The 65,722-nt window shown below is 39.6% G+C and overlaps 1 protein-coding gene across 4 annotated transcripts; it reads left to right on the forward strand.

The window, feature by feature from the left end:
* Positions 1-8,872: 8,872 nt before the first annotated feature.
* ATP2A2 (ATPase sarcoplasmic/endoplasmic reticulum Ca2+ transporting 2) lies at positions 8,873-57,024 on the forward strand. 4 transcript variants are annotated; one of them, XM_030026726.2, is made up of 22 exons: positions 8,873-9,286; positions 10,368-10,385; positions 10,476-10,558; positions 17,655-17,759; positions 20,793-20,931; positions 32,855-32,935; positions 34,740-34,825; positions 35,803-36,267; positions 39,027-39,115; positions 42,450-42,552; positions 42,966-43,097; positions 43,189-43,311; positions 43,496-43,714; positions 44,984-45,319; positions 45,571-45,791; positions 46,853-47,055; positions 48,353-48,438; positions 48,834-48,967; positions 50,035-50,152; positions 50,270-50,390; positions 55,909-55,949; positions 56,745-57,024. In XM_030026726.2, the coding sequence occupies exons 1-21, from the start codon at positions 9,169-9,171 to the stop codon at positions 55,920-55,922; spliced, it is 2,994 nt and encodes a 997-aa protein (XP_029882586.1). In that variant the 5' UTR covers positions 8,873-9,168; the 3' UTR covers positions 55,923-55,949; positions 56,745-57,024. The 4 variants fall into 4 exon arrangements, 2 of the variants coding, with proteins under 2 accessions (XP_029882586.1, XP_029882585.1); XR_005933112.1 differs by having other exon boundaries at positions 8,874-9,286; positions 50,270-51,848; XM_030026725.2 differs by having other exon boundaries at positions 55,909-57,024.
* The last annotated feature ends 8,698 nt before the right edge of the window (positions 57,025-65,722 follow it).

Below are 65,722 nucleotides of genomic sequence, written 5' to 3' on the forward strand. Positions count from 1 at the left end.
TATACATAAATTATTTAGGCAATCTTAGTAAGCCTGTTGATTAGCTGGAGGCAAAGATATCTATTTTAGGTGTACTTAGGGTCAGGATTAACTCATGAAACTTGGATGGCATTGCCCATGAAACAGCTAGAATCATTCCAGCAACCTCATTCAAAAATTAGGTAGTTTCCTTTTTTTATCACTTCTTAATTTTAAAGGGTTTTTTTCAGTTTTCCTTAACAAAGAGGACAAGATTTCTGAAAATCATGTGATAAATGTCTTACAAAACTACGCTAGAAACTATTTAGGGTGACTGAAGAAGAAACAGGACTGGGAGCCAGGAGACTATTTCTATTTCTATTTCTGGTTCTGCCACAGACTGTGTGACTATGACTTTGAACCTCAGCTCCCGTTTTTGTGAAACAGGGATGATAATACCTACTGTTCTCTCAGGGATATTGTATAATATCATTTTCATTAAGATTTATGAAATGCTTGAGATCCTTGATTAGAAGTTGCAAATGCAAATTATTAATCAAGTAACAGTAATCACACTGTCATCACTATTACTACTACTATTATTATTATTATTAATGTTTGTTAATGTTATTAATATTAAATTATAAGCTCAATTGTTCTCATAAAAAGCCCAACCTCCACATAGCAGGAAGATCATTGTAGCTCACTTCTAGGAATAAGAATGCTGCTGTTATAGTTTCAACATGGGAGTGGAAAAGAATTCTTTAAGTTCTCCATCTGAGCAATTGTAGGTGGTAAAAATGAATATCTTTTCAATAATGCTTTGTGACATAGGAGCAGAAGCAGCTTTAAGAGCTTAGCAGTAGTTTTAAAATATGACTCAGGAGAGGTTTTCTTTTTCTAACAAAACTGGGGGGGGGGGGGGGTGTGGGGTGTGCAAAAAACCCTAAAAGCACCCAGGAGTTAAACAATCTTTTAGAAATCCAGAACCTTGAAACAGAACAAGTATTGTAGGTCAGGATAATCTGAGTTCACATGCAACACCACTGACATATAAGAAATCTATGCATAAACAACAGAGAAAACCAGATCTCTCATATTGGAAGCCTTGAGCTCTGACAGATTAATTGTAAGAATTTTTGTTTTGTGAGTGACCAAAAACTACCACGGGTAATTTGGGAGGTTAAAGCCCCATCAAAAAATCTATAATTTTTGTGAAATACCTATATAGATTGTATTGAATGGTAGAAATGAGGTAAGGAAGTGGAAACATGGAAGATCAATATAGCATTTATTCCACTAAAGGAAAATGTGTTCTGATTTGGTTAGAGTCACATTAATAGAGAATGAAGACAGTCCAGCAGTTACTCTTTTCCTCCTGAACAGCCCATGTTAGGAAGCAGGTGTGAAGACCTTAAGAAAGATAGGGGAAGGTGACAGACACAGTGTAATTGCACGCATTAATCTTACCACAGAAATACTGACTTTTAAAAAACAAAACCCATGTGGATTGTGGGTTACATGGATTTCTGATGGTTCAGACTGGAAGAATTTAACTGGTAAACCAAACAGAGCATTTGGTTTCAATCCCTCATTTTGTCTTATTTCATGAGAGAAAAAAATTCAACATAAAACAATTTTATATTAAATAGAATTTCGGAAAATCTGTTTAATATACCACATAACCAATAAAAGAGCTTGTTTGACGGTATACGATAATTTTATCAATGTCTGAAAACTGAAGTGTGTTACTTCACTATATTACTAATAACTATCTATAAGTATGGAGGAAATCATCCACAAGAAACACAGAAAGTAACTTCAGCTTGTGTCACATCACAAAATGTCACAAGTCTAATAAAAGTGGTAGTTATGTGTCATTAGTCCCAAACAATGGCTGAAAATGAAGTAATCTCCATGACTAAGAAAAGCTTTTCAATCTTACATTATTGCTACTCACCTACATGGAGTGCATCTGGATGTCTTCCTTTCAATCTTGAAAAGTCAGAGAGAGTGTGACTTTTCATTGTGTTTCAGTAAATACATAAAATGACAGACATTCGTTGCATGGTGGAACTGTTCATGGTACAGTACTATAACACTGAAAAAAAGGAAATATATATTTTATGCCACCTTGATTACAGCTTCTGAGAGGGTCAAGAGATGAAAAAAGAAAAAAAAAGTTTTAAAAACAAGTAATTCAGATGATTCGCTTTAACCAAAGAGTCTTACTGTACAAAGCCTAAGTAAATAGAAGGTGAAAAGATAAAAAACTGTCATTACTGAGCTACATTCTGGTTGTCATTGCTGCTCTCAGATGAATATAAACATCAACATGTACAGACCAATAAAAACATATGAAAAGCGTTGCTGTTTATGGACTTTTCTTGGACATTCTTTACTTCATCCATCCTATCACAGACAGGATCATGCGAAGCACTGTGGATGAGTACAATCCACTCTGTTTTGCTTTCAGTGTACAACACTTTGGTTTCATCCCCATAAATATCTATGAAGCAGGAAAAGAATTTGAATTGATAGTGCCCCTAGAGAGGGATACAATAGTACTATTAATCTGCAGTAATTATTGCCCTACCTTGTAGCTGGTAGTTTCTAGAACTTGTCATTAGCCTGCTAAGTACCAGACTAGCTCACCTGAACCTCACTAATATAAACCAGCGTGCATTACATGTTGAAGAGTGCAAGGTAAACTCTAAATGTCATGTTAGCATTTCTGGTTCTAACATACTTAAGAATCACAAAAAGAAACTATCCAAAATAATTAACTGAAGTTTTAACACTGTAAGAAACAAGGCTGTGTTGTGTGTTTATGTGTCCAACTTCAAATTGGTACTGTTCTCTTGACCAATATCCTCAAAACTGAAGCAACTTCTTTGCTCAGGAAGTGGTGGCCCATGTCCTATAGCAAAGTAATTCAACTTTCATTGCACTATTAAATTCTACAGGTAAGTACTATATAGTATGATCACAGCTATGACATCCCAATTAGCCATCAACCTGTTACAGATATAAAATGTAGGGCAATTTTATAACACCTTACAAACAACAAACTCTGCCATTTTATAAATATTGTGCCAGACCACACAGGCCCCTACAAGCTTCTTAGTATCCTTTCTAGAGAGAGCAAAATTGAGATCCAGAAGCACACAAGGGATATTTACACAGGAACAAATGGCAGCTAGCTGCCAAATTAATCAGAATTAGACCTTAATTAGATGGAAAATTGAGGTCAGGATGAGATAAGAATTCAAATCTCGTGGGCACCGACCAGTGCTTTATTTCTAAAGTTGTTGTGCATTTTTAAGATAGCAGTCAAGCTGATTTCCCTTTAAGAGAAATGACTTGGCCATCACATAAGGATAAATTATTTTTTCAGATATGCATGATGGATCTTGGTTCTGATGTAATGTTGCTCTCTCCCATACTTCTAGATCTCCTATTGATGTCAGCATGGGATAGGCAGAAAGATTTTTCCAAACAAGGAAATGGAGATTATTGTGGCAAATACTCTAATGGAGTCTTCAGTGACAAACCAAGTGACTATCAGTAGGATACAGAAATAAAAGAAGAAATCTACCAAGCCAAACTGTGATCTCTTATAGTTACTGTCACTGAGATCAGAATCTGTCTCGCTGCCTCTTTTACACTACCAAAGCAGCAAGCAGCTGCTTTGTGCAGGAACAGTGATCCAGTTCTAGAAATCTCCCAGCAGCAACACTATCCTTTGTATTCACAGTCTCTCGGTCTCAGTGGAAGTCAAATTCTACCTGCTGCTGATACAGGAACACACATTGCCTAGGAATAAAAATGACTCAGAACAAACTCAGATTATCTTAATTATCAAAATTCAAACTCATATTTTATCACTGATTTTTCTACTGGGTTTGTGTAACTGTTTCATCTCAGTATTTTTTGCATTTTGCTGTTTAAGCTATAAGCTTCTTAAAGGGGGAGAGGGGAAAAAAAAAACCCTTCACATAATACCATGAAATCAAAGAGCAAGCTGACTGGAAAAAACAGTTACTATATTTAAACTGCATTATCCTATGACAGAACTGCAGTTTTAAAACCTTTCCACTTTGATACAGCACTTTTGCAGTATTTTAATATGTCTTAGTAGATTTCAAGTGGCTGAAACATTTTTATAACCGCAATTTAAGAGGAATAAAATAGTACCGTAGGAGGAAGAAACAATGCCCCCATTTGTCACTCATGAAGACTTGTATTTGAAATCAGCTGGGGTAATAAGAGCAATGAGTTTGGTGGTCTCAACCTAAGCCCCATTAGGCAATTAGCCAGTCTGCAAAAATCATGACATAAGTTGGCACAGTTAAGCAGAATAGTATACTTTTGTCTATGACCACTGAAAGAGATCCAGGCCTGAAATAGGAAGGCTACTGCAGGTCAGCATTCTGGTGTATTGGCTCAACAAACTGGCATTTTGTGTAGTGCCCTTCTGTGCTGCATTTAGCTCCAGTAAAAACTACTAATCTTCTTTGAAAATTGAGCTACAAAACATATCGTTTTGTGTACAGCAAGAGACACTTCACATTATGACCAGTAACTCTACTGTGAATCTGCTTTGCAGCAATAGGGGTGACTTAATGTTATTGCAATTTGAAGGAAAGCATCCTGCAGTCTTCTCTCAGGCCAAATTCCCATTTACTTCAATTAGTAAGCATTACAGGAACTGTTTTAATGCTGCTGCCTGACGTGTTGGCTGCTTCTTCTAATATATTACAGTGAAAAAAAGATGGTAAGCCAAATGTATGAATGGTATACTTCCATTATGTGAATGGAATTTCATCAAGGCCAAAGCTGGCCCATTTTGTTGTGTTTCTTTCCAAGGTACCACTCTAAGGTGTTCCACTCTAAAAACAAACTGCAACTTCACTTTGCAGCAGCAAAATAAATTGTTTTCCTTCTTCCTTAAAGATGGAGAATGTAAAGCTATCTGAACCTGCTGGAAGTATTAATCACCTGGAAGCTTTCACTGGCTTGTGTTGCTTAAGGCAGAGCTGAGGTGCCATCATTCTGATTTGGGTCAAGATAACCATCTTCTCTGAGAGACAAGACAAATTTCATAGGCAACCTTATGAATCCTTGTATAGCGATGGGAAATAACACTGATTTCAATACACAATTCTAAATTTGTATGATAACAAGTGATGCCCAAATTAGCAGGTACTGCTTCTGCTGCAGTAGCTACATGGATATTTGTAGTTCATTCTGCACTATGCTGTCTAGACCAAGCATTGTATGTGCAAATGTTTTCAACTGTGCAGCTGTCAGAAGATCTTTAATGATTTGGAGGGTATCGCCTGCAAAGAAATCCTCACTGGTCAGCTAGCATTGGTCTTGCACACCTGTGGAAAGACAGGGAAGCAACTGTGAAGGAAATGCAGATTTTATTCTGCTCTGGAAGACAAAGACCTGTAGAACACTCCTTAATTCAGTCATTCTTCTCTCAAAATTCACTGAGCCATAACAGAACACAGGACAGAAATAAACACAGGCAGAGGACTATGCTTTCAGGTTCTTTCCAGATTTTATGTAGGGTCTATGTTCAAAAGATGGAAAAAAGGAGGAAGAATCAAGTCCTCTATTCTTAATGGATGAGAGAGAAACAATGGAAGTGGAGTTGTCAAACTGTAGCTGAACTAGTGAATCCCAGAGAATGCCAAGAGTTCCCCAGGATTCGCTAGAACGCAAAGTCTGTTCGCTTTCCTAGCAGCATTTCTGCCTGTTAACAAGTTAGACTGAAAGGACACCGTATCTACTTTATTATACACTCTGCCAAGCTCTAATTGCCCATGCCATGGTTCTGGTACGCTTAAAATAATTTTCCATAAGTCTTTTTGGAAACAGGCACAAAAAGGAAACCAACAATGAAATACAAAGTATATCACAGGGAGAAATAATATGAAATATGACCCCAGTTTCTTTCTAATACCAGTTTATTTTAAAAATTGCTACTGATGCTTAATTGCACTGCTCTTTTACAACATTTAAAAGTAATAGTTAAAAATAGTAAGAAAATAAAATGCAGGACTTTCAAGTCCTTTACAGGTGCTCTTGTATATGAAGGCTAGTAAAATATGCTTGTGTGTAAAAACATTGCTGTGGTAAATGTATTTTTACAAGAAGCTTACATATAATGCAGGCTGTGTTAACGCGGTAGAAAGGAAGGAACTACTCATATAGATGTACTCCACTGTTAGTGAAATATGTTAATTCAAGTAGCTGGCGTTATTCAGTATATGATTGTGGAAATTAGATATTTTTTCATGTTGCATATGCACATAATATGGGGACTGACACTGAGTGTATCATGCAGAGGTGTCTGAAGACAGAGGTGCATACGTACACACTTGTGTGTTAGAGGATGCTGAAAACTTTGGTGTGGGTTAGGTGGGCCTGCGACAGGCATCGATCAGTGGTTTTGTTGGCATTGAGTGCATATTTTCGAAGACATACTGTTTTGTAAGAGTATTAATTTTGGATGTATGTGCACCTTGTAACCAGTTATGTTTTGGGGATGATGGGATCATGTGTTCATGCAGTATCAAGAAAAGTATTAAAACTAGGTAAGAAACTTTCAGTAAACTATATAAACTATATAAACCTGTCATGTTGACATTCTTTACCTCTTTAACAGCTAGGTTATGTCTGTATACATGCAGTGTGAGGTAGCGGTATGAGAAGCAACATAACTCTTCAAGCAACATTTGGCCATGCTGATTAATCCTGCTGATAAGCAAGACAAAATTAATACAGGCAACGCATGGAATAGTCATTGTCACACCTGAACTAGATCATCAGAGATCTAACTCGTAAATTTTTATTCAGAACTGCCCTGTCAAGTGTAGGCGTGCTGTCAAGTTATCCTTATCTGGACATTGGCTAGTTACAGAGGAGTCTCTTTTAGGGAGGTTGTACTTTTGCTGGAAAGCATATAGGGCCACACATACCCTAGAACATTGTAAGTTTATATTGGCTGTCCTCTCTCCTTACTCCTTTGCTAATACAGAGGTAAGACTAAGATATTTTCCCTCTAGATCAGACATACAGTTTCTTATAATGTGGTACTGTGGGTGGTTTGTAAGTGATGGATATGCAAATTGTATGTAGGATCACATTTATGTAAGCCAGCACACACGTAGAGTTCAGCTTTTATATTTGCACACGCATATACAAGAACATTGCTTGGCACCGAGTGCTTTCAAGGGAAGGTGTTTATATTGTGTACTGAATTGCTTGCTATGTGTCATGCAGGTATTGCAGGTGTCATTAATGTCAGTTAGTGCTGCTCTCTCTCTCTGTTTGTATTGTGTTCATTGAAGTTTCTGTGAATTATTGGGTGGGATGGCTAAATCAGTCAGTTTCTGTGTTCTATATTGGTTTGCGAGTCTGTTTCAGTTACCGAGATACTGTGCTGAGGAAAGCTGGTATCTCACACCACACACGCTGCTGAAATCACACTGTGCAGTTTATACCTCCTTACGTTATCGCTGTGCAAGCCAGGGCTGAGTGTGTGTGTCACTGTTATGCTGGCGGGGCAGCGTGTGATGGCTGCAAGGGGAATGAAGGAAGTTGTGCAAAAGACATTGCTCAGTGTCAGCGCAGGCCTCGTCAGAGGAGGGGCAGGACCTCTGGGGAATGCACCCCCTCAGCGCTAGCATGGAGACACGCAGCCCTCACCTCTCTCTCACCTCTGGCGCACTCATGACTGGATGAGGCTCCTGCCACGACAGAGGTGGGGGCAGCCCCACGCTCCCCCTTTGGCTGGATGAGGCTCCTGTCACGTCAGAAGCGAGGGGAGCTCCCACAGGCAGGCTGACGCTCCTGTCACGACATGCGCCGGGGCAGCTCCGCGCCAATCCTCCCCCCCCCCTCACCAGCGCCGAGACGCCTATCGCGACAGCGCGCGCTCCGGGAGGCGGGCAGCTCCCCTCAGCCGGCGCGCGCTGCCGCCAGGGCAGCCCCGCTCCCCCCTCAGCCACCACCAGGCGCGGGTTGAGGCCGGGACAGAGGGCGGCCGCGGCGGTTCACGCCGGGGCAGCGGCGGGGGGGGGCGGGAAAGCAGACACCCCACCTGCGGGGCCTCTCCCACTGCGGAGCGGAAGCGCTCCCGCCGCCGCATGAGGCCTGCATCACCCGCCTCCGCCTCCGCCTCCTCCTCCTCCGAGCCGAGGGCGGGCGGGCGAGCGAGCGAGCGGCCGCGCTGCGCAGGGCCGCGCCAGGCGCCGCTGCCACCGCCTCAGCGCCGCGGGCGGGGCCGCGCCTTCACCCCGCCCCGCGCCGCGCGCCCCGCCAATGAGCGGCGTCCACATGCCGCGGCGGCGAGAGGGGCCCGGGCGGCCCAGCTCCCATAAGTTACATTAGAGCAGCCGCCGCCGGTGCGCGACCGGAGCGAGCGGGAGCTAGCGGCGAGGCCGGGCGCGGGGGCCGGGCGAGCGAGCGAGGCCAAGCCGTGACGGCGACAGCGGCCTGGGCCGGCGAGGGGGGGGGATCGGGCTGCTAAAGGGAGGGGGCCGATTCCGACCCTTCCCGGCGGAGGCGAGGCGGGCAGCGGGGCAACTGCGCCTTTTTCTTCCCCCCCCCCCCCACCCCCGGCCCCCCGCCTCTGGAGGCGAGCGGGGTGAGGCGTGCCGTTATCGCCCTCCGCGGGGGCGGCTCCGAGCCTGAGGAGACGAACGGCGAGGCCGCTCGGCCACCTGGACGCGGCCCATCCCCGCGCAGGCACCCGCAGCCGGTGCCGCCGAGCCCCCCGCACGCCCTCCCTCGCCCCTAAGGCGACAGCGGCTCCGGGGGCCCGCCCGGGGCCGGGGGACGTCTGAAGCCCCGCTCATCCCTGCCGGAGAGGCGGCTCGGCTCCCCTGGCGGGCGTGTGGGGTGGGAGGGGGGCGGGGGCTTTTTTTTTTTGCCCGACGGCTTTCCCTTCTTTTTTTCTTTTTCTAAAAAATTTTTAATTTTTTTTTGTCCTCCTCTCCTGCCTCCTTCGGGAGGAGTGAGGCGCTGAGGTGGGCTCGGGGGCTCCTCTCTGTTGCGGGAGGGGGTCTATGGTGATAGGACGGGGGCGGTGGGGGAAAGAGCGAGGGGCTGAGGAGGGGGCTCGCCGCCGCGCCCGCCGCCGCTGAGGAGGAGGAGGAAGAGGCGAGGCACCATTTGCTGCTCCCTGCCCCAACCATGGAGAACGCGCACACAAAGACTGTGGAGGAAGTTTTGGCTTATTTCGGCGTCAACGAAAGCACCGGGCTCAGCCTGGAGCAAGTCAAGAAGCTGAAGGAGAAATGGGGTTCCAACGGTAGGTGAACCGGCCCCACGCCGCCCGCCTCCCTCCGCCGCGGGGATGCTGTCGCTGGCACTCGTCGTCTTCCCCCCTTCTCTGCTCCCTTTTCCACCCCTTTCTCTTTTTCGCTCATCCTTCTCGGGGCCCTGTTTCAAGGCCTAACGTGTGTGTATTTGCAAAGCCGGCATCTCTTACAGGACCCGGAATAGGAGCGAGGGAGAGAAGATGGCTGACTTGAACTCCACCTCGTGGGTTTCTTTCATACCCCAAGCTCACAGGGCTGCTTTGGGAAGGAGGATGTCACCTCCGTTTCCTTTCACCTTAACGGTGGGAAATCTTCTTCCATTCTGAAATGAAGCGCTGTGGGGTGGTTTTTTTGTCCGTCTTGACCTTCATTTTCCCCTGCTTTTCAGTGCCTTTCTGTCCCTTATTTTACATTCTTCTCTCGAGTCGGGGCACAGAATTCAGCCTGTAAGGTGTTTCTTTTTTTTTAATCCTTACTGCTTGGCCTTCCTAGTCCCTTTTGAACTCCCATGCCGTTGTGTAAAAATGAAAAGCTATGAGAAGATTATACGGTGGGGTTTGGTTTTTTTTTTTAGCTTTAACACTGCTTTTGTGCCTCTTGAATTACTAAATCTAGTTGTGGGGAGATAAAAGGGAGAGCAGAAATAAGAAAATATCCTTAAAATGGAGGAAAGAATTTGAAATATCTTGAACCAAGTTTGGTGGTTTGGTTTTTTGAAGTGAATGTGGAGGAAAACCTTTGTCAGAAATCGTTTGAAAAGCGTTTTGAGCCTTTGACCCTTTGTGTGCAGCAACAGCAGAAGTCCCACAGCTGGCTGGAGTGATGACTTGGCTGAATGATAACCCTTAGCACATTCCGGCTAACCTGTATGTGTCTTAAAACGCAAAACTACCAGCCTATTGAGATGCTCTAATGAAAAGAGCCACCTTAACGGGGCTTTCAGTATGGTCAAATCCAACCCGGTTGAGTGTGCAATTCACAAACAATATCTGGTGGATGCCTTACAGTGCTCTAATGTGTTTCTTCAATGATTTCTTTGACATGCTTCCTGGAAACATCTTTCACTGACAGAGTTACCGGCTGAGGAAGGTAAGCGTGTTCATGAAATCTTCTAATTCTTGTTGATAATTCATCATTTTTTTAATACGCATAACTAAATGGCTTTGTTACATATTGCAGGAAAAACATTACTCGAGCTTGTGATTGAGCAATTTGAAGACTTACTAGTTAGAATTTTGTTGCTGGCAGCTTGCATATCTTTTGTAAGTATGCATTTTTTTTATTTCATAGGCTTCTGTATCACAATGACAGATGTTACAATGTATAGGAACTGTACATACTGAAGTTATTCTTTCTCAAAAGGTAGAAGTATAAGATGCAGAGTAAATTGCTATCTCTCAAATTAGTTGCCTTGTGAAGAGGTTTCTGTATGCTAGAAAACAAAATCTCAGGGAATCTTTCATTGCAGGAGTCATGAGTACATAACTACACTAGACAGGTATTTAAAAAGTGCTTCTCATTCAACCCAGTTTGCTTTTTTGAGGTGGGATTTCCCAATGCTTTTGTTGGCATTGAAAACTAACCTTGAGTAAGTGTTTAACTGGACATTCTTCTTGCCTTTGAGTTAATCGTTATCAAGCTCGATGTATAATCATTGGAAGACATTTTTGGATGCAATGCAGACTGTAAATAGAATTTACATGGCGAATATTCCAGTTGCCTTCCCTTCCTGATAATAGCAAGGTGACAGTTGTTGCTTTTGACAGTGACAAGAATGATGACGGCTGTGATGGCACCATTGTTGACCAAATTTGGTAACTGACCTTTGGATAGTCTAGTCATTAAATGGACATCTTGCTTTGCATACAGGATTAAAAGAACAAGAACACTTCTAACTTCTTTTTTTTTTCAAAAGCATGTTTAGGCAATCTTTTTACATAATGTGTAAAGGGTATGTGTTTGCTGAAAAACTGGAAAACTGAGCAAAGGCTAAGTATAGGTGGAAGATGAAGGCTGTATGTCTTGGGGAGCTGGACAACACAAAAGTGTGCAGAATATTAAACTGTTTAAGCAGGAGTAAAAGTTTATAGTAGACTTTGCCCTGGAGTTGCAATTAACTACTTTAAAAAAAAAAAAATAAATGCTGCAGCTCTTGGGGGGAGTGGAAATTGTGGTGACTCTTTAGCTAAGGGCAAGCTAATTAGGATGGGCAGAGGAGAATGTACTCTGAAGCTGTTCTGTATGATGGGGGAAGGGTTGCCATGTTGTGGCTGCTGCAGTGTATACTGTGTTGCTGATCCTCCACCAAGAGAGGCTTCAGCTATGGCCACACTGACACCTTTCAAAGTGCTTTGGGTTTTGGTATGCATATAGCCTTACCAGGTGAGCAATGATTGGTGGCATTGATCTTGACCGGGGAGACAAATGTGCCTTACTCACTCTTCTGTTTCCTGGGGAGGAAATCAGGCTGGCTATAGAAAACTGAATAAACAGGTCATTCAAAAGCTTTTTTTTCCCTCCTCTTTCCCATTTTCCCCTCCCAGAGGGTGAAAAGGGGATGTATTTTTGTTCTTGAAAAGACAGGAGTGTTTCTCTCATCTCATGAGATAAATGACAGTACAGAAGTTTGTTAGCCTTTCATGCCAAGGTATGTTATTTGTTTTTATTATAACCAAGTAAGCGAAAAATCAAATTCACCGAACTTTAAGCTTTCATTGCTGAATCTGAGTAAGTATGATACCAGACTGACAGAGGTCGTAGAACGTACGCTGCCAAGCCCTCTTCGAAAACTTGATTAGTAACTGCATTCTGTTTCTTTTTTCAGTATGCTTAATTTTCCTGTCTAATTAAGAGGAGACTGTAGTCTAATGGAGTGTGGGATAGATCTGGGTTCTCTGCTTCTGTGCAACTGGCATGATATATGACCTTGGGCTACTGCTCTGCCTTTTCTGTCTCCTATTTAAGAGTTATGGCTACCCACTAAAAATTGATGTTAGTAGTAAAGATTTTCTCCTTTTGATGAAATTAAAAGAAAAAACTCAGTATATTATAATTTTGGTACTTTAAAAGCACTTCCCTTTGTGTTTGTTTCTGGCTTTTTCCTTGCTCAGAAGGTGGTCATCTGTTGTCTGTTTTTCTTAGATTTTAACATTTTTTTTGATGAAAGCATATTGGAGACTTCTATAGTAGCTGTAAAGAACTATTGAGTATGTTGATATAAAGACTGTATTGCTGCAAAAATTGGATGTAATTAACTTCACCTAAGTTCTGGTGTTCTTCACCAGCTGTACATCGTCAATTTAAAAAAAGTTGAAGATTCAGGTATGAGGGAGAGGATCTTGAGGTATATAGCTCTTTGTTCTGTGTTGCGGAAGCTTTTTCTGGTGATTGTGTTGTGATCATAAATCATATTAGATTCTTACTATTAGGACTGCACAGAAACAGCCATCTTTAACATTGAGATCTGCATTAGATTTTTGTGCAGAAACATCCCATCTTACATACAATATAAACTTCTGTGTTCAAAGTGCTTTTAGTGTCCTCTGCTCCCACACCCCCTGTCAGGTATGTGTCAGTAAAATAAATCAGACTAACAGCTGAATCTGTGTCACCCTAGCTGATTGTAGGGGTCACATGCTGCATGTTTGTTGGCTGTAGATACTAGGTCCTACATTCCAAGTCAGAACTGCTGTTACAGATGTGCCTAGTTAGAAAAAGCCTTAAGTATGGCTTTTGAATAGAAACAATATGAATAATTTCTGATGGTGAGTAAATGGATCTACATATAGGCTTGGACCTTGTCTCGGTGTTCTGTTGAATCTGTGAAGCCTATGCAGAAATAAACCTGTAGAGTGCATCTTGGCAGTTCAAGGGCCTTCATAGCCTGACTTTCTAGGTTGCAAGTGAGAGGATGTTTAATTTTCCATGAGCTGTGGCTTCTAATTCTTGCTACTTGTGTATCATGTACTGAGATCTGCAGTATTTACATAAAGAACAGCTTTCTTTGCTGTATGAATGACTTTGACAAGTTGCAAGATGTTAACTGTTCATCTGACGTAGAATAATTCTTTGGTAAAGTATATATGCTTTAAACAGTGATGTATGCTTAACCCTGCACTCTTATCTTTGCATCACACCTATAGTGAATTTTCTTCTACAAGATGCAGCAGACTATAAACTCTACTAAAAACTTAAGTATTAATACAGCATCCTAAGAGCATTCTTCCCCCCAGCCCTTTATTTCTTTGATTCCTAAGATGACTTAGAAGTGAATGTTCTGGGAATGTTTTCTAATACCGGATATCCATGTTTAGATTAAAACAATATATTGTGATTTAGTCCAGAGATTATTATAGCCTGTAAGTTAGTGTGAGTATAACCTAATCTGTGTTAAAAGGTGAGCAAAGCTACTCTTGGAGGAAGTAAGATGTGCCAGTAAAAATGTTGCAGGCTCTGCCCTGAAATCACCCCAAAAGTTACCTGTTGAGGTCAGTAGCAGTGAGTATGTGGCACAAGATAAGGATTGCTGTAGAACATCACACTGACACGCTTTACCTAAATTCAGATTACTCAGTAGCACCTGAGATACCAGCTGATGGGTAGGGGTGATAAAACTGTGAGAAGTAATTGTGATTACATTTTACTTTGTAGAAATTAACCTGTGGGTGCTATGTATTTTTTTTTTCCTTACTGCTACACTAAACACAGGAATGTGTTTATTTTCAGAAATACGGAGTAGCATATCTGATGGGTGTTTACAATCTGCTAACCCAGTAAAATTCTTAATTTTGTACTTATATGTACCGTCAAGATCCGTTGGGGTTTTTTTTGTTTTTTTCCTCCTCTTTCCTTGGGTAGCAAATAAAAAATCTACTGAATAATGGAACTAAAATGGTGAGGTTTTTCTTTAGTATTTCCTGGTGTTCAGTATAACTGACAAGGAACAAGTATCAGGACTAATATAATAGTTTGCGTCTGCTTAATTTTAAGGTAATTTGTATTGAAAAGAGAAATTGCTAAAAGAGGGTTTTCTGAGCAGTAGTCAGTACTCTGTCCAAAATATACTAAATCTTAATTCATAGTATCCTGTGAGAAGAAAGCTCCGTTAAACGCAGTCCATAGTTTACATGACCTGCCTTAATTAGTCCAGGGCTACTTTTTGTTAGGATGAGATCTTACTCTCCCAGTTTGCTTTTAAGTTTCCATTGTCAAAATGAAAAATAAACAAAAACCTTGTTAGGTTGCTGACAAGAAACTGTTTGCTTTTCCTCTGTTAGCAGTAAGTGGGTACAGCATGCTGGGCAACAGAATTCTATCTTGAAACTTCTATTCTTTAATTCTCTTTTTGTTACTTAATGATAAATAGTATCTGAGACAACTTGCTTCCATGACTTGCCTGACAATACAGAGATACTTAACTTGTAGAATTGCAAAAAGCTGTAAGGACACCTCTGTTCTAGCTGTTTTCATCAGTAGTCACCTTATTGCTGGCTGACTTACGCATTGTACCTCTGCCCCCTTTTTACAAATAACCATTAAAACCAAGTGCTATTTGCCTGTCATTGTGTATTTTTTGGCTTAGTGTCCTGCAGGTCCACCCCATTAGGCTTTGATTAAAATAAGCTTCTGCAAGCCATAGCTCTAGCAGCCCTCAAGCAAATATGCTGAATGAAAGTTGTCCTTTAAGCTGCTTACGTTGGCTGTTGGTATGGGACTTTTATGTCTTGCTATTAATTGCCCTTATATTTTCAGACTTGCATTTCTCTTGAGGCATTATCTTGCTCTTTTTTTTTTTGTCCTACTCTTTTAAGCTTCTTAAATACATGGTAACTTTACTTATTGACCATACTGCCTGAACAGTACATTGGAGATCAATGACCTGGAAATTAAGCTGTTCTACATGTGAGTCTTAAAGTGATTAGGGCTGCAATATGGTGGGGCCCTTCTGAGTAGTAGTCAGATAAAAGATCTCTCATTGTAAACCTCTCCAAGGTCTTAAAAGTGTGCTAATGGAAACTTCCTGACAAGGACTAGATGCCTTCGACAAGAATTACCTAGTCTTTACCAGGCTTCAGCATATGATCTGTTATTACTAAAAACGCCTAGTTAAATACTTGTATTCCTTGTTCTACTTTCTCTTTGGTTTTTACTGTGGGTTTGTTTTTACTTCAGGCTACTATCAACCTGATCTGTTACACAACACACATTGCTATATCACAAGTGTCCTAAATGGGGTGTTAATATAGCTGTAGTCTGCTATAACAAAACCAAGAACTCAGTGTTTTCTGTTATTTACATGTCTATATTTACTAAAACGTTCTAGAACTAGAGCTTAGATCATTCCACTGTTAGTAATTGTGTGGAAACTTTTTGGGAGAGAAATGTGTGTTGCGGGGTTCCTGGATTGACTAGATACTTCATTTTAATCTGGTCACAGATTGATAATTTTGCCAAAAACAGAACAGTGAAGATCTAAAACATCAGATCTGTACTGTCAGGATCTCTAATCTGAGTTCACCTGCTCCTCTTGAAATAATGGCTTATTGAAACAAAAGATCCCTTGAAAACTTAATTTTGGTTCTCCATGACATACTTGGATCTTGCTGTCCTTGTAGCTCCTTTCCTTACCCCTTAAAAGTTGTGGGCGTTCTCAATGTTATTTTACAACACACATGGTCTTTAATCTTAAAAGATTATGGTTTAGCATTGTGTAAAGCAGATGTTTTATTCCAGTTAACCTTGTAGGTACCTGCTCTGTTAAGAACATCACAAAATGATTGAATTCACTTGCTTTGTTGGAAGCAAAATGGGCTTTACAGAGTTCCACTAAAGGGAGGGAAGAAACAGATAGTAAGCAGCTTTTCTGATGGCAGTCTGTGACCTTGTATATGCTAAGAAAACTGGAAATGTACCGTTTGCCTTTTCTGTAGCTCCATTGGGGGCAACAGTGCTGGTGCGGAGTAAGAGCTGTCCATGATACAAGGGGTAATGTGTAGAGTGAAGACTACAATTTAGACTGTATGACTGCTCTAGCAGGTCAAAGGGCAGAAGTTGCTACTGGGGATTGGAGATTAGTGGTGTGGGAGGAGGGAAGAAATACCGAGGTGTAGCAAGTGTAAGAGACCCCAACTAAATCTCTTTTCCAGAGGGATTACACAGACCCTCAAAATGTTGTGTTGCCAGTTGGAATGTTTCAGTCTTATTAATCATAACCTGGATCTTATGAGTTTATCCTTTTGTAATAAAAATTCATTGTTGCATTGGATTTGCTTGACAGTCTGTTTTCTGCTTGAGGCTTTCATGCTGCTGCTCCTTCCTTTTAACATCCTGGAGTGTTTCACAATTGAGCAATAGCTCTGAGCAGCATGTTGGTGGAATTACAGCGCTTGCTTTAGTAACGGTTTGCTTGCTGCAGTCTTCTAGTGATTCAGAGTGCTGTTGCCTGACTACCAGCCCTAATTATCTCAACACGTTGTTCCTATTTACTGTCACTTTCCAGGCTTCCTGTTGCTCAACATGTTGATGAAAAAGTTCTTCCTCTCTGGTCGTGTTAGCTTGACTTTCTTCTTCAGTAACTACAGAACTGTGCAGAGGCCCTGACACATACCCATCCAAGTCAAGTGAATGGCAGAAGCCTAAAACTAGAGTGTAATTCTAAAGCAAATTAATTAAAATAAAATTCATGTGAAGCCTTTTATGCAGGTCCTCAAGTTGACTTACTTTTCAAAATCCAGTTTTGAGTTTTATCAGCTACTCAGCTCAGAGTTCAACTTCAGATGTAACTATACAATTCACTTAGATGTTTCAGTAAGACACTACTTGGATTTAAATAGTAGATGCTTACTTTTCATATGTACTCACTGAAAACTTGTAGAGCTGTTTTCATTTGTGCAAGTTATTGGTGAAGAACAATTAACTTGGTTAAAATTCAGATTTTGGCAAATTATTAGTGTTCTAAGTAGTCAAACTAATCTGTCTGCATCCCGTTTTATACAGTAATGAAAATTATTTTCTTATTAAACTTTTCACTGCCATAGCTGTTGTCACAAGTTCTGCTTTTATTTGTGAAGCAAAAGTAGCAATATGTTTCCCAAATAAATAGCATGCTCCTTTAAAAGAGGAGCAGCCTTGGAAATGAACTTTGTACTACTACTTTATTACAGATTCTTTTTCTCCTTTTCCATTGCACATTGCCAACTCATTCATGAACTACAAAACTACACCTTGGAAGATAGACGGGTTTCCAAAATTGCTGAAGTCTTAAGCATTGAACCTCAAGCTGAAACTTACCAGGTCTTAAGTTTGCCAGGTGTCTGTGTAAATCAGTTAGTAATTTAAATCATTGTGTTTCTCTTACAGGTCCTGGCCTGGTTTGAAGAAGGTGAAGAAACAATCACAGCATTTGTAGAGCCTTTTGTAATCTTACTTATATTAGTAGCCAATGCAATTGTGGGAGTGTGGCAGGTATGCAGATACTTTTACAACATCAAATCACAGACGTTCTGGGTTTTTTTGGTTTAACAGGAAGGACTGTACAGTGCAGTGTCAGGTGCTTCATACAATGCAGCTAGTATGTGTTGCTAACTTTAGATTATTGAGAGTCAACATACCATGAAACTTCTGGACAGAAAGTATTGACTTAAAGGTAAAATGAAAGCTTCAGAAGTATTGCCAAAAAGGCAAAGTGCCCATCAGTGTGTTTGGCTACACACGGGTAAACACATGAACTAGGCAGTCCAGAATGAAGGCCTGAATTCAGGAAATAAATCTTGCAAAACTAACAAACAATCAATTGGATCGGCTTGCAAAAAAAAGGGACTTTTTCCCAACAAAGGAACAAAGGATAGAACACTTGTAATCTAGTTTCTTGTCTGTTTCCTCTTGAGACAAATGCTATGTTTTAATACATTTATTAATACATTTAATACAGTATTAATTCTTGCTGTTCAATTACTATAGTACCTATTAAGTGTACATCTAAAGACTGCATGTCTGTCAAAAGGCAGAAGTTTCTTCTGAAAACATCTAAATACCATGAAATTTTTCCTACATTATCAGCTGTGAGATTAATTAGATAGCTTTTTATAAATCATATCAGCAGTAATATTAGTAACATATTCTAACACGTCTTGAGATGCCAGAACAAAATTGTTCATATAACTTCAGTTTACTAATTTGATGACTTCAGACAGGGCATGGTTTATTAGAACTGTTTTTCTGCAGATAAAAAGTATTCTAGGATTTTTAGGGTAATTTGAGTTCTTTGTAAGGTTAGTTTTGGTTTTGTGTTGTTTAAAGGGATGGTGTTAATGTGTGACATAATTACTTGCTATCTTAGCATGTTAGGTTTCATGCTTAAAAAAAACAAACAAACCTATCCAAAATAACAAAAAAAATAAAGAGGAGGAGTCCTCTTAACAGGTTAAAACATGTTAAGAGAGTAGTAGACACGCTGGAAGCCACCAGAAGTGGCATTGAGTGGCATTGCTGCGCGTTCCTGCGCTCTGTTTTGTGCTAGCCCAAGTAAGCTGGCCGAAGACTAACTATCGAAAAATTCAGTTTTTAGCATTACCCACCTGGCTGTGCAACTGCTAGAGCTGGTATGGAGGGAAGAGGTAATGTCCATCAAGGGATGACAGCATTGCCCCCTTAAGCGTCATTTTTTATGAAAATCTTCATAACGCAGTTGTACAAGAATTAATCTTTAACTTGAAACTCAGTTATGGTTCTGCATGTAGTAATTTTAAGCATGAAATGTAAGGTAAAGCTATCTGTATAGTTTGGGGATTTTCTTGGGTAGTTATGTACCCTGTTGTAGGAAATAACCAATTTTTTTTAGACATGCTAGTGTGCAAAGAATACCTGTATATTTATCTCTCTATATATGCAGTGAACTTAATTGTGAAACAATCGTGTACAGATTAAATGACTCATTCCCTTGTTTTAATGGGCATGGAAAATAAGTCACAGTACATAGTCTCCACCCATAAATGTATCTGTTTCTACAGGTACTAGATGTGAGCAACTGAGTCATTGCCTTAGCTCTGCCTTCCTCAACCTTTCCTGTCACATGCACTTTTCCCAAAGTGCCATCTGCTAGTGCTTCGGTGGTTGGCAGGATAGTCTAAGTACTGTAACTTTGAGCAAACCGGGAACAAAAAGATAGTCTAACACACTGAGCTGGCTATCCTAGCTGAATCATGTTTCATTCTTTCTTATTTCTCTTTTTGAAGGAAAAGTCCGTTCAACTAACCTTCCATTTGTGGGACTTTCTTTTGTACCTTTAAGGCTTTGCCTAATGTTGACTCTTAGTTAATCCACAGAAAAGCAAGATCAGCGTTACTATGCTGAGGAGCAGAATTCTTTTACCTGGTGGAATATGAGGCTAGTACTAATTATAACTTTATGGGTATGTGCTGGTATCTCTGCACTGCCTGGCACTGAGCTGTGCCATATAAATGTTGGTCCTTCAAGGTAGTTTTGGTAATGCTGGTTTTCAGCTACATTGTTGTGTGGAAGTAAGTACCTAGTACCTCAACCTTTGAATTTTTGGAGATTAGGTTTCTGCTTTGATACATACAGGAGAAAGTTTTTATTATCTGGAAAGGCTGGTATATATTTGAAGGGCAGACATTCTAAAAACTACGTGCACCCTTACCATTATCTATAATTGTCAGGACTATATAACGTTTGTACTTGTCAATAGGCTGGAAAATGGAAAATAAGTTAATTCTCCAAGAGCTGGGGAAGGAGTACTGATAAGCTGTTGGTTTCCTATGTTGTCTTTTACCTAGGTGGCATCATGATGTTGATAATCAGTCTCTGGTAGTGCTTAACTGAGAGAGATAGGAAAGCTATTGTGCTGGTGTTAGTGGAAATAAAAAGGTTGTCATGTGCGGGAATTCATTTAAGTTTGTAAACTGCTAAGAGACTCTAGGGAAGTTTCTAGTCTGTATGCTCTAATTTCACTTTAGTGTGACTTGATTTTGCTGAAACAAAGTTGATAAGACAAAGCTCAAACGGTGTATTAACTTGACCCTTGATTTCTATCAGTAAGTGAAATTCAGTAGTGCTAGTCCACTCCAGTCTGAGTCTAAGCTGTTCCAGCTAGTGAGGTACAGCCAAGACAAGACTATATCCATGAGTCTTTATTCTGCTTAGTGCGGTTTTTTTATGTCAAAAAGCATCCATATGTTACATAGAACTCTTTGTGTGGCCTCCCTCTGTAACAAGACACAGTGGATATTCTTGATGGGAAATGCTGCAGGGTTTGAATAAAGAACTTCTACGTTCTAAACGCCCACTAATATCTGAATTATGTTGTAATGATTTCCAGTCAGCAACCTCATAAGGGGAGGGTCACATAATTTTTGTGTTAATAAATGTAGCTGACCTGCATCAGTAGTATTCCTATGATAATGCATTTGAAAAATCAGATCTGACATATGTATTTTTCCTTGAAGGCTTTTAAAATTACACATTTTTGCTGTCTTTTAGGAAAGAAATGCCGAAAATGCTATTGAAGCTCTTAAAGAGTATGAACCAGAAATGGGCAAAGTATATCGACAAGACCGAAAAAGTGTACAGAGGATTAAAGCAAGAGACATTGTCCCAGGTGATATTGTAGAAGTGGCAGGTAAGACTAATTTATGTAGTACATACATGTATTAGCATATTATTGTAAAATTGTTGTGGGGCCTTGTCTTAATGATTTGAGGCCCTGGGGGGAGTTCTCAAAGATGCCTAAGTATATGCTTCACTTATGAACAATCTTGCTTCTGTTCATCTGTAATTACCTTAAATGTGCATTTGCACTGAGGGGATTGTTTTTCAAATTGCTGCTTAGTTTAATTGGTAGGTCTAAAAGCAAAGCATCTTAATTGGAGTACAGGTTTTAGCGCTTGACATGACTCTAAAATTTTTCTTCTGAAGTCTGGTTTCAGAGTGTCTTAACTTGTCTGTTTTCTATCACAAAATACTCTTTTCCTTGCTTTTATACATGTTCAGTTTCCTTAGGTTCTGGAATGCAGAGTTTTTTCTTTTTTTTTAGTCATGCTCTGTTCTTTATCTAAGGAAAGATAATTTCATCTGAAGGTTTTTTCCAATTCTTGTAGTAGCAGTGCCTTTCAACTTCTCTTCACGAATGTCTTCCTCTGTCCTCTCAGCTAGTATGACTGCCATGTGACATCGTTTTCTCATCTTTCATAATTCTTTATTGCTTCTTTTGCCTATTGCTGTATAGGGGACCGCAAATGGAGAACTATACAAAGTAGATCTTCCTATATCTCTGGTGTAAGCATTTGAAGTACCAGTCTTAAAAGATTGGACACTTGCATCAAGCTTTCTAATAACTTGGATTTGCCCTAAAAGGCGTATCTTTATTTGGAAGGAGTGCAAAAATAGAAGTACCATATAGCTAAATCTCCTTCATTTTGGTGATAATGCCATGCCAATAACTTTTTCTCTAAACTGGACTTGTCAGTGACTCTAATGTTTCCTATTCCTTCCCGGATAAAACTAGGTGGTTCTTGATAAGTGTCAGGAGTGATTGCATACTCATATTTTGTAGGTCATTATCAACTGTTAACCAAGTGATTGTTCCTTTGGGAACAATTTAGGGTGTACATCAAACTTTCTTTCCACGAGGGTCACTTTGCTTTTAGAGGTGATAGCTGTCTCAAGAGAAGGTAAATATATACCCTTAAACTTGACTATCCTCCTATTTTAATTAGCAGGCAGAGAGAGTATGCACTCAAAATGAAGTTGGTGCTGGCTGTCTGCCCAGCTTTCATTCCTTGAGAAACTTTAACATTCGCTGAGCCCTCTCTCAAGCCTTTGTTTTGTGCATAAGATGATTCAGCTACAGCAGCTCTGGCTAGGGTAATTCAGAGTGTGAATCTCATGAAGGCTGAAGCTGGTTTCCTCTTAGCATCTGTTAGTGAAGAACAAGTACGAATACAAAGTGCTGATAGCTGAAAAAAAGGGTGAATTATGATACCTTGTCACTTACTCTGCTGTTTTGACTCACTATTACTGCACTGTACAGTCAAATCCCTGAGTTCTGCAATGAGATTTTGTTTTAGCAGCTGACGTATTCTGCGCCCTTTTGAGGCAAACAGAACTGTATAAATTACAGATTCTGCAGTAGATGTCTAGTACAAATCTTCATCCTGTTTTTAAATGTCAGCGGTAGAATGGTAGTTTTGGAAGCAGTTTACATCATGGGAGTACATTGGGGTTGTGTTTTGTGGTGCTTCAAAGCGGTATTGGTAGAATTGCATGTTGATGACTATGTGTTTTGTACTGGTTTTGGGATATCTCATTAAGGAAAAATGCTAGATTTTGCTGCTCTGCCAGGTGTCTAGAGCACAGAAAACTTTCTGCCTGATTCTTTGCTATTTCAGAAGAGGCGGAGGTTGCATTTTCACCTTACAGAAAAAGACAAAGACAAAGCTAAATTTTTGTGAAACACGTGGGGGATGCGTGGACTTTTACTTACCTTGCTGTATATTGTCAATATCAATAAAATCAATTAGTTGTGCCATCTCTTTAAAAGGCCTATGTCTGAAGGAGAAAAATGAATTGGAAATAAACCGCTGGCTAGTGTACCTATAACACTAGGCTGTGTTTAACATAGTACCCTATTCTTCATAGGATTACTATTGCATTATTTTAAAATCTGCTTGTAGAACAGTGTGTGATAGTGTAACACATGTAGAACTGATTTTTATTTTTTTTAAGAAGGACAAACTTAAAGAGAAACAAAAATTATCCAACTTTTATGACTGTCCTTGAAGATAGGTGGTCTAGCTTGTTAACTGACTGTAGATGCTTATGCTGGTTAAAATACTCACTTAAACTGGTGGGTCAAACAGTCCCAAGCTAGTCTTAAGCACTCCTCGTATTTTTATTATATTGGTAAATATAATTAACTGCAGCTTCAAGTGAAGGTAACTAAGTGTAAGTCATGTGGATGCTTAATACAGAAATAAGTGCTTGGGCATAATAAAAACTCTGATGCTGAAACAATAAATTCTAACTTGTAGATAGACAATGATGAAAGTTTAATTGTAATCAAACTCAGAAAAGCTACTGAGCAAGTAGAGAAGAGCAATACACTGTGTACCAGCATTAGTGTCAAGACCTGGAGGTGAGAGAGACTGTATGCATGCCTGTGCCTCAAGTGTAAGAGTACTGCGATGGCCTTTGACATGGTGTTTGCAAAAAGATGACCATGTAGGGAAGTGACAGAGCACTTCATACTAGGATACATATCTGGGTATGGAATTCTAGGCAAAGTGCCAATGACATTTGTGTGTCCAGGCAAATATCTTTTTCAACTGAGTGGCATAAATAACCAGGTGATAGGTTTCTCTCCTATGCTGATATCTAATTTGGAACAACTTTCTACAGGTCTTCTGTTATAGCATTAAACACAACTGTTTTGTAACAGCTTTGTTAATTTGAAGGAGCTGTATGTGGGTCTGATACATAGATAATTCTTCGTTGTAGGAATTGATAGATTGGTATTGCAGTTCAGGGGAATTGGGGGAATATATTTGCCTCTTTACATTGCAAGAGTTCCCTGAGAATAAGTAGCATTGAACCGTTACCAAAACCATTTGGTATTTTCAGTAGCTTTGAACCCATTAAAGATAACCTGCTCAGCTTAGCATAACCCAAAGACAGTGCAATAATGGTTTATACTATTACTTTTTATTCTGGCTCCGTAGGCTATTTGTAGTGTTTGACTGCGTTCATTATATAGACTATTCAGTCTGCCTTGTGGCCTTCTAAAATAAAGCTTCTGGAAGATACTTTCTTTAATTGATCTGTCAACTGTCAACAGAGGAAACGGATGCTGGTTTATTTGACTTGAAGTAATAGGGGGAAACTGCAGGTCTGCATTGTCACCTTGCAGTAAATATGGAATAATCCAGTTCAGGTTATCCCTCAAGTGGTAGATAACATAGTGTCTCTTGGGCATCAGTGTGCATACAGATACTGCACAACACTTGATGAGTAATTACTGGTCCTTATGCCTAGTAGCTAACAAATTTGACATAAATGCTACACTAAAATTTTGCAGGTGTACTAGCAGACGCTGTAGTCCATGTTTGCTCAGAGTCTGTGCAGACATGAATTTCTTAACTGTATATGTTAGGAAGACTTTCTTCCATGTCCACTTAAGCAGAGATGGTGAAAAAGATACTGTACAATCAACAGGAACTCTTCGGGATGAAGTTGGGGTTACAGGTTTGGTATGTATGCCTTAAATTTGCTTGCAGACCTCTGGTGGGCATAGTTCTTAGAACTGTAGTGTGTAAGGGTTACTAAGATACACTGTTTGTTTCTTAGAATTGATGAACTGAAAAAAAAATCCAGATGCTGTCCTCAAATGGCTTTTCAGTTTGCCTGTCTTAAAATGGATTGTTGCGCTGCTATAAAAGCTCAAGTTTATTGGAGGATGCACTCTAAATTTATAACTAGTGGCTGTCTTAATAGATTAAAGATGTCCTTTGTTTTAGTTGAGTTTTTGTTTGCCTTGGTTAAAGTAACATTTTAAAGAGAAACTTAAACCAGCATGGCCTTGGTTCTTAGAAGTTTTGTATGAAGTCCAGTCCGACAAATTTGGGAGCAGAAATGAGCTTTGTTCGCTTCTGTTGTATTTTCCTGTCTAAAATGTTCTATTTTACATACAGCATATCTGATTTTCTGTAATTTAATAAGTTGCAATCTGTAAGTGACCAAACTGGAGTTACAGTAGTTCTTCTTTTCCCTGAAGTGCTAAATGATGGTTCTTGTGATCTGTTGTTACATCTGTAAGTACTCAACAGCTTAAAAATACACAAAGTTCCCAGAAGCTGTTGCTTACTATTAGTGTGTATTCCAGGAGACTTAGTTTTAAGTTTATACCTGGCATAAAGTATGCAAGAACTACTTTCCAAGGCTTTTAATTCTAACTGCAGAGCACTTTAAGACTCTTCCTAAAGCATAGATGCCTTATAATTAAGGAAAGATAAATTTGGGGGTGAAGAAGATTGGGAAGGAGGAGTCTTCAGGTGAGTTATGTCAAACTCCAGTGTGGTTATGAAGAGCTACAAGTTCTCTCTGATAGTATAAGCAACAAATGTTGATGTTGCAGATCTTGTTCCAAAACATCTGGGTCCTTGTGCCTGTGTTACTCTTCTAATAATTAGAATTGATTTTCAGACTCAGTGCTAGAGATGCAGAAAAAAAAACAATGAAAAGGATGGAGTAAGACTTAAGTCCAGAATGGTGACCTGCTGGGGGCTGTTCTAAAAGCATACTGCTGAGAGCATCTCTTGATATGGAAAAAAGTTGACTGCAAGTTGTTTTGTGGTGGTTTTGGTTTTGTTTTTTTTTTCTTTACCTAGTACAAATTGTCAGGTTTGTTTTTTAAAGATGAAGCATGTGTTTTGCTTTTTCTGTAAAGTACTGCTTTTGAACCAGAAAAAAAATGAAAGTAGGAGTGGTTAATAAATACACACATGAGTAGTGCACAAATCTGTGAGCTTCAGTGAGCATTTTGGCTGTCAAACTCTTAACACATCAGAGACAGTTTTGAGATAACCGGATGCAGTCCAAACTCCATTCCATACTCCACTGAAGTCTGGAGTTATGTGAGGTTCAAGTCAGGGCACAGCCTAAACTTGTGTCACTTTCAACACACATTTGAAAACTTACGAAGCACATCTCCAATTTTTTTTTCCCAATTCTTGTAGCATTTTCCTCCAGAGTTGCCAAACTTTTAAGTAAAAATAGTGAAACTAACTCTGTTTTAGTTGTTTGAATTCAGAACATATCTGATGTTCTATACTCTGATTAGAACCAATAGTGCAGCGGGTTTTTATTATAAGCACAAATAGTACTGAACAAAATGTTTGAACATCAAGATAATGTTCTGTTAATACCATATCACGCTGGCAAAGCATGGTTTTTTTTGTTTTTTTGTTTTTTTTTTTAAGGCTAAAGAAAGCTTGCATTTGGAGCTGTGTTGCACTTCAGAATTCTTACTGTTCGTTCTTCCGTTACCCAAATGCAGCCTAACTTGGAAACAGGACTTCAGCTTTGGTGTGACAATGTCGTTGTCTACCTGATCTGGCAAAAGCTGAAGGTTAACTTAGCAGTTTGTTTTTTCTGCTATTAGATATTTTTATAGGCTGATAATAGAGTTTTCAATCTAGAAGACAGTGGTATAGATTCACTGATTAAAAGCTAAAGCTAGACAAATTGAGATTAGAAGTAAGTGCAGGCTTAGAGGCAGGGTACCTGTCCATTGACACATCTTATTTAATGTTCTGGTGCCCTCTTCAGAGCGAATGACACTTACAACTATGTTTTTACAGAACGAGAAGAAATGAAATAGGAATAATTAGTCTTATGTACTGTTTAATAACAGTATATCAATTTTTATCGATACAACCCTCAGTTCTGACCTCAAAATATTTTGCTCTCAGAAAGCTAAGCTTTTTCTGTCTTTTTTTGTTTTCATTGATAAGACTGCACTATGTGTAAGTGTTCTGTTTGAAATTTTTTTAGCTTCTACCTCTAACAGTTCTTAGGTTAAGATAACCACACTTCTGCATATGCTGCACAGTAAGCTCCATGGATGTTTTCTGTCTGTCCAGAATGCAGAATAGCATATGATAGAGAAGGTTATTTCATGAATGTTTTCTAATATGTAGCACGCATCATAAATGCAAAGAATGAATGTATTCAAATGTATTGTTCTGTCATCTTGGCAGTAAAAGCAAATGCTGTTTTACTAGTCTGGTTAAAACTGAATGGATCAGTGCTCTTACAGTCTTTGTCTTGTTGGAAAATAAATCGATCTTACTGGTTTGCAGTGGAAACTCAGACTTAATGTTTCATTGTGACTCTTCAAATTTTGACAATTTGACACTCTTGGCCTTATATTAAAGTGTAGGTGGACTCAATAATCTTCCTGTTTTGTAGAGCTTCTGTTTTTTGGTAGCATTTTATTATACCCTGTTCAGGAAGCGTTAAATACTTAAAACCTGTTACTACGGAAGAAAAATTAAGTTTCTGATGGTCTAAGGAAATCAAACACAATAGGAAGGCTAGATTGTGTGCATGCAAGGCGGGGAAGGGGAGCTAAGCTGATCTCGTGTTAAGGAAGTTTAATACAGAAAACAGTTGTGCTGCAACAGCTACACTTCTAAATAGAAGGAGTCTGTTCTGTAAGTTTTAACTATTACTGTTGCCCAGCAGAAATGATACTTAGTTCTGGTTGATCAAAGTATGTAGCATCCCATATGTGTTATGTTAAGCTTACTCATTTCAATTCTTAAACTTTAAGGTGATACCCATGCTTCATGTAGGAAGTTTAAATTGCCTTACTAGTAAATATTCACACAATGGTGTATCCTCTAATTTAGAGGATAAGAAACATATTTTTGGGCCAGAGGGGACTTGAAAATAACTAACTCTTCAAGAGGCTAAAGATCGCATTAGGAAAAGTGATTTAAATAACTGTACCCATAATAATATGTAATGTTGAAACAGTTAAAGAAAATAGTTGCTAACACTTATTCCTTTTCCCTTTTGATGGTAAAAACTCATGCATAGTGTATTTTGAATCAGAGATGTTCTAATAGCTGTGTTGTAGGTTATATCTGCTGGATTTGATAGTGTATCTACCCTAGCCTGATGAAATTAGAGCATCCTAATAAAGAGGAGAAAGACCATAGTGTCTTAAAAATCAAAATATATGGAATGTGTCAACAATGAACCTTAATCTGTTAAGACACTTAAAAGGGGGGAAACAACACAATTTTATACTTTCAAAAAATTATTTTTCCTCTCCATTTGGTGTTTTATGTTGTTTTTTATGAAGTTGTTTTGGGGATGTTTTTACTTACTTTAAGGAACTGTTTGTGTTCCCGAATTGTTCAACCATATGCTGAAATAGTATCCCAGTTCCTCAGAACTTGCCTAAAGAAGAGTTATCAAATTGGACAACAGTGGCAGAATAGTTTAGAGCTGTACTGATAATCTTTATTGCAAAAGTCCAGTTCCAACCCCAACCTGCTGATAGCAGATATAGGTCGACACTAGCTTTGGTTAATGATAAACATAAATAAGAAGGGGTTAGGTACATGTTGTGTATGAACAACCATTCTGACTTCTACAGGAAAAATTACTCTCATTTACTGTGATTGCTTAGAGGGGCTTTTTGCAAACAGATCACTTTCTTTCCTAAGAAGATGAATTGTTCTTCTAACACATTAACATATAAAAGAAGCAAAACTTTTCACTTTTTATAACGTACCTGTCTGTAAACCTCCTCTTAGCAAGTCTTCAGTTGTGGGAGGGATCAGAGGCAGTTAACAGAGCTGATATCTATGTTCAAAGTACACATTTAAAGTAGTAGTTTTGTTTTGAGGACTCTTGTGTATCATGGTGGCTTTGAGGGGATAAAGTTAATATTGCTTCCTGAGCCTGCCATCACCAACAAGGTTGATTAGAAGATCTAGAATATCATTTGAGACTTGAAAGCTAAGTATGGCCCTGTTGTAGTCTAAAGTTCTTTGTTGATACCCAGATGTAGCTAAAACTATGTAACAGGGACTGAAATCCATGCAGCTTTAATAGTTTATTTTCCCTCCATCTTCATTGTTCATAGAACATGTGCCCCATCACTTCCACCCATATTCCTGGGCTGTTTAAACCACAGGCTGATCTAGCCTGCAACATGCTAATAATGCATTTTGGCTGTAGAGGACTCCCGGTGAGTGTCTCAAACGATATTCTGACAGAATTCTGAAGTTAAATGTTTAGTACTATTGCTGTCTTGGAATTAAAGACTTTTGTTCATGAGGAAGCCCCTTTGTGGGGAACTGCAATCATTTCTGCAAATGCACACCTGTTTTGCTTGATGTACTCAGTTCATAAGTAGGGTTGTACTATGCTTAAAATCAAACATATATGTAAATGACTGTACATAATAGAGTGGAAATTGACCTATAATATTGCCACAACGCTGGGAGGAGTAGGATAAAATGTGGGGAGCTTTGAGCTTGAGAAGAAAAGCTAGAGTGTTGGATATAATCAGTGGGGATTTTGGCAAGATAACATTGCTAGTTATAGGTAGCTGAAGAACCCACTATTTTCAGATACTAAATTGTCTGTATCTTCAGTGAAGGCATATGGCTTGTTTAAAATCATTGACATAAACTTCAAATTCGTACTGCAACTAAATGCCACTCCAGTTTCTATCAAAGAGTGGAAACTGTAAATTGTCTGCTTCAGTATAGACTCATGCACAGTTAAATAAAATGGATTTTTTTTTTTTTACCCCCATACGGGGGCCAGGTTGTTTTTTAAATAGATTCCTTTATTATGTGCTGAAGTTCAGTATTAAAATTCTAAAATATTATCTTTTGCGTGAATAAAAGGATTCTATGAATAAAGCTGTAATGATTTGAACCAAATCCTGCTCTTGCTCTTCCCAGAAGCAGTCAATTTCACAGTTAGAGGGCTGTTTTAATCAGTAGTTAAGTACTTGTCTAAACTATGCTTTAAGAACATGTATCTGAGCAGTTTTGAAAGCAGCTTATTTTATTTCCTCAGAGCTGTTGTAGAAATCAAGTGACTATTTGGGATTAAAAACTTTGGTTAAAATAATGATTGAACACACTTCTGCAACTGACTTGCTGTTTTAGACGTAAAACTGCGGGGATTATATTCATTTAGACTGCAGCAGCTCTGTACTGAGCAATGCAAATGCATGCTCACCTTCTAATTTCTTGTATTTCAAGCCTTGGGTAGTGCTTTTACTGGTTCTGTGGACTGAAATGTAATTGAATTTAAAATGCCCCCCCAAAACCCTCAATTTCTTTCCAGTGTTAAATTGTATGGAAAAAAGCTTTCTACTTGCAGATGCAATCTGCACTGGACTGCTCACTGAAAATTTCCTGTGGGTTCCTATCTGTCATAGGATGATTTCCTATCTATATTCAGTTTCAGTTATGCTCATGAAAGTATATTCAAGACTATAAGTGACTTAATGTCATAGCTGTTATTTTGCAAAGAGCTGTTTAAAATAGTTCTGTAATTGACCCTGATGTACAGCTTTCCTGGCTATTGGAAATGCCTTGAATATTTTGCTACAGCCTTCTCAAACTGAGATGGTGAGTGAATAATGTGTCTTATCTTAAATTGTTGAGATAAACTTAAAGCTGCAGTATCATAATAAATTTAACACTTCAGTTCTGGTGATTCAGGCAATTGATAGTAGTGGTTCTTATGGCAATACTGATGTTTGAATATCAATAGTCTGTTAGAGCAGGGGTCCCTCCTAGTACTTCAGGTGTTGTGAATATTGTGTTTGAATTTGAACAACTTGGAGCTGTTCATAAGTAGGTTGGAAAATTACTTGTACACTTTGCCATATGTTCTGTCCAGTTACTTGAATGTGTTAAGATTATTTTTTTAATAGCTTCTTCTTTGTGTTATGGAGTGATTAAGTCTTTAACAGCGTTGTCAAATGTGGTAATGTATTTGAGTTGGCTGTAGTTTTCCAGCTGCTTTAAGTACTTTGAAAATGTTTATGCAGATTGACAGGCGTAATACCTCAGTGCGATGTGGTATAAGCCTGTTGTTCAGTGATATCTGAAAACCAGCTGCTACTATATGTCTGCATACAAACCTCCTCATGACATCAGGAGAGCATATTGAATAGTTTTGCCATTTTTGGCCTAGGTCACGGTTTGTCTAATGCTATTTTCTCTTGCTGCTCAAGGGCACTGTGGCTTAAATTAGTTTTCACATGCTGTAATGATACAAAAAGGGAATTTGTGGCTATTTATTGGATCCCTGCATATACATATGCTTACAAAAACACATGTCTAAGTCTCCAAGCAAAACTAAGCAATCTTCTGCTGATTTTACTGGTTGGGGTTTCCTTGACCTTACAAAAAGTCACGTGGTGCAAGTTTACTTAACATTTGAAGTAGCACTTAATTCTCTTTTCTTCAGCATTTTGTTCCATAGTTTTCCTGTGTGAGTGGTTTTATGTTCTAAAGCTGTAACACCACTGCAGAGTTTTTCGTGGTATTATTTGTTAATGTGCATTATTGCTGTTAGTGGCATAAGCAGTTCCTGCAGGAATTGCAGCTTGTTTAACTTTACTGCAGGGACACAGAGTCCATTTACTGAGAAGACCAGCTCTTTTTAGCTAGTTATTCTCCCTTCTTTGTTTCTTTGCATTATTTTATAATAAAAAGGAAATTGACACTTGAGTGCTCACAGTGCTAAATTATGTTAGGAATGTTTGATTATATGCATTCATTGGTAATATTGACACGCAGAATGTAGGACCCCCCCCCCATGAGTCAGAAACGTGACTCTCATTAATATGCTTTAGCCAGTTAATTTGCTTGAAGCCATTTATTTGCAGTAGTCACAAAATGGTGGAGCTTTACTTATTTTCTTAAAAAACCAGGAAAAGCTAGATAAGAGAAAGTAAGAAGGTGGGAGAATTAATTCAGGGATGGTAGAGATGGTGGAGCTAAACTGGCCACACAGCTCTGGCAACTGACTTCATTATTCTCTGCCATCTTTAGGAGCGTGCTGTTAACTTCTTGTATCACCTGCTGCCTTGGTGTCTCAGACACTTGCTAGTGGAGGTTTTTTGGTTTGTTTGTGGGTTGGTTGGTTGGGTTTTTTCCCTCCAGTGTTGTCTTCTGCAAAGTAGAAATACAGATGACAAGATGAACATAGCATAGAGTTTTGTGAAAACTTTTAACTGGGATAAGGATTGTGATATATTTAATAGAGTAGCATTACTGAAAAATAAAGCTAATGTATGGTCTGAAATTAACTTCCAACTCTGAAACACCTGGCAGTATTCAAAGTATAACATTAAAAGAGCAGATTTGCAGAAGCATGTTATTCTCACAATTGGTGCCAAAGAAAAGGAAAATACAAAAAAATTGTATTTTTTGTATGTACAAAATTTTGTATGTACAAAATTGTATTTTTTTTGTATGTACAAAAAAAGGAAAATAAAAAAAATTTTAGTTTTTAAGTAAATAAATGTGGATAATATTCTGATATTTGGAGAGCAGAGGACTGACTTTGGGCACAGAGAAAGCAACCAGAAGACTTTCCAGGAGCAGTCATTCTGAAAAGGAAACTTGATTCACCTTAGCTATGGGTTTTGCTTGTTTATAAGTACATATTCTGAAATTGATTTTTCTCTTGAGAATATTTTCCCTTTGCTTTCAAGTGGTAGTAATGTGATTAGAAAATCCAGTGATTTGCAACTTCTTTCTTTGAGGTTAGGTAGGGGTAGGGATCCTGAAGGCAAATCTGAATTGCTGAAGTATATCAGATCCTCAGAAAACTGGAATATTGCAAACCACAAAAGCAGTAATAAGCTGTTAGTAACTGTTCAGATGACTTAAGGTTACTGGAAAATCATTTTCCTGGCTGATAGAGGTAATAGTACGCTTGGTTAGAAATCTCTCAAATAGCAAAATTCTAACTTTGTCTTGTTCATTTCTTTGTAGTTGGAGACAAGGTTCCTGCTGATATAAGAATTACTTCTATCAAATCTACAACTCTAAGGGTAGACCAGTCAATTCTCACAGGTATAATTTCTGTGAATTTTTGATAATTATGTGGATAATTGAAAGTGCTGTTTCACTGTTTGTTTAGAATAATCCATTAGAAACAAGCCTGTAGCTATTCAAGCACTATGTTGCCTTCAAGTGCAGTAAATTTCTGATCTAGTAACTTAACTCTTAGAGTGGCTGAATGTGTTACTTCATTATTATTGGCTTTCCATGTTCACTTTAGTGGGACGAATGTTCTTAGTGAGACTAGTAATGCCTTTTTGGTCTGTCTTTCCCCCCTGCCCTGAGACATACAGTAGTAACTTGTGGGAGACTAAAATAAAAAATGAAGAATTTCTATTCTAGTTTATGCAACCTTCTAGGTTGGAACATCTTGTTACTGCTCAAATATGAAAGTATGGAAATCTTACTAAATGTCTTCTGTAACAGTTACCCGTTTTCTCTCACAAGAGAGTAACTTTTGAAATACAGGCAGCTTTTGAACTGCTTTTACTAAAGACTCAGCACACTAAAGCCTTATTTGCTGAAATTCTGTGCGTGCACATTCATGTGTTTTCTGGTACCGTCTCTCAAGTGCAGGAGCTATATTTAGAGCACTTTTCAGATTTGTTGAAAACAAAATAAGTAGCAGTACTTCTGAATATAGGAAAGAAGCTAGGAATCAACCAAGCATGCTATAATATTTTTCTCCTAGCTGGAACATGAAGATCTGTCTGCCTGTTTTGGTAGCATAAATTAATGTTAACTAGTCCTGAATTTTAAAACAGTAAAGTATTCATAAGAAACCTATTTTTGATCCTCAAATCTGTCTTGAAACAGGCCCCAAAGTTTCGCAGTACAGATCCTGAATAACACAGAACTGATCAAGCTTACTTATGTTTAGCATAAGAAAATGTAGGCACTCCATGTTTGTCAAACTATCAGAACTGAAATAAGTAGAAATCCACCAAAAGCCTACATAAAGGGAATAATTCCTTGTCTTTGTTTAACTAACAGAATTATTTTTTAAAGAAAATCTTTTCTGTTTTCAGCCTATTTTAAATTGATGCTTGAGTCTCCTAAGCAATAAAGTAGGACTGAAGTCTAAGATACTACATAACAAAGCTTGTAAAAGTAGGAAGCTTCGTCTCTCTTGAGCTTACAAAAAGTAGTGTGCTCTTGGCTTCAGTCACTGTGAGTTACCACCTTGTGAAATCTGATGTAATTAACATCTGTTTTTATAGAAAAGAAAACTTTCTATACCTGTGTGACATGTTTATAGAAATTGATATATTTAAGGTCTTTATGGAAGAGTTCTCTGAAGACTTCCAACTAAAGGAGTTAACTAACAGATGCCTGCATGACACTTAAAAAAAAATCTGCCAGTAAAACTGTGATGTACACCATCACAGATGTATCTGTGGTAACATCTAATTATTTAAATGAGAACATACCTCTTACAGTGCATAGAGAATAGAAATGCTCGTTTCTGCATAAGAAGCACACAAAACATCTAATTCATGCAGTAGAACTTCCTACATTAAAAGGAGGAGTGGAGTACCAGCTGCTTACTTTTCTTATTCCTTCAAAGATGTGTATGCTGACTATGTAAAATGTTTACTTAAATCCTTTCCTGTTTTCATTAAAAGCCAGCCATTCAGTCTTTTTGGTCAGCTGAAATACTTCCTGTTTCACTTAAGCAATTAAATAAAATCATTTGAGGAAAGAAGTTTGACATCTTAAAAAATTTTAGGACTGAGGATTATAACTTTTTGATTCCCTACAGGGCTCAAGATGATACATGTATAATCTCTTCTTAAGACTACTGTCTTTATTTTAGGTGAATCTGTGTCTGTTATTAAGCACACTGACCCTGTGCCTGATCCTCGTGCTGTAAACCAAGACAAGAAGAACATGCTTTTTTCTGTAAGTTATTTGTTGTGAAATTTTCAAAACTCTTACAATACTAAAGCTGATAAACAAATGTGCAGAACTTCAGGACTTCACCTAAAAGCTGTATGACTTCTTTGCTGTATTCTCTATATGCATCTGTATGCATGTCTCCATGTACATCGAACTGAAAGATTTCAAAATTAGAAGTAACTTTTAATAAAAGCTGTCTTCAGGCAAGATGCTTGGTTGAAACCAGTTTATATGAGGAAAGTGATTTTTGTCCTTCACAAGAAAGTCTTGAAGGGTGGAGCACATGCACTTTTAAAGTACTTCTATACTACTTTTCTAAAGTAATAGTTCTTAAGACTGATAAAAATGCCCACACAAATTGTGGTATTGTGTTGCTAAAATTGAGAACTAGCTTTCTATATAAGAATGAAACATTTTATTCAAATTTGTTTAAAGGAAGCATTGAATGCCTTTCAGATAACAAAATTAACAATTCTCTTTATTGTTGGTACGCTCCTTGTAGAAAATCTTGTCCTTTTTCATGTTAAGTGTGTTCATACAGGGAGCCCCAGAGAACACATCTATTACTCATAGTAAATAGCATTAAGTCTGGCAAAATACAATCCTAATTAAAAAAAAAAAAGGAAAAACACACTTAAGCTTCCAATTGAAATACATACTGCTTACTCAGCAGCTGGGTTTGACTATGCTGCTTATAATAGATCAATACTGATTCATTTTGAGCCCATTTTGTGAGCAGAAATTCTACACTTATTCCCTTACAGATACTGGGGCAGTGTCATTCTCTTCCTCTTTACCTTTTTCTATATCCTAGCTGAAACACAGTCTGGACTTGTATAAGGGTTTTGGTTTTGGGGAGTTTTGTTGGGGGGGGGGGGGTTGTTTTGTTTTTTTTAATTAAAACAAAACCAAAAAACCCACCATCAAAACCTGTTTATAGACTGACAAGTTTTCTCTTCCCTTTTCTTTATTTGCATTAGGGTACTAATATTGCTGCTGGTAAAGCTATGGGAGTGGTTATTGCAACAGGAGTAAACACTGAAATTGGCAAAATTCGTGATGAGATGGTGGCTACTGAACAAGAGAGAACCCCGCTCCAACAGAAACTGGATGAGTTTGGAGAGCAGCTGTCTAAAGTCATCTCGCTTATCTGCATCGCTGTTTGGATAATAAACATTGGTCACTTCAATGATCCAGTTCATGGTGGCTCCTGGATTCGAGGTGCTATCTATTACTTCAAAATTGCTGTTGCTCTTGCTGTTGCTGCTATTCCTGAGGGTCTGCCTGCTGTCATTACCACCTGCTTGGCTCTTGGAACCCGGAGAATGGCCAAGAAGAACGCCATTGTTAGAAGTCTTCCCTCTGTGGAAACCTTGGGTTGCACCTCAGTTATTTGTTCTGACAAGACGGGTACGCTGACCACGAATCAGATGTCAGTCTGCAGGGTATGTTGAACTAACTTCTCCTGTTTTTCTTTTTCTCTTCAGCCACTCTGTTTGAATAGTCAGCATTGCTTGAATTCTTTTGATGGCAAGTCTTTTGGTTCTCATATCATCAAAATCTTGCTTTATTTTCCTAAGATAAGCTTCCACTTTTAATTCAGTTTTCCACTGTGTAGTGTTTAAGCCTTTTATCTCTTCCCTTATTTAGTCATGGCCAAAAATAGCTGTACCCACATTTGATGGAAGAGAAAGTTGTTTGCAAGCAGCTTTCCATTGATTTGTCTGTAAGCCATTCAGTCTACTGGTAATTATTTAGTATGATTCCTACCTTTCTGAAACGGGATAATAGTTACACTAGAAACAGGATGCGTGCGAGTGCAAAACACTTGTCTCTTTAATTTAGCAAGATGACAACGGTGGAGAAACTTAGCAATGAGAAAAAGGTAGAAGATTTGTTACAGTAACTTGGATAGTCTAAGGTGTTTTCACTACTGGGTGGTTCCACCTTTATTTGGTTATCTTATCTTCAGTAGCTCTTACTGGTCTGATGTAGATCACTAGTGTTTTTAATGTGCAATATTGTATGACTAATCTGGCAACTTGCAAGTGCAGTTGACCCTGTCATCAGCGTTGCCAGGGTCATCTTCAATGTATGGCATATTTTTAGGTAAGCATATGTTATGTGCCCCTCTTCCCTTCCCCCAATATTCTTTCTAGTGTTGATTAATTTGGGACTTCTATAGCTAGTCACTTAACATAATGCTTGTTCAGTTGCCAGTTCTCTGTGCTTCCCATATACTTGATATTCTGTGTAGTAATTTTATGGAGAAAACAAGTTCTTCTGTCTAATAATTGTAGATGTTCAGTGGCGTAGGAGCTCTATGACATCAGACGTTCAGAGTCATTACACCGGGTTAGAATTCCAAATGTGTAACTGTTGAGCACTGCACACCAGTGGCAAAAGTTTGTAAGCCTTAAGCACTTTATTCTCATGTGATTGATGGCTTTTTCTTTCTAACTGGTGGTTGACTCGTTCTACTTCCTTAGGTATTGTAGTATTTATACCTAAGAGACACAAAGCAGCTGCTCATCAGTATTCCAGAGGAGGTTACTTGCAGTAGAGTTGCATAACTGCCCTAGTCTTTGCAGGGATTTTTCATTGTGCAGATGCAAAAAGCAGAAGGCTTCCTGGTTAACTCATCATTTAAGCTGTGTTTATTTAAAAGCTCAAAATGCTCTACTCCTTATATTTAGAGGGCTAAATGTTTTAGATCTTGTGCAGTACAGCTTCCTTGGTTCCTCGTTAACCTCCGACAGCTACAGAATAACCTTAATTGCAAGATTTTGCAAAATGTAGCAAAATCCTAATACCTGTAAACAATATGCTTATTCTTGGTTTTACTCTAAGTAGAGAGATTGCTTAGCTTTCTAAGAAGACTGGTTTGCAACAGTAATTCCACTTGGAGTTTTAGTTCTCGTGTTAAGTAGTAACTCCCAAGTGTCCAAAGGAACCCTATATTAAAATGTTTCAGTCAGAAATGATACTGCTTTAGGAGGAGACTTGAGGGATTGTTTTAATGTCTTCCTGTGCTATCTCCCTCTGAGAATGAACTTACTCTGCTTTGTGGGCCTTTAATTTATCAGCTTGTCTAGCTTTTTGATTTTTAAAATCACTCTGAGGATTATAGGGTCTCCAGACGTTGGTGCAGATCAGTTACAGAACACCTAATTATTAGGCTGTATTTTGTGAAGATGCTTGCCTAAAACATAAGGCAGCACAATGAGGGGAAAGTAGGACATTGCTAAAATGTGGTATGGCAAAACGGCTTATACTGACCAATGGGTAAGAAGTTCCATTAAGATATACTATCAATTAGCGAGAAATTATTTTCTTCTCTACTACCACTTCAGCAAGTCACAATAAGAGTATGACAGCTTCAGGCACTATGGGTTTTTTTATCTCTGTCTTCCCAGATGTGGTTCTGCCTGCAGCTCTCCTAGAAAGGAAACAGAAACAAAGGAAAGACAGATGCAGGTGTCTTAAGGGGTACAACTGCATCCTTCAAATTGATGTCTTTATTTGCAAATAACGTTTCATCCTGTGCTAGAAGGGCACTTGAGCTGTCTGAATGTTTTCAAGCTACCTAGTGCTACTGGATGGCAAAGTGACTTATAGCTAGAAAACAAGGACAGGAAGCAGTTTCACTTAGTGGCTGGTATTAAGGGAAACTGGCTATAGTCTGACTCTTGCCTAAAACCTCACCTCTTGGATCTAGAAGCTTCTTCTGTTTGTGGATGCTTTTGTTTTTACTTTGGCAAGAATTGTCAGTTTCCAAGCTGCCCTATGCTGCTTTTGATTGGAACTCCTGTTTCAAACTTGTACATAAGAATTAATTTACAATTCTGAAGCCTAGGAAGATCTTGGGTATAGTCAGGATTGTCAAGTGGATGTCTGAGTGGTCTTCACAGCTGAAGTTAAGCATACATAGTTTATGTGTTTTTCAACTCTGATGTACTTGTGGCACAATTTAGTTTTCAAATGAGATCTGTTAAGCAGAAGTGCTTTTTTCTGTACTTCTAGCTTCAGTATAGGGAGCTGTTCAAACATATATGGGATCGAAGTGCGGAGTATTGTATCTGGTTTTGCCCAGTTTGTTTATTCAACCTGAACTTGCCTCTTGTACCTACTTGCTTCAGGCCTGTTTAAATCTTTTGCATTAATTATTGTTCAAAGATAGTAACACTTCTAACTCTAATTTCAGATGTTTGTCCTGGACAGAGTAGAAGGAGATAGCTGTTCTCTGAATGAATTTACTGTAACTGGTTCAACCTATGCTCCCATGGGAGAAGTGTAAGTGTTCTGTTGAAGTTAAATATTTGTCTGTTTATGCATTGACTGTTACTTTAGGTTTGGAAAGTGATGCATGTAATAATATTCAATAGTGGTTGTTAATAAATGAAAGCTCAACCAGTGAGAATGCACACTGAAGGACTAGGGGGGAAAGTAATTAACAGTAAAAGGAAGTTAAATTCTAGAAGAGTAAACCTTCGTGAAACTTAATACAGTCTCCAATATTGCAATGTTCCTTTTGATAATCAAAAAATAAATTAGGGGTAAGTTGAGAGGATTTATTTAACTGAAATCTTACTGGATTGAGATTAGCTATCCCAGTGCTTCCAACTGAGGTTTACTTTTTTATTTGAAACAAACTGCATAAATCTGCACAGGTAAGCCTCTGTTCATCTGTGAACACAATGTTTCCAACTCCCCTGCCTCAGAGAAGTTAGGGGTTTTTTTTTCTAAAGCATCTTATGAATGTGTTGGAGTTAATTCTTAAATTCTTATACTGTAAATTCCTGTCCCCTACCCTCAGTAGTTTATTGGACTCGGTGCATCTGTACTTGAATAGATGTGTGTGTCTGTCTCAGCCTTTGGTATTTGAGCTGGTGTTAAACCCACTCCCTTAGGAAAGGAATTACACATTTGGTTTACTTTATCAGTTGCGAGTCTCTTCTAGTAGGGTAGGTGGTTCATCCTGACAACTTCAGGAATTTTTAGGGCTCTGCTTCTAGAAGGAGAGCTGCTTCTTACTGGATTGTTACAGCGTCTTTTACTTCGCCAGTCTTTCATGTGTTTTTAGTCTTACTGCTTCAGTATTACTTGCAGAAAAGAATTCTACTATGTATGAAGTAGAATTGAGATTCAATTATTGTAAACCTTTCAGCCTTGTGGAGTTTCACATGCATGCCTCTGACTCCATGCAATCTTCACCGATCTCAGTAGTAATTATCTCTGTTTAATTTTCATACCAGTCAAGACCATGGTGTTCTCAGCAGCTTGAAGTCTTAATTCCCCAATTCTCTTTTGTTTCAAAGCTAATTGCTGTCAAAAGCTTACGCTTTCGTTTCGGGAGATGGCATTTACTTTAGGCAAGGTGACATTCTAGATCTTGTGAAGCATCCAGCTGTTATGGTTTAGCTGGTCTCGCAAGAGCTCTAGATAAACAAAATAATAAAATATAGTGTGGTGACAGATGTCGAGTATAATAAGACAGTCATCAATGTATGTTAATGTTCTGGTTTTACTTGCTGAAATTGGGGAAATGTGAACAAGCATGGTAATCGCACTGCATTCACGTACTTAAGGAACATTCTGGGAAAGGGAAATTACCACAGAAAGGCTGTTACTGGAGCATAGGGAAACAAATAGCTAAATTCTCTAACCTTGAGGGCTGATTTATTTCTGCTTTTTAAATCAGTGGCTTTGTAAGGATTTTAAGTAAGGTGACTGACTTCACCTTGGATTGCAAACTGTCGCTGAAAACAGTTTTATGGGCTCCTGAGGAGGCAGTCTAGTCCATTGCACTACCCAAAGCAGGACCTGCTCTAGATATGAACCATTCCTGACAGATGTTTCTTTGTTGTACTTAACTTTGGGTACTGTTGTCTTCCACAGCTGTATAGGCAGTCTACTGTATTTCATAACCATTAAGCATTTTTTCAATAAATCAATAATTTTTCACTTACTCTTAAATTATTTGATACATAACTTTCCTTAAGATGCATTCAGAATATAAAATTACAAATATTTCTTACTGAAAAACTAAAATGTCATACTGACTGATTTCCCAGGGATGTTAAGAGATTGTTGAACAGTTTGGAGTAGTTTTGTCAGGTCTCAGCACATGCAGTGTGCATGCTTACTTGCAAACTGAGAGCATAAAACTTAACAATAATTAAGAACTGCAGCAAAAGCTAGCAGATTGCATTTGACCTTCAGATGAGTTCATCTTTAGCTAATTGGAAAGCCTGAAGTTTCAAGAAAAAAAAAAACTTTATCCAGAACTGACCCCAGCAACTTAGACTCCATGTGCACTTGCCATTCTTCAGAAATTGTTAAGGAGCACACAGACAAGAGGGAAAAAAACCAACCAACCAAACAGAACAAACCTGGTATAACAAGTTATGGATATTCAAATATGCTAGTTTCCTTCAAGTTCAGAACAGGTGATAAGAGGAAGCATTAGCTGTGATAGATGAGGTGACAAACTGAGAGCTGCTGGGATGTTTAAGGAGTTGAGAGTTTAAAGCCACTGCTTATGGCTGTAGAATTATATGCAAAACGAAAGTTTAAAAGCATACTTGTTTTCTTAAGATGCATTTTGTTCACATGCTGTGTTACACAACACTGGAATTTGTTTGTGGTACTACAAGAGACTGAACAAAAGCTTACATAATCAGACATGTCATAGTCTGTTACGAATTCTTACGGAGTAGTGATCCACGTCTTTCTACCACCAGATCTTTTTTCCCTCCTTGAGAGCTTTAATGAAAGATGTTGTATATGAGCTATGTGTTGCTAATTTTGGTAGGGGGGGAAATAACAGTATTGAACACTGTCTTGCTTGTTTTATGCTTACTCTAGAAGTATGCTAATGTTCCAGAAAATGAATTCATTTATTATCTATTTCCAAATGTGAAAGCAAAGAAGGTGCTTCTTTTTTTGTGATATCTAAATGGTGCATTACTTGAGGAAAATGTACCTTCCTTCTTTCTAGAGACTTCAAATATTCATCATTAAGTGTATAAGACTACCAGAAAAAAAGTGTTTCTTTTCTAGTGGAATTCATATTGTGAAATGACTTAGCTTTTCATTGGTTTAGGAGGTTCACATATAGTACAGATTAATTTTTAAGAAATTAAGGAAGCCAAATCTGCTTTTATGCTTGACCAGTGCATGTATTTCATGCATGGCAGTAAATTTGCAGAATGTGCAGTAAGGCTAAGGAAGCTAAACTCCTAAGGTATCCAACAACATGCCTTCCTACTTGGAACTCCCCTCCAAGTCCTGCACATACTCTAATACTGCTTTCATATGCCTCTTCACTGAGCTCTTCTCTTCTACGTTGCTATGTGACTAGCACTGGAGGAAATAAGGTTTTGTAATTCAGGTAGTGATTTCATTGACAATCATGTCATTCTGTTCATGACTCTGATCTAAATTTCAGAACTGACCTTTATCAAACCTGCTCTTCTCAACAATTTCTGGTTCTGTAGTTCCAAGTCCATAGCTAACAAGCATTGTACTATATGGAAATAGAGTAAAGGGATTAAAGAAGGTGAAAAGGTGAGATGCTAATACTAAATAACTAACTTAAATCTCCCCCTTTTCTTTCTTTGGAAAGGCATAAAGATGACAAACTTATTAAATGTAGCCAGTATGATGGCCTTGTGGAACTTGCAACGATCTGCGCGCTCTGTAATGATTCCTCTTTGGATTACAATGAAGTAAGTACATATCCTAGAACAGAGGGGAGTGTGAGAATGAGGATGTTTGCTCTGATCTCTCTATGGTAATTCCTTTCAGTGGTAAATCCCCTTCTAAGTCAAGGGGGAAGAGTATTTAGGTCCTCTTAAGTATTAATTCTGGGAGTGACTTGTTTGTTGAACACTGAGAAAACTAAAGCCAAGCAGCAAGTGTAATCTGGAACTTGGAGATCTCCTGGTGCGTAGCATGCACTGCTACTTTCTTGCTTTGGCTCTCCTTCTTAAGGTTGCTGCATCTCATAATGACTTAAATGCTTGATGGTAAAGTGCTGACATCCTTCTCTGCTCTGCAAAGCTGCTTTTTAAAAACAGGTTTGCTTGTTTTGTAAGCCATAGTAAGTCTTGTGTTTTTGTTTGCTTTGTGTTAACTAAAGGCTAAGGGAGTATATGAAAAAGTTGGTGAAGCCACAGAAACGGCACTTACCTGTCTGGTTGAAAAGATGAATGTATTTGACACAGACTTGAAAGGACTTTCTAGAATTGAACGTGCAAATGCTTGCAACTCGGTCAGTACTCTTTTATCTGGAATTCATTGGGGAGTGAGTTTTGTAGTATGTATTATTTAAATGCATTTTTGTACTGTCATTTTTTTATAAGGTGATAAAACAACTCATGAAGAAAGAATTCACTCTGGAATTCTCAAGAGACAGGAAGTCTATGTCTGTCTATTGTACACCAAACAAACCAAGCCGCACATCCATGAGTAAGATGTTTGTTAAGGTCAGTTCCTCCCTTGAGAAAGTGTAGCTGTGGAACAGCTGTAAAGGTAGCACAACACTAAAAAACTATGGCTCAACTAACTGCAGCTTGAAGTTGAAGGAAGGACTTTGGAATTTGATCAAATGTTGTAATGGAAAGGGTTTATTAAGCTAAACTATGTTTGGGGTTTTTTTTGCCTCTGCAGGGTGCTCCTGAAGGTGTAATTGACAGATGTACACATGTCCGTGTTGGAAATGCTAAAATACCATTAACCTCAGGAATTAAACAGAAAATAATGTCTGTAATTAGAGAATGGGGAACTGGTAGAGATACATTGCGTTGCTTGGCTCTGGCAACCCACGACAATCCACCCAGAAAAGAGGAAATGAATCTTGAGGACTCCTCAAATTTCATTAACTATGAGGTAAGTTTAGTAAAATATCCTTTTAATGCTTCTTTCTCTCCCAAACTGGAGAATGGTGACTCCTTATGTTTGATTATTTCTTGAGGAAGTTATGTCTGAGAACTTGTTCTTCCTGGGTGTTTTTGATGTCAGACGCAATAGTTAGCCACGTGTGGAGGGAATGTTCAGTTTAAGAAGAGACTGTTTGTGTCTTTGAAGAAACTGTGTTCTTGATGGCTGGTATAGATGCTGCTGCTTGGCTAAAAGTATAAGAAGAAACCAGTTACAGCTAGCTGCGAATTGTATTATTTTACATAAGTACTTAAGGTCCTCAGGATCATAACACCTTAAACTGTTCTCAGACACTGACTCTGAAAAATATTCCAAAAATTGCATTGTGGTTTCAGCTTTAATGATTTTCAGTTTGAAATTGCTCAACTGCAAGACCTCTTTGGGGATTTTGTGATGAAACATACCTGCCATTCTGTGCTCTAAGACTCAAGTTCACTTCCCTGCCTCCATGCTGTCAGCTGCAAAAGCTCAGTCCATGATTATCATCTTAGCTACTCTGTAATTTTCCAGTGAAATCTGTATCTGGGATTTAGGGTAGGGGGGAACGACAACAGTTGTATGAGAGTTTTTGGCTTGTGCTCTGTGCTTCTGGCACTGATTACAAAAAAGAGAGACTTGACTGCTTGCAGGTTGAATTTGCAAGGCTGACAACCAGAGCACATTTTAACTAATAAAACGAGTGCATTTGTAGCAAGATATGTTTGGAAAGGCAGGATCCCATTTCAGAGTGTGGTCATGCTTTGAGAATTAACTGTGTCCTCCCATATGCTCATCATGTAGATGTTACCGTGTAGCATTGATTCCAAAAGCATGAAATTCTTACTTACCTCCTCTTACTTGCTAGTGTGCATGTAGATTTGTGACTTCTCAGTTCTTCTCCAGCTGTCTGAATTCAGTGTCAGAGCTAAAGTTCTGTGAAGACTTAGTATGGTGAAACAGATAACCTCTCTGAAGTAACCCTTTCAGGGGAAAAAAAAACAACTGACAGAAGAGCAAGTATATTGTTAATAATACGCTGGGTTTGACCAAATGGTAGGATGACATAGGCCTCTGTCTTAATTGCTCAATGTAGAACCACATAATATTGTGGACAAGGAGTAAAAACAAATGTCACTGTGCTGAGAGATATTTAGCATGCAAGCAAAATGATTGTTTCACTAACGTCAGATGAGAAATCTATAGGATCTTGCACTAAAACTTGGTGCTGTCTTGTTTCAGACCAACTTGACCTTTGTTGGCTGTGTGGGTATGCTGGATCCCCCAAGAATTGAAGTAGCTTCATCTATAAAGCTGTGCAAACAAGCTGGTATTAGAGTTATTATGATTACTGGTGATAATAAAGGCACAGCAGTAGCTATTTGCCGTCGCATCGGTATCTTTGTGGAAGATGAAGATGTTTCTACAAAAGCCTTTACTGGTCGTGAATTTGATGAACTCTCACTTGCTGCCCAAAGAGATGCTTGCCACCATGCCCGTTGCTTTGCTCGTGTAGAGCCTTCCCACAAATCTAAAATTGTTGAGTTTCTGCAGTCTTTTGATGAGATTACAGCTATGGTAAGTAATTGAACTTTTACTTGGTTTGAAAGGCGTCCACTGTGTTTAAACCCCAATGATGCCTTTTCAGACTAATACCTTGTTCTGGAAAATACCTGCTTCCATGTTTCCCTGAACTCAAAGCCTCAGAATAGTTCTGCATTTAAGTGATTTTTAAAGATCCCAAACCACACCCAGTGCAAAATTCCTTTCTGATCCTATATTTAAGTACCCACTTTTTTTTTTTTTTTTTTTTTTTCTACTTGTTTTAGACTGGTGATGGTGTCAATGATGCCCCTGCATTGAAGAAAGCAGAAATTGGAATTGCTATGGGTTCTGGTACTGCAGTGGCTAAAACTGCTTCTGAAATGGTTTTAGCAGATGACAATTTCTCAACTATTGTAGCTGCTGTGGAAGAAGGACGTGCAATTTATAACAACATGAAACAGTTCATCCGTTACTTGATCTCCTCCAATGTTGGAGAAGTTGTTTGGTAGGTTTAAAATGTTTGTTTCTTTGAACTAGCATAGTGATGATGAATCTTCTGTTATTCATTTAATTCTAGTATTTCTCACTAAAACCAGAGAAACAGGTTCTCTAGGTAATTGATCATTGTGATTGTGCGGAAGTCTGCACACTTCTAGCCTAGTCTTTACTGGAGAATTTTAGCATACCACAAAAGATTCACATTGCATTGCATATAATGTTCTAGCTCAGTAGGTGGCTAAATGCTTTTCAGTTACTTCTGATTGGAATAATTCTCTAGAATAGGAAAATAAAAACCTTAATCAAATATTACAGGATCTGGTATTTCAGATAACTTAGTCACATATATAACTGAGATGTCGTTTAACGTCAAGTTACAGAAGAATGTGTCTTCTGTGTCTTTGGAAGGAATGGTGACCCAAGGCCACAGAATGCATTTCTGGTACCAGAATGTAAATATTGATCTCCTAACAGTTACTTATATCAAAGCATACTTTCTCCCAGAGTGGAATGTGATGCAGCAATTGTCTTGCCTTGTTTCTTGTAAACTTTAAAGCTGTCCTTCATATGGCTCTTGATGCAGACCCTGTTTCTGTTCTGTTTATTCACCCAGGCTTGGAGCCATGAAAGTTACATGCTCATTAAATTTTTGCAGGGACTAGCAGTAATCTAGCTAAATGAAGCTTAGTCATTTGAGTTAAAATGCTATTATGTCTGCAAAAGCTCTAGTGTCTTCTAGGAAGTGGCTTGCAAGCCTTTATGCACGTATGTATATATTTACCTATACAGACAAGTAGAGCAGGGAAAAAAACAAGGCTAAAGCAGAAACTGTTCAATTCCTGAAGTTGCCAGAAGAAGATAATGCTTCAAAACTTATATGCCAGTGGTTAGAAGTGTTTGCTCCTGTGTATGTTTTCAGTTTTCTGAATGTGAATATTCAGCTTGTGATATTAAATGGATAACTCTGTATGAGAGAACAGAAGTGATGCTACAGGCTTAGGCTTAAGCGTTAAAAGGACTCATTTACATGCACAAGAATAAGCTTATAATTGGTGGGTTTTTTTATAGTATCTTCTTGACTGCTGCCCTGGGTTTTCCTGAAGCTCTCATTCCTGTCCAGCTGTTATGGGTAAACCTTGTGACGGATGGTCTCCCTGCTACTGCTCTGGGATTTAATCCTCCTGATCTTGATATCATGAATAAGCCACCACGCAACCCTAAAGAGCCACTGATCAGTGGATGGCTCTTCTTCCGTTACCTAGCTATTGGATGTAAGTAGTAATAGCTTTTTTTTTTTTTAAGTAAACTTAGGCAGGTAATTTTTTATTTTTTTGAGATCTGCTTGAAAGCAGTTTGTCTCATCTCCTTGTATGCTGAAATCTTGAAAGCTAGCAATAGATATTCTGTGGAACTGGTATTCTTCCTTTGTTTTGTTTTGAGATTCACACTTTTGCTTGGCACGTTTGCAGACAGTGCCATGATAGGAACAGTAAAGTTATGATTTATTTTGGTTTTTTTCCATTGGTAGCAACTGAGGCATCAAAAGCCCTAGTTATATAACATCAGTGTGACATTCACCACTTCATCAGAATCTTTTGATTTTGACAACTAGGAAACCCTTAGAAATTTTATAACTGCTGTAGTGGATTAGACCTTCAAAATTGTCTGATGGTGGATGGTGTTACAGTCCTCAAAAGAGAGAAGACCTTCAGGAATAGATGAACTTAGGGCTGAGTCTGACCTCTGTTCTCAAGAAGCCACCTACTTGCCTTTTCCCATTTGCCTCATTCCAGGCTGAAATACTTTTTAGCTCAAAGCGTTGAGACAGCAGACTTCAGCTTGTCCATGCAATAACTGTCAGCCTTAGGAAGATGAGCATGTTGTGGGATTGGGAGTGAAGAGCCAAGACCAGCCATTAGTGAATGCGCACCTGCATTAGCTGTTGAGGTTGTATGTAGAACTACTTCTAAATCTGAAAATGGCTACTGTCATGTATCTAACCTAGCATTTTTGTGCTCAAGTAGAACAACACAACAGGTTTGCTGGCCTGGCTATAATTGGGGAAAATAAAGGAGTATCAATTTATTAAATCGATGAACATAGATTTAAACCTTAAATATAGCTATAGTACTGTAAAGCTAGAACAAGTATCTATGTGGGTACTTACTGTACACTGTCTTCATGCCAGAAATTGTCATCTTAATTTTCCTAACTGACTTCATAGATCTTGAAGTGAGTAAACCTCAGTATTAGTAAATGTAAGTACAGACACATTGGGTTCTGGGAGGAAAAAAGAAAAATTGCAGGTTGATTACTCCAAGTGATACCCTTGTTTACCTTAAATTCTAGCTGTCAGCTTCCATAAGCAGATAATAGAATCTGTCCAACAGTACAGTATTTAATGGTTATTTAAGTTACAACTGGTGGAGCAGATTTATTGCATAGGAGATAGATGAATTACAATATTTTTTTACACTACTGGAAGTTTTGAGGTAGAAGTTCAAGTGTGGCAAGTGAGATCTTGCATGCAGTTCACAACACTGAAAAAAGCACTTTGTTTTCTTTAAGGTTATGTTGGCGCTGCCACAGTGGGTGCTGCTGCGTGGTGGTTTATTGCTGCTGATGGTGGTCCAAGAGTTACCTTTTATCAGCTGGTATTTGCTCAGTTTAATATCTTTGGGGGGAGAGGGGAGGTACATGCTTCTTTCATAGTTACTTAACTGTAGAAAAACAGTAGGTTACAGAAATTTATGTAATGAGATGTTTTCAGACTTATTACTGTAAAAATTCATCATACTTAGTCTTAATAATAAAGCTCAAAGGTGGAATACCTGACCTTCTAAACAGTTTAAAGGACTAATTGTTGTCTTGTAAGTAAAAGACTAATGGGAATTTTTCTAAAGCTGGCAGAAGTTTAAAACCAGTGCTTATAGGAGTCGTACTAGAAAGTTTTGGTTTTGTAGTACTTGCTGCTTATTTCATAATTGCCTGTTTTACATTGTAAAAGTTAACAAGCTGTGAAAAGTGAGTTCACATTGTTCTGTTCTAGAGCCATTTTCTGCAGTGCAAAGAGGACAATCCAGACTTCTCTGGTGTCGACTGTGTGGTTTTTGAGTCTCCATATCCAATGACAATGGCTCTTTCTGTACTTGTCACCATAGAGATGTGCAATGCTCTCAACAGGTTTGTATATCCAAATAGGAAAGCAAAGCTTCTGCTAGCTTATCCAAAATCCTACTTTTTGTGCAATTTGATTCTTAGTGTATGGACAGCTCAACTGATGAAGAATGAGTCATACTTCCTTTCTGAATCCTGGTAGTGCGAACAAAATTACTCTCTTAGATAACATTTGAGATCTGTTATCATAAGGTATATTTTTAAGTCTGCCAATTCACTCTGGTATTGTACTAAGCATGAGCAACTGAAATATTTTCCATTATTTCTAATCTAAGCTTAATCAATCAGATTATCCCTCCTATGTTGGTATAAAGTGATACCAAGGAGAACTAAAATAAGAATGCTGAAGATATGGAAAATAGTTTTTCTTGCCCTAAGGGAGTGTGGGTTTAGCCAATTAATATTAGATTATAAATGGAAACCACTAAATAGCACAATGTCAAGGGTATTTTTCTTCAAATAGCTTAGAGGTCAGTTAATTTAAAAACAAATAAACTTTAAATACAAGTGTACTGTGGTAGTCCTACATAGTAAGGTATTGCTCTACATCTGATGTTCTGGATCTCAGCCTCTTCTGCAGCATAGCCTAAATGCAGCTTGAATCTGAAGAGCAGAATTAAAGAATAAGCATTAAGAAGGTGCAAGTACTTGACCCTCTGTATATCCAGTCTTTAAGTGAACTTCAGAAGAAGTGGATGCACTAGGTCCCCTGGCATACAGTAGACTGGGAAGGATTCTGTCTTACGCTGCCATGCCCATCTTTGCCTTACCCCTCCCATGGAGAGGATGTCAGGGTCTTAGTGAAAAAGGTAGACTAGATCAACAATGAGCAGAACACACAAAAGCTTTAAAAAAATAAATGTGAGGCTGAACTGTGACTGCTTTGCTAAGCAGACTTCCATGGTAGTTTAAAGTTGCAACACAGATACCAAGATATGGTTTATCTATTTCTTTCCTTAATGACTGGGATAATTGTGACTTGGCATGCTGCTTTTCTTTCCAGCTAGTTTTCTGATGTACTGAATTTTCTGTTGATGCCTTATGTACACATGTGTACCATGTTTCTGTTGCAGTCTATCAGAAAATCAGTCCTTGATGAGGATGCCCCCATGGGAAAATATCTGGCTGGTGGGCGCTATTTGCTTGTCCATGTCACTCCACTTCCTTATCCTTTATGTGGAACCGCTGCCAGTAAGTCCATGTATCTTATACCCATCCCTGAACTTGGAGATAGAGCAAAAACTTATCTGGAGCTTAAGGCAAGGGATGGAGGGGGAGAAAAGATGTAACGCTTGGCTTTTCTTTCAGATTATCTTCCAGATCACACCTTTGAATGTGACGCAATGGCTGATGGTATTGAAAATCTCACTACCTGTCATTCTGCTGGATGAAACACTTAAATATGTGGCCCGTAACTACCTGGAACCTGGTAAAGATAGTGTGCGGCCTGCCACCAAACCATGTTCTTTGTCAGCATGCACCGAAGGAGTTTCCTGGCCGTTTGTGTTCATTACTATGCCCTTGGTTATCTGGCTTTACAGCACAGACACTAACTTTAGTGATATGTTCTGGTCTTGACTGACATGGTGACATGTTTTACATTAAAAGAAAAAGTTTAACTTAATTTTTTTATTGTTTAGAGCAACTGTCTATTTCTGCTGAATTTTCACATGAACATATTTGCCGGTGATGGAGGTTTCATAATCTAGATTTTGGTTTTTTGCTTTTTCTGACTTCAGTGGGGGCAATATATTCCTCTTTTATACACAGTTAAAGTGTCCATTGACATGTACAGAGAACTAACACTATTTTATGCAAATATTTTTTTGTAGATGAAAAGCATGTACAGTGTTCTGTTCAATAGTCTATTCATCATGTAAAAAAAGTAAATTTTTTTTTTGAGCCAGCGGACACTATCAGACTAAATTGGCAGCAGATTTTAGGGAATGAATGTGTGTCGTCTAAAACTAAAAAAGCATGTAACTGTTTGTCTTCTGCATGATCATCCAAACTTAATATGTCATAAAGTCAGGTTTTATTCATAAGCAGAACTTTCTGCACTGGGTAGAGAGTACTGCTACCTCAGTCAGGATTTCTTCTTGGATTCCCCTCTTCCTGTTCCTCACTCTCGGTTCTTGACTGTCCTTGTTTACACCAGTTTCTGTATGAGGTATGCCTAATCTTGCTCATGCAGAAAATATCATTCCAGGTGCAGCCTGCTGGGGTTCTTCCATACTTTCAACACACATAGGGTTGTTTTTTTTTTAAGATTATTTATTTAAGTGTCTATTGTATTTTACTGTAACAGACCTTATTTTGCCAGTGTTGCCCATTAGGCAGGGATAGGGAGGGCTACTTCTGTCTACTTAAATCTAAACCAAGCCTTTTTAACAAACACAATCTGTTTTAATTCCAAAAGAGGGTTTAAGTTGGGTTTTAATACCTTATTTACATGTGTCAGACCCTTTCTTTTTTTCTTCCCCACCCTGCCCCCCCCCCCCCCCCCCCCTCCTCCGCTTTAAGATCAAACCTTGTAATGAGACCTGGAAAAATAACTTGCACTGCATAGTTAGAACTTGGATTTCCTACACTTAGGGCACTAATAATCAGAGTTGTGTACATGGAGTTACTCTGCTGGCCTGTTGTTAGCCTGACTTGAAGTAACAAGCTCGTGTGTGTTTTTTGTAAAATCTGTAAATAGCACATGACCAAATTGAACATATTGTATAGAACTATTTTTATTTTAATGTGGCACTAACCACCTTCATTATTACAGTAAATGTTAAAGCATGTTTTCAAATTCAGTCCTGTATCAACAATGTGTAAGTCATTAACAGTCCTAACTGTGGTGTTTTTCTCCAATGCCTTCCAACTTTCATCGACTAAAGTGAGTATTTTTCTTCCATTTCACCATGCCAGTGGTGACTTGCTGTAAAATAGCATATGCTGTATACATGTTGAAGAATAAATAGTAATTTCCTTCATTCCCATGCTGTGTTTTGTCAAACTCTGCTGTGCTACATTATTATCACCACTTTAGACTCTTTGTTTTGTGGTCTGAAGCTCAAATTACTGATTCCAAAGGCAAAGCACTTGCTTTTGGTTTAGTGTATTTTAGGTCTTGTTTTATAGCACCCAGGAGCCTTAGTGCCCCAAGATCTTAAAGCTTTTGGTCTTAAGTTTGAGATAAAATTGGACAAAACTGTAACTTAAGACAGTGACAGCTGTTCACATGAATGTTTAGTGTCCAAAACACTCTGGTACTTGTGGTCAGGTGCTGGTTTACTCCAAAGCTTTTTCCTGCCCTGAAATAGGGGATGCCTCTCGGAGCTGACCACCCTTCCCCTGGTCTCTGATATCTGCAGTGCTCAAAGTGCTGGCGCTCCTCTTTGCAACAACAGCTTATTGTTTCCAGTAAGCGGAAACACTTTGTACAATGGTCATATGAAAAGACAAAAGAACAGTCTCAGCTTAACAGGATAGTCTTTGAAAATTGTACTGGGGTCATTATGTCTTTGTAGAGTAGCAGGTGCTGTGTTATCTTGTGCTGGCTCAATCTGCTTTAGTAACCAAATTCAAACAGCTTTCTGATTCCTCATGGAGGAAGATGATAGTTAAAAGCTATGTTGTGTTGGTGCCAGCTGGAATCCAGTGAACACAGATAATTCTCTAGATATCAAGCTTTCTAATACAGATGCTAACCTCAAAATACACAGACCCTATCTGAAATTCCACTGCATTGTGAATACCCACTGTTTATATAGACTTTGACTTGTTTAAGTTGATGCTGAAGTGACTCAGGTAGGGGAGGTGGACCTGATGATGTAGTACATGTGTTGCCAAACTGTAAGCATTTAAATACTGTTGAATGCTCTCTTTAGTGTGGAAGAACTTGTCTTTGCCAGACTAAGGTTTTGCATACCACAAAATCAATGGCCAGCACTGGCCACTTAGTGTATCAATAATAAATGAGCAATATGAGACTTGTCCCTGTTTCTTGAAACAGGAAACTAATAGGTCATTTGAGTCAGGATTCCTTGAGATCAAAATATGTACAAGTTGGAAACAAATACTAGCAAGTTAGTTGTATGTGGTCCCAACATAATGGACAAACTTTTTCCAGGGCAGGAATGCCACTGAATCTTTGAACACTGGTTCTGTGTGAACCTCCAGAGCACCATGTTGGTGGGCTTTTTAAAGCCATGTATCTGACTGTCGCCATGAACAATTCTGCTTCTTGTACAGTCCTATTCCTGTCTATTATGCCAAATAATCCTGCTATACACCCCCTTTTTCCCTGTCTTTAAGAAGCTGAAGGGGAAAATGAGTGGTGATGAGTAGAATTCAGTCTTCAACAAATTCTTTGTTGGATCTCTGTCTGCGTTGAAGATAAATCTTACTGCTTGTGTCATGGATTTCCTTACTGACATCTGGGAGCTCACTTGCATCGCATGTCTCGGGGGCACTTGCATTAGGGCCTTGTGTTCCTTGCAGTTTGCCTTTGAAAGCTGGATGACTGGTGGCTAAATGGAGTGGCATTCATCCCTACAGGCTCCTGAGGTTATGGGAACAGTCAGGTTTTAGAAGGTGTTCCTAAAGAGCCCAGGCATCTTAATCTACCCTGTTCTTCTTCTATTTGTCCCAGTCTTGCTGTCTAAATTTTCCTGTAGAAATGGAGCAATAGGGTTCCCTAAGATGAGCACTTACTTATCTCAGGTTCAATGGCAGCTGTTGCTATGCTTTCAGTACTTCTGTTTTCCAAGTCCTGCCACTACCTGGTAAATACCAGCCTTGTGGGGTCTGGACTGGCCAAATGTTAAGACTTACCATGAGCTTCCTCCTAGGCAGTGAAGCATCCTACCCTGAAATCGCTGTCTGTTGCAAGCTTCCTTGTGATCTTTGAGCTGGAGTGCTGTGGATCTGGTCTTAACCTTTCTCAGTTGAGTAGGCTGTGGATAGTTGCTTGAGTGCACTTCTGACATTAGAATAGCATAAGGCAACTGATGGCTTGGCTTTTCAATTATAGAAACTATGGAAATACAGTGCAAAGTTAGTAACGCACTGCAAGAAAACGTGAACCAAAATTATTATACTTAATTGTGTAGATCCTGCCATTCTTTAGCTGTCAGTCCTCTCATCTAGGGACGCCAAGAAGAGAGGACTTTTCAATTTAGAATAGACTTACTTGCCAAGATGTCGAAGTTGAAACTCTCGCTTAATTTCTTTGTTCCTGACATATTTCCTCTCCAGCCTCCTCACTGTACTAGGGTCATCTGAGGATAGAACTAGGTAACTCCTATTTTAATGTGTTAGCCCTGTGAATATATAAATGGAAGCACTTATTTAAGCAGAAATAACTCAGTTACCCAGGCTTTATCTCCCACCCCATTTTTAGAAAATAACTTCATACTTTTTGTTTCCCTTTGCTCTCATCTCACTGAGCTTTTTCATCTCCACTGTTTTCTAGATTTTTTTAGTGTCCTCACATATCAACTTATTTTCTAGTGCAAGAGGTATGTAAGACTAGTATCAATCATGTGATTGATGCTACCTTATGCTAGGAACAGCAGGGAGGATATTGGCTTATGCTGGGAAACCAGTGGGGTTTGGTATGAGAGCAGCTCCTCCTGAATTCAGTGTTCTGTAGCCTGGTCCAAATCCGAGCAAAGAATGGTCAGGCAGCTGCAGTCATATGTCAAATATTTAGACAGGGGCTTTTATCTTCATAGTGCCTCAGGCCTTCTCTGCTTTCAAATCAGAGTGATTCAAAGTACTGTTGAGAGCTACACAACGAGCTGCTCCTTTTTGCTGGCATCCAAGCAATAAAAATAGTTCATACTTGGTTTCCCAAACTATTATTGCAAATAAATAAGTCTGAAAGAGGCTGCAGAAAAACATATGCCAGTCTGTCAAAATGCTATGAGGCTTATGTTTGTAGGGAGGCTATGTTGGAGAAGGCTAATCGTAAGAAAATGAGGTTTTAATCTGATGATAAAATGCAGTACAGCAGTCCTCTGTCACTGTTCCAAGAACACAGCTGATGCACAGAATATATGTGGTAAACAGCTTAAAGATGGTTGAATTTGCTGAGATGAAGGGAGGTAAAACTGATACAAAGTTGTCTGTCTCTTGCACCTGTCTTGTTTACTTTTTTGCACTTCTAACCATTAACTGTTTCCCTAATCTCTGCTAATTACATCCTTAATTACATTAATATGCATTTTCAAATCTTAGCAGGAGAGCCTAAATTTTATAGTGTTGAAGCGGTGTTTTGAAGAGCCACCATCAAGTTCTAGGGAATGAGAGTACACTGTTCTTCTCTCCTAGATGCAAGGCTAACCTTTTGCTGTATTTTAGGGGTAAAGTACAGTAGGAGCTTTATTACGTTGTACTCTACCCTTTGCCTATGCATTAATCTGTGTAGTTTAATGACTTCTTCAAAGCTTTCCTACTGCTTCCCAGAATAAGCTGCATAACTTGGAAAAGGGACATTGTTAGGTCACTTTGGGGCCAAACTTGTAATATAATGCCTTGATTAGAAAAACGCCCCTACAGTTCTTAAAAACTTGAGCTCAAACTGTGTAGTATGGAACTTGAAAGTAAAAATTACAAATAAGTGAGACTTGTCTTATTGCCACTAGTCAGGCAGAGAAAGGCAAAAGCTATCTAAACATGTCTGAATTTTTTGCTGCAGTCTTCTGTAGGAAGTGCTGGCTTTGCTGATGATACAGAGAGCTCTGCTGCATTCAGAAGAGCTGAGCCATAATCCAGAGGGTTCTGGGCTTTAAGAACAAAGTAACCTGAGAGTGTCCCTTCAATGACAGAGCAGCCAGTTACCAAACTTAACTTTCTTTCTTCTGCCACTGTTGATCTTAGTCTTGCTTGTATAATGATACTTAGCATTCATCCTTTCATTAACTGATGCCTTTTCTTTCTTTCCTTTTCAGCAATACTGGAGTAATCGCTTCCTAAACAATTTTGCAGAAATGTAAGGTTGTTTTGTTGCGTGCATGTGTTTTTAGCAACACATCTACCAAAACTTCTGCATGTATCATGTGTAAAGATTCTTTGCTTTCCCTAAAACAAAACTCATTGTGTTCTCTGTGGAAGAAATGTGTGGTACCATTAGGACTTCATTATACAGATGTACAAATGTGCAATATAGCTTACCGAATTGGAAACTCTCTCCAGAGAAGTTTGGTTTCTGTGCTGCATGGAGAAGAGTTTGTTTATCCTTGAACAAGAATTGCGGAGCTGTCAGCCAATTTTCCATATTTCTGTATGTAAAATGTCAAGTTTATACAATGTACAATATCAAAATAATGCATGCCTTTGGTTGTAGACAAATCTTTCTCTGTATTGTATCATCCAAACATACTACTCTAGAACAGCTTATGTACAATGCTATCCTATTTATAACATTAATTGAAAAGATTACAGATGAATGTTAAACCATAAGCCTCCAGTTCCTAACTTTGGATTTTTTATCTTGTGTGCAAATCAACCTCTTTTGCACTGTAATGTAACTTATTTAAATCTAAGGCAGTAAGACAGATGTTGGTGCAATACAAAATATTGTGATGCATTTATCTAAAAAGCAACAACTGACTTAGCCAGTTACCACAACTGCATGTATGACCTTTAGAAGTTGTAAATAAGATCAATTGTCTATTTACATGCTGACAGTAAGAAGCATCACACCTAGTTTCATTTGTATCAGGTAAATAAATTTATTCTACAATACATACTTTGCGTGTTATTTTATGCACTTTGTTTTCTGCAGGTACATGCGTACATACTTCAGCGCTCTCTTATAGTAATGCCAGGATGACACTTACTAGCACCAACACCATTGCAATCTTTCCTCCTAGAACTATGCAGATGCCAGCTGCTCTTCCGGCAGTATTGACCTCCTCGCTGGTGTGATTTCCTCTGTCCAGGGGCTTGTGTGTGTGTGTGTAAGGGACACTGTCAAGTACTTTGATCACTCAATTTTTTTAAAATGCTCCATTGTTTGTAAAATCCCTCTGAGAAACTTAAAATAAACATTTCTTTCCCAACTACATCTCTATTTTTGTCCTTTTCTATTTTCTAAATTGCCCCAACCTGAAGTAGTTGCTAGTCTCTTCCCCTGTCCATAGGCAAAAGGAAGAACTACACAGCACACACCACAAGTAGCCTGCTGGCAGTGCTTCTGTCTGTTATGGCTTACTCCATTCCCCAAACCATGGCTATTCTGCAGCAGTGCAGCTCATGTGACAAGCTCGGAGCGCAGGCTCAGTGTTAGGTCTTCAGCAAGACTAAAGCACCCCAAGGGCAAAAGCTGGATTTTCTAAGTGTCCTGTAACACTCTGCTCCAAAGCCCATAAACTAAGTTTTGTTTGGAGTAAGAGGAAGGGGAGCCTCTCAACTTCAGCCAGCTTCAGTAATGTGTTTTAAATTAAATGTAATGCCTCTCAAGCTCCAGCGTGTGATACCAGCACACTGCTAGCAAAGCGTTATCCAAATGAGGTGACGTGTTGGAGAGCCTTCAAACACAACCCTGTGAGGTTTAAAAATGCTGGGGTTGAATTCCATTGTTCAGTGAACTATAGCATGGTGGAGGATGCATTAATACATAGGGCTGAAGTGCTTGTGGCTGCTTCCTACTATGGTAGTGTTGGAAGCGAGCTGAGCTCTGCTCCTAACCTCTGGGCTGGGGCTGTCAGAACCAAGTTCAGCACTCGGCTGTTATCTACAGCTGCAGCTCTTCCTGCTGTCTTATTTATAGCCTGTCTTCAGCACACACCAACAGCCCTGTCACCAGCAAACGTTCCCAGCTGGTCCACTGCAGACAGTACACCCAAAGGCAGCGGCAGGTGTCTCATTAATGCTTACACGGACACCTGAGCTAAATTATTAGTCATTTGTCCAGAAAACAGTGGGAAAAACTGCCCCATTAGCACCTCTTCCCTTGTCATAGCCTCTAGCCTTGCTTCAATTAGGAAGCAATGAGAGGAAAAGTGAGGCTCACTTTCTCAGCAGAAGGCAGATCAAGTCTAGTTTCTCAGCCCTGCACTTGCCTGTGTTGTACTAACACATCTGTGTGAAAGTTACTCCTGCTGCCCAGCTGATCTGCTGCCCCTTTTTTCAACTTGCAGAAATTCTTTCACCAGCACTGGTACCAGATGTAAAGACTAGTGATGATACGAAGTCATTATTCAGAAAATGGCTCTCGCTCCCAGTCTGTGCTGCTGTTACAGCAAGTTACATTCCATGGATGGTTTCAGCATCTCTGCATTCAGACAGCGCCTTGCTGGTGAGCGAAGCCCAAGCTCATAACTTATTTTTAAACATTTCTTTAAATTATGATCTGCAAGCTTAACTCATAACAAGTCACCCAAATGAACTGCAAGCAGCACTTTGGAGTACAGCCATATGAAGAAAACGTGATGCTCAGTGGGTTGCTAGGTACTCGAGTGCAAGAGTATGTGGTAAGAGATGCTGAGATAAACAGCTTCATCTTCCCCTCCTCCTCTCACTGCAAACCCCTGGCTCTAAAGTGGCGCATGGATGAGCCCACTGACAGCCACAGAGCAAGGAAACAGTTCCCCGTAGCTCAAGTTATTGGGCTTTACAGACATATTACATCAAACGGTAAATACAGAGGGGAGAAAATAGCCCTGTTTTTACATTAAGGTGAATTTGTGTACGATTGGAACTGACATCCACACCCAGGAGGGTGGGTGAGAAATGAGAGGAGCCTCTGGGGGAGGAGATGGCAAATTTTCTTCGCAACCTCAGATGGGAAAAAGCCACAGAACTACAGAAGACCAGCAATCCACCCTCTGCTCAGTCGGCAGAGCTCTGAGCACCTGAAGAGCGCTCCTAAAATATTTCATCCCAACAATTTAACCATGTGGAAGTGCGGAGAAGCCTTTGGACATCAGTTTAGCAGGCTGAGGCTATTTGCCTAATCAGGTCAAGTCCCTGCCATTTCTTTAAATAGAGACAGTGGGAACTGAATTTAGAAGGGTTATCCCCTTTCCCCCTCCTGGAGCACCTAGCAGGGAACATGCAGTATGATGGGAGCACCTAGACACTTGCATTTGAATTAGTGCTTTTGGGGCAGTGCCAGCTTGCACATAAGCCAGACACAGGATTTTGCTGACATCAGCAACATTAAGAGAAGAGGTAAAAAGTCTGGCTCTTCAGGCATGGCAAAGGAAAGGGCTTCTAGGCCGATTTTACACATGTAGGTTCAGGAGCCTGAGGAAAGCAGCTGAGAGACAGGGACTTTTCAACACAACGTGGTGTGAGCTGCCCGTCGCACGTCGCTCAGCCCAAAGAGATTGTCCACGTCCCTGCAGACAGTCCCCGTGACTCTGAATGGTGGTCAGCCTCCAAAAACTGCTTCATGTGTCCCATTCATCCTCTCTTTGAGGCAGAGATCAGTTGAAATAAAGTTCAGAAACAACAAATGCCCAAAAGCTGATAAGCCCAGGCTGCTACAAACCCACTGCTATTTATGCAGGTGGCAGAGTCAATTTTTCCTACAGAGGCAGGCAAGGAGCACTGCTTTACTGCTGGGGTAAGATAACATCAGCGGCTAACAACAATCAAGCTGCAACCAGCTCATGCCTTCGTAACCAAGTCACGCAGCTCCAGTGTACTGTGATTGCAAAACACCGAGCGTTTTTATCTTGCGCTTGCTGCTGCCCCGCATGCAGCAAGGCAGGACACCCCAAACAGAAGTCGTGACTGAAAAGAAGTTTCTCTTGTCGCTGCCCTTAGCCGTGACTTAAGCATGAACATGGACCTTCAGTTTAGATACGAGACTGACCTGCAGCAGGCAAACCATGGGCAGAAAAGCTCCCACCACCCCTTAACTCATCAGATGTGTGTCCTTTCCCTTCCTGGAAGAACAACCTCACCGTCCATAGCCAGGCTGACTCGGAGGGGGGGGGGGGGGGGGGGCTGCCATGCCAACAACGATTCAAGGTGGAGCTCTTCAGCTTCCCAGGGATTCCTGCCAAATACTCATCACCTCACCATGCTGCAATCAGCAGTTCCAGTCCTGTTTTACAGCGGCCACTTTGCTGTCGACACAGGTCACCTCGGGCTATAAGTTATGGATACCAAATCCTGTACCATTATAAAATCTAAGGCTCTGGTTTGTGGGCACTGTCAGCTTCTCGGGACATCCCACCAAGGGGCTTTATACCTTCGGTGAACTGACAGCACAAGAACCCAAGCCACAGCCACTCATGCATGCTCACAAACCAGCCGTCAGGTGCTGGAAATTTCAGCCTCAACCGGAGAGTACGGACTCATGATGGGCTGCTTTCCAAACTCCACGCTGCTCCTGCTCACAGCTCCCAAGCCTCTCATAGATTAAAAAAAAAACAAAAACAAACAAAAAAAAAAAACCAGAAGGAAATCACTATAGCATCGACTTGATCTCCACTCCTTCAGACAAGGCATGCAAACTGCAGGTGGCCTGTCAGAAACCAAGGCCAAGTTTCCAAAGCACCCAGAACCTGCTTTAACAAGTCCTCTGCCTCCCAGAGTTACAGAACCTCCCTGAGCAGCACTGCTGACATTTTTGCCTACATCCCAGCATTGTGTCAACCAGATTCCACAATAAAACAGCAAAAAGCTGTATGTGACATGCCAAAACGAGCCTGAAGAATGAATGTGTGTGCTGCACAGCACCAGATCTATATCAGCACATATAACTAAACCAGAGAAAGGCTACTGCTGCCGGTGGCTGGCTACCGCAGTGGGAAACCAGGCACTCGTTCCTTTAGTCTAGGTTGAAGGACAGAGCAAATAAAGGTGTTGAAGCACCTAAAACTGAAGTCCTGAATTCCTTTCTCAAGTTGACGCTGACCCTGGAGCACACAGACTTCCCAGGATACTTCTCTCTTCTTCTTGGAAATTGGTCTAACTCCTGAAGTCGCTTTTCTGCATCTACTCAGAGCTGCAATGGTAGGACCAGCTCAGCGTTTAGCTCTTCCCTACACCTTAATCAGGTTCCACGTGCTCATTAGGGAGGTCTCTACCTAAACCAGAAAGGCTTTTATCCAACAGATGTACTTTGAAAGACTGACAACACCCAACCTTTCACAAAAAGGAGCTGCTGATGCTCTGATCTTAAAGCCTAATGGGATTAAGAGCTCCCTTCACCAGCTGCACAGCAGGCGTTGGTCTTTGAAGTCTTTACCAAGACACTTCCATCTTGGTGAAAGCTCCACTGGCAGCATCCCACCAAGCTACTCAGTTCCTCTTTTACTTGTCGCTAACAGCCCAGTGGAAAGGCAATGCTTACTGGATTGGCACTGGGACTAGGCTGGGGTTAGGAACGGGCCGTAGGCTTTCCCCTCCCCTCAGGGCAGGCGAGAGGAACGGCCAAGTTCTGCCTGCGATAGGCAATGCTTCCCTTCATGCCATGGCTGCACGCCCAGCAGCTTGGTGTCTGACCCAAGGAATCCCTGTAGGAAGTTGTATCCGTCTCTACACCTATTTCAGGCCAGATGATTGATGTTCTTTCCACCACGTAAAGCCTCTGAATTCATGGCATGGATGGTAAATCACAGTGCAAAAGGAGATGAAACCCATCTGTTTCCTAATCACCCTTTTCAGGCAATAGAGGTGGCAGGTACAAAAGCAGAAATCAAAGCACAACACAGGAGGGGTTAAACCCCTTTTGCAAAAACTCAAATATTTCCAGGGCTGGAGCGTTACTGGGTAGAAGGTCCTTAAAACTTCTCAGAGCCCAATATTTCCATAAGGGGAGCAAACACTTGACCTCCAGCCTTATCTAATTGGCCGAGTTTCAGCATGACATTATCCTCCATAGAACACACACGAAAGTTCGCTGGAGTCACCACCTCCTTTCCTACCTATTAAAAGCCATCCTGGCAAGCTGAGGAAAGGTTGAAGTCTGTCTCCATACCCTGTTCCTCCTCTTGTAACAGCCAGAAGCAACACGAGAATCCAGTAGCTACCCAGGCCAGCTAGAACTTAGGCTAATAAAAGAATTCTTTTTTTTTTCAGAGTAATACCAAACTTTCCCAGTGTTAGTTAAACAGATACCTGCACTCCAGGCCACATGGGACTACCAGATCGACAGAGACAATTCAATCCATACAAACATTCTTCCCATCTCACTTTCACTACAGACCTCAGTAGGAAAACCAGAAACAGTGGTTACGCTGCCTTTCCGCTCTGTCGCTGGCTAACCAGGACCCTGTCAAGTTTTACAAGAAAAAAGCAGCTCCTCGGTCATAGATCACAGCTTTTTACTGGCTTCCCAACAAACATTCATCTCAAGACCCATATGGACAGCAGCTTACACAGACCAGTCTGAGGAAGATGCGTATCCACAGATTGCTGTTCTTGCTCTGCTGATGTCATCACGCTTAAGTTTCCTGGAAAACTATTTAGTATTCCAAGAGGATGAAGCCAAGTTACCACCTTCAACTCATCAAACCGTACTGCATGTTAAGGAATAACACAATATATTATACACTAAAAGTTAGGAAAAAAGCAGGAACAACAAAAATTCAGGGAATTTTTAAAGAGTTAAACAGTTCAGGGAAAGAGCTGGCATCTTAACAGCCTTTATAGCAAAGCATGGGGCAACACGCCGCCTCTCCGGCTCAGGAACAAGCCCTTTTGTGCTTCCAGATCAACCCAAGTTCTTGGATCAACTGCCAATGTAAGTACCTCACTTCTGCCAACCATTAAACTCTCCCAGCCCAGGGAGCCCAACCGGGATATGTTCCAAATCACTGAACCCCCATTAGCTAAGCAGTGTGCTGCTGCTGCTGCTGCCTGCCCGTCCAGCCACTTTGATGTAATTGGACTTTTTGTTCCCTGTAAATATTTAAGAAATTTATATCAAGTCCAAGTCTCAGGACATGGGATTTTTTTTCTCCCCTTTGTCCTCTAGGCAAGGCTCACAGTGCTCTGGAACGCACAGCTGACAGCTGAAAAAAAGATAGCTGAAGGGTTCACAGGCAAACGTTCAGAATGCAAGGTCAGTATCCCCTGCCACGCCACGGTCAAACACACTGCAGACAGGACATGCCCCAGGGCAGGCAGCTCAGTAGATGGCATCCGCTGTCCTTTAAGAAACGGTACCGTCTGTGAAAGGCCAGACGTAGAAAATTTAATCTCTTTTAACCTAAGTCAGGAGCTGTACTGCTCTTGTTAGACCCCCAAACCATCACTCTATTAGCATGCATCGGTGTTTTGATGGGATGATAAAGAGAAAGGAGGAAAAGGAATCTGATCTCCAAACTTACCAAGTCCTTGGCCTCTCTGGGGAAGCTATTTGAAATGGAGGCTTTTACAGTTTAAACATCCATCGGTGACCCACCGCAGCAGAGGCTTCCCCTGCACATTCCATACCCAGCACTACACAACCTACACAAGCACAAGGCTCAAGACAGTAAGTGAAAACATAGATTATTCTATTTTGTTGTTGTCATCAACAGTGATAGACATGGACTAGCCAAAGGGCTTGACTTAAAATATAAATTAAAGCTTTCACACAGGGCACTTCAATGTAACACTCTTCCCCAAGCTGTGTTTGCACCAGAATAATTTTTTTTTTCATCCAAACACCCAGCCCTGGGCATCTCCCTGCCTCCTCTTGGCCAGCGTCCAAATGACATCTTAATGAGCCTGCCAGTCCTAGGAACGCAGCAGGAATTGCAGCAGTAGCCCCGTTCTTCCCCTTTCCAGGCCAGCATTTCTCCCGCCCTGTTACCCTTCCCTCCGAGATCTGGTTACTGCACCGACACAAAGACATTAATTACCACAGAGGCCTTAGGCCAGGGCTCCAGCAATCCAACAACAGCTTTACAGTTCTTGCCCTCTCCTCCTCAACATGCTTAAACCAACCAACCTTTTGCAGGGCTATGAAGTGAACAGATAAAGGATTTTAAAATATAGTAGAAAAAAGCAGCAAAAAGGTTTGCAGAGTTAAAAAGGAAAAGAAGGATGGGAGAGGAGTGGGAGTATTTCTGAGGTAGGTTCAGGTATCAGTTCACAGGATTACTTTTCAAACTGTCACCCTGGCAGTACAGGAACATAACAGGTAGGGGAATCATTTTTTAGACCCACACCAGATCCTTTCGATGAAGAAACTACAGCAAAATCAACTGCAATGTACTTGTGTTTTGCTGGGTACTACATAAAGTTTTATCAATGTACTGATGGGCAGTACTGAATACACATTACCTAGATAGAATATGCTACTTTAAGGCCTGTCAAAGGCTATTTAGTTTGAAATCACAGGTTTATACTGAGTTTAAGCCCACCTAAGGTCACTAAATTTAAGACCCCTGGAAACTGCACTGAATTAGATCTTTTTTTTTTTTTTTTGTAAAGATATTTGGTTAGATTGTATTTGTGTAACTTGAAATTACAATGGCAGACACAGCCTTTGAGATTTCCTTACAGCTGAGATCTAAGTGAGGAAAATAAGGTTTGCTGAATAAGAAATACTCCCTGCTTCTGCCCTGGATGGATCAGTTTCCACATCACTGAGCTCCTGAAAAGCAAGGAGGGAAGAATCACCACACAAAAACAGGCCTAATGAGGAAGACAGTTATTGAATGAGGGGGAAAAAAAAAAAAAAAAAAAGTCCTAGTTAATAAAAAAAAACAACTCTATAATCAGCAGTAACAGAAAAGGAAAAAGCACCTCAGTTAGACAGAAAACATTTATATTGGCCAGCAGTCCTCAGTTCCTTCTATTATCTCTACTTCACAATTCTTCAGTTCCCAAGATCTGGCAGTATTTCTAATTCTGATTTTCAGTATTTCAGGTGTTATCAGCACGTTACAGAATAAAGTGTGAGCAAATCGCTTGCTACAGACCGTGCATTATTTAGATAATTCCTAGCCACATCATGAATGTGTGCTGCTTTTAGACTCCAGTAAATTCTTTCAGCCCTTACCCAAGTCTATGTAGGGTTTAAAGAAATTCTGTCCCTTTGCATCACTTGTGTGTCTTTCTTATCACAAAGTAGGAAAAAATTAAAACTTACTAACGACATCTGTGATTTAAATTCAAGGATTTCAAGCAACCATGGGCACTCTTATCTTTACCCAGCCCCAGAGACTAGCACTTGCAGACACACAACCGCTGTACAATACAACTGGATGGCAACAGCTTTCTTGCCTCACCTACAAACTGCTTCACTTTGGGGAGCTTCCATCATGGTTTTGACACAGTCTGAACTTCAGTTTTTGGCTTTATGATCATTTCTTCTAAGGTGCACAGCACATGATTAAGGGATGGAATGAGGTCAGCTGCTTATTATGGGCTAATTGTTATATTCCCTGAACTAGAATGCCAGTAACTGAGAGTACAAGACCTCAGCAAAAACAGAGATCACATTCTAAAATTAGAGCACTAATGAAGGCTCATTAATAGGCAAGAAGAATCCCTCTAGAATTCTGAAGCTTGTGCTAAATTTATCTATATAATCTCAAACGCACTCGACATGTATGGCATCTTAAAGTTCCTCACTTGCTTACTGTACAAATATTAGCAAAGACTATACACAAGTTCTATAACCCCAATACATCAGGTACTTACAGAGGGATTATTTGCAGGATCCAACTGAACTTTTCACTTTCAATAAGGAGCCAAGTTCTCAGAGAAACAAAGCAGCGAGGAAACAACTCTGTTTTGACAGCTACCTTTAGGTGTTCTTAAGCATACCTAGACTTGGTTTGCCAAAGCCGCACATAAGCGCGCTAG

Source organism: Aquila chrysaetos, chromosome 9, assembly GCF_900496995.4.
Source record: "Aquila chrysaetos chrysaetos chromosome 9, bAquChr1.4, whole genome shotgun sequence".
NCBI lineage: Eukaryota > Metazoa > Chordata > Aves > Accipitriformes > Accipitridae > Aquila > Aquila chrysaetos.

Coding starts and splice junctions, on each gene's coding strand:
- ATP2A2 (XM_030026725.2), top strand. CDS start 9,169: ATGGAGAACGCGCACACAAAGACTGTGGAGGAAGTTTTGGCTTATTTC. Junction 10,559..17,654: donor TGGCAGCTTGCATATCTTTT/GTAAGTATGCAT, acceptor TTTCTCTTACAG/GTCCTGGCCTGGTTTGAAGA. Junction 50,153..50,269: donor TTTATGTGGAACCGCTGCCA/GTAAGTCCATGT, acceptor CTTTTCTTTCAG/ATTATCTTCCAGATCACACC.